Below are 72,089 nucleotides of genomic sequence, written 5' to 3' on the forward strand. Positions count from 1 at the left end.
CATCTTGAACCTCCCAAGTATGCCTCTATAGCTATAGGCCCCAATGTTATGCTACATCCCGTAGCCCCACTCCCTCCCAAACCTATAACCATTTTGCCTCCTGCAAAGCCGTTTCCTTATAGACCTCCTGCAATCGTGTTTTTACCCACTTCGAGAGAACCTGCCACCCCTGTGTTACCCCCGTTCCAGTCCTTCAGCCTACAATTCCTCCCGAACCCGTTTCCTCTGCCCATTTGATTTTGGACATAGTTAATGCCTCTACTGTAGCCCTTGTCAACCGCCCTATGAACAATGTTGGATTTGTTATTCTGCCCAACCCCCTTTCTATGAAGGCATTGCAGCCTTTGGAGATCCCGTATTCATCAATAATTTTGATCTTCTCTCCTGAAACATCGACCTTCGCCACAGTACTACTGTGGGTCAAGTTGTAGGTGTTGGACTCTGTCTTCTGGGCCCCGATATGCTACCCCCTGTGCCCCTTCTGGATATTTGCGATCAGTCCCTGGTGGTTCCCGATGCTGCTGCTTTTCTCCTTGCCCCCACCTTCTTTTATTTTGCCTACTCTACTGGTTTAACCCCTCATGTTGTCACGGAATTGTTCCTGGAAACCAAAGATTATTGTGTACTTGTGATTTTTGTTTGTTTGTTTTTGGGCCACACTCGTTTGACACTCAGGGGTTACTCCTGGCTATGCGCTCAAAAATCGCCCCTGGCTTGGAGGGACATATAGGATTCCAGAGGATCGAACTGCAGTCTGTTCTATGCTAGCACTTGCAAGGCAGACACCTTTCCTCTAGTGCCACCTTCCCAGCCTCTCTAGCGCCACCTTCCCAGCCCCTCTAGCACCACCTTCCCGGCCCCATGTACTTGTGATTTTATGCCCAGGCTTACTATTAGACCCCCCCCAAGGGCCTCCTCTGGCATAAACAGAGTTCCCTTTCCCGTCCCAAATGTAAGCCCATCACTGCACTTTCTTTGGCTGTTATCCTAGGCCTCGGCGCCACTGGCTTCTCTTATTACCTCCCAGAGTCATAATCAGCTTTCCTGCGCCATTGACAGAGATATTAGAGAAATTAAGCAAATCTTAGATTATTTACAGGAATCCCTTGGCTCCCTCGAGGAGATGGTTGAACAAAATCGTCGTGGTTTAGATTTAGCCTTCTTAAAAGAGGGGGGAGTTTGTGTTACCCTAAAAGAAGAATGTTGTTTCTTTGAAGAAAAATTGGGCTTGGTTAGAGATAATATTAGGAGACTGGAAAACAACTTAGACTTAGAGGAACGACAGAAGGAGAAAGAGAAAAGTGAATGTTGGTATCAAAATTGGTTCTTAACTTCACTAGTGCTGTCCACTCTATTGCGTAGTATATTAGGCCCATTTTTAGGGTTTATGTGCCTGACTTCCTTTGGCCCTTCAGCTTTCGGATATTAGCAGATTTTGTTAAGAATCAGGTCAATGCTGCCACCAAGAAAACTATTGCTGTACATTACCAGCGTCTAGAGATTGCCAACCCTGACTTCTCCGATCCCCCAGAAAATGAGACTCTGAAGGAGAATCAAGTAGAAGTGTCATGCTTTGAGGAATTTAAAAAGATTGCTAAGAGACAGCACTCAGTTCTATTCAGACTGTGGAAGTGATCAGGACGGAATTAGCCTGATGCCAGGTGCTGGAAGCACACTGTCTGCTAAATTGTTTTCTGGCCAGAAAAATTCGGACCCTATCTTACAGTGCCAACCCTGGGAGCCCATCAGGTAGCCTAAGACAGGCACTTCACTGCTGCTGACTTTTATCATAATTAGATAAAGGTCCCTGAAGCAAACCTTAGTGGGTTTATTTTTCCACTGGGAATCAAGCGAATTCACGAGCGGACGAATATGAAATATGAATTATAAAATATGAAATAAATGAAACCACACAGAATTACTTGGTGAAAACAAGAGGAAGAGGCCAGAGGGAGGCTTCATTTCTTGAATTGGGCCTTATATAGACGGATATTTGGGGCGTAGCCAAGGAAAAAAGAAAAGGGGATGAACCAAAGAGATCAGAGCTAGAATTAGCATATGAAGAGACAGGTAAAGAGAAACCAGATGCCTATAAGGAAATGCGGGGAGAGAGAGATCACAGAAGAGCTCAGCAGGAGACTCTTGGTGGGCTTTGGTACTGACATTTCTTTGTCTGAGGCTGGATCTCTATAGTGACCAAATAGAAAAGGATGTAATGTTACAGCCATGTTCGAATTACTGCCAACGATCCAATCCTAGGCGAGAAGCAATATGAAGAAAGTCCACCTAAAAAGTCGTTATGTCAGCATTATGAATTCATTTTTGTCTTAAAACCAAAATTGAGGGAAATAAAGAAATGATGTTAGAATAAAAAGAGTGAAAGTCATTAAATGAGTATACCTAAAAAGAAAAAACAACATTAATATGATGAGAAATTTTTCTTTCAGGTGAACCTTGACTAAATTAAATTGTAAGATTTCATGATTATCTGTAACCTAGATCAATAATGAAATTAAGACATAAATCCATCATACAAAGAAAACACATTGGGGGTCCATGATTTTCAATCCTATTCATTGATCATGCCTGTGGAAAGAATCATAGAGCATTAATAGCAACCAATAAGGAATTGAAATGATTATCTGGTGTTCATTGTAGATCTTTAAGAAGTATAAAACAGGATGTATGCTGCTGTGGATTTCACCAATGTATTAGGGACTTTCTTGATCTTCTTGTCATTGAAATTGATCCAGTGTTGTCTTGCAGCAATTTTACAGTATGAAGTACAGTGTCCATAGTGAACTTTACCATAATGGTTTGACACTGATAAGTTTTATTTCTTAATCTTGCTTTTATTCTCTGAAGTGAATTCTACTAAATTGAGGTCTTCTAAAAGAAAATCCACATAAGTGTGCAATTTTTTATTTGTTTACCATCAAAAGCAAAATGTTTCAAGTGTATTATTAGGATGGGCTTGGATGGTGGTGGACACATGGAAGTGCCTCTCTTTGCTATCCCAGGCCACGTGGCTCTGCAACTCTCTTCAGCCGGCGGGTATTTGGATTCAGGAAAGCGGCGGGTAGAAATCTCACTCACAAGCAGGCTTCAGGAAGTATCAGCTTTATTCATGCCCTATCCACCACATGTGTGGTCAATCTTAACCATTTACGCATGCTATCCTTAGCTTGCCCTGCGTCTTAGCTTTTTCAGCCGTGTCTCCTGTTACCTTTCCATGCTGGCAAAGTCCTCAATCCCTTCAGTCAAAAGCCTTATCTAACCTTCCCAAGACCCCTCCCAAAAATGGGAGGGGTCTTACAGGTAAGATCAAGTTGCACAGAAAGAATGGGGGGATGCGGCCACAGTAATAATACCTTATGTTGGGCCCGGAGAGATAGCACAGCGGCTTTTGCCTTGCAAGCAGCCGATCCAAAACCAAAGGTGGTTGGTTCGAATCCTGGTGTCCCGTATGGTCCCCCGTGCCTTCCAGGAGCTATTTCTAAGCAGACAACCAGGAGTAACCCCTGAGCACCACTGGGTGTGGCCCAAAAAACAAAAGAAAAAATAATAATAATAATACCTTATGTTAAATTTCGGACTTCAGACTAAACAAGAATTGGAGATTTTGGAAGCACAGATCTGGGGGCTGTCAAAAACCCACTAGTGGCTCTGATTACTAAATTTAAAGATGAAAATCCAATGATTAAACTTAATTTAGAAGGGCAATCCTTCAATGAGATGATTGACAAAGGTGCTCAAGTTACTGTAATTTCTGATAAAGAATGGCCAGAAAATTGGCCTCTTCAAGAAATTCCATATTCGCTAAAAGGAGTGGGAGGCCTGAGTTCTTGTTTGTTAAGCACAAGAACCATGGTATTTTATGGCCCAGAAAACCAAAAAGCTATAATTAGACCTCACATGGGCCCATTTTCACCATCTCTGTGGGGCTGTGACCTGCATAAACAATGGAAGGCAGAATTCCATATTCCATTAGCTCAAGGTGAGCCTGAACCTTCTCCTGAATTAAAAACCCAAAGTGTTTGGTAGGGGCCACTGCCATAAAAATCCCAGCAACAATAAAAATAAAATGAAAATCTTATGAACCAATTTGGACAGGCCAGTGACCCTTTAAAACTGATAAATTAAAGATGCTGACAGAATTAGTCGAAGAACAGCTAAAATTAGGATATATTGAGCCTTCGTTTTCTCAATGGAATTCGCCTATATTTACTATAAAAAAGAAATCTGGAAAATGAAGACTTATGGAACTGAGAGCTGTAAACTTATCTATGGTACCTATGGGAAAATTGCAGACAGATTTACCATCACCTGTAGTTATTCCAAAGGAATGGCCATTAATTATAATTGATTTGAAAGACTGCTTCTACCATATTCCTATTCACCCAAATGATAAACACTGGTTTGCATTCTCAGTTTCTTCTATCAATAATACCCACCCTTGCAGGCATTTCCAATGGACTGTTCTCCCCCAGGGCATGCTAAATTCACCAACTATGTGTCAATTTTTTGTTGACAAAATTTTGAGCCCTGCTCGTGAAAGATTTCCCCAAGCCATAATTTATCATTACACCAATGATTTTTTTTTAAGTTTTGGGTCACACCCGGTGGTGCTCAGGGGTTACTCCTGGCTGTCTGCTCAGAAATAGCTCCTGGCAGGCACGGGGGACCATACGGGACACCAGGATTCGAACCAACCACCTTTGGTCCTGGATCGGCTGCTTACAAGGCAAACGCCACTGTGCTATCTCTCCGGGCCCACACCAATGATATTTTAATTACAATGAATAATGAAACAGATTTAAAGAAATTATACACTTATGTGATTAATTGTTTGCAAATGCGGGACTGAAAATAGCTTTAGAAAAAATACAGACCATGCCACCGTATCAATACTTGGGTTTTATTTTGGACAGAACATCAATACGTCCACAGAAAATTTCCATCAAAAAAAAAACCTTAAAAACTTAATGACTGGGCCCAGAGAGATAGCACAGCGGTGTTTGACTTGCAAGCAGCCCATCCAGGACCAAAGGTGGTTGGTTCGAATCCCTGTGTCCCATATGGTCCCCCGTGCCTGCCAGGAGCTATTTCTGAGCAGACAGCCAGGAGTAACCCCTGAGCACCACCGGGTGTGACCCAAAAAAAAAAAAAAAAACTTAATGACTTTCAGAAAATTTTGAGTGACGTAAATTGGCTCCGCCCAGTGCTAGAATCTCGAATGCAGAGCTGTTTAATCTGTTTAAAACTCTGGAAGGTAATCCTGTGTTAGATAGCCCCAGAAATTTAACACAAGCTGACAAAAATGAATTGGATACTTTCTTGAACAGACTGCAAAAATCATTTCTCTTAAGATTTATCTTGGAGAGAAGGTATTTTTATTAATCTTCCCTACAAAATAAACACCTATGGTGGCTTTGATACAACAGGCTAGTCCTTTAGAATGGGTGTATTTACATTACAAACAGCCTCAGTCTGTGATACCTTACCTGCAACTAATCTCAGAATTGATTATCAAAGCAAGACTCAGATCAATATCTTTCTTAGGTTTTGATCCAGATATAATAGTACTGCCAATACCAAAAAAGGAAATTGAGTTAATATTGCCTCTTAATGAATGTCTACAAAGGGCCCTCTCAGATTTCACAGGAGAGATTTCTGCTCATTAACCAGCAGGAAAAACCTGGGTCTTTTTGAAAAAGACTCAGTTTGTTATTTATTCGATTGTATGGGATTTTCCTATTCCCAATGCAAAAGTTTTTTATGTAGACGGATCCAGTGGAGGGAGAGAAGGAATAACCGGAGAAAATATGAATATAACGATAGATACCAAGTATAAGTCTGCACAGAAAGTTGAATTAGCAATGTTAATTTACCTATTAGAAAATGTATCTGAAGCCATGAAAGTCGTTTCTGATTCTTTATATGCCCGGTGATAGCCACTGTCTCCCTCAATTCTTATTTACTTACTGAAAAAATTACAACTTATTCAAAAACAAACTGAACCCATCTTCATCACACATATTAGAGCCCACTCAGGTCTTCCAGGGCCAATGGCTCAAGGAAATAAAACTGCTGACTTGTTGACAATGCCTATATTTAAACCACCTGTAGAGGAACATTCAGCCTTACACACAAATGCTTGTCGCTTACATGTAAATTACCAAATCTCATGGAGGCATGCTAGAGAAATTATAGAAAGATGCAACATATGTGTCCGTTAGCACAAAAGACTCATATAGCAGGAACAAGCCCAAGAGGCTTACAGTCTAACGAATTGTGGCAAATGGATGTAACTCAAACAGACTAATTTCCAAAGAAACCTTATCTTCATGTGGTGGTGGATACCTATTCTCGATTTATTTGGGCAATCCCTATGTCTTCCCAAAAATCTTTGCAGTTTTCTTTTACAATGTTTTTCTTTTATGAGTATTCCGTATTCCATTAAAACTGATAATGGACCCGCCTATATAAGCAAAACTTTGGAATTTTTTTGTAAAGAATGGCAGATAAAACATCTTAAAGGAATTCCTCACAATTGTCAAGGACACGCTATTGTGGAAAGAGCCCACAGAACTCTAAAAACTCAATTACAAAAGAATAGAAAAAGAGGTTTAACGCCAACTGAGCTGTTACTTTTGACTCTTATCACATTAAATTACCTAAATTTACCCCAAGGAGAGAGCTACACAGCAGGGGAAAGACATTTAAGGAACATATTCAGAGACAAGAAACAACAAATATTCCAATTTGGATAAAAGAGGATAAAAAATGGATTGCTGGTTATCTCCTCTTCAGAGGGAGGGGTTATGCTTATGTTTCTACAAATGACAACCTCCCAGGAAATTTTGGGTCCCTTTACACCTCGTTAGAAATCAGACTAGCATAAATTATCAAAATGAGGTTGCTGGGACTATAAACTCTCCCCCACATCAAATACAAAATGCTCAAAACACTGACAATTGTAATACTGCTGAGGTGACTGGGGAAGTAAACAAGGGATTAACTTTCATATCCCATATCCTCTGTGAGTCTACAAAAGTGAAAACCCATACAGTCCAGAACACAAATAGAAAAACAGAAACCTGTTTTCACTGGATTACAAAATTTAGGTAACTCATGTTACATGAACTCAATATTACAATGCTTATGTAATATTACAGACTTAACTCAGTATTTTTATCAGGCTCATTATAAACAAAGATATTAACAGAGGAAATTCAAGGGGACATAAAGGTAAATTATCAGATAAATTTGGTCATCTTATCAAAATCATGGGAAATGGATGCAATAGGCATATTAATCCTGAAAATTTCAAAACAACAATTGGTTTACTCAATGACCAATTTGCTGGACACAACCAACAGGATCCTCACAAATTATTAATGTTTCTTATAGAAGGACTAAATCAGGATTTGCTTAAAAATTCAATAACAGATGGAACTATACATCTTATAGACAATGAAAAATATGGGGCCCGGAGAGATAGCACAGCGGCGTTTGCCTTGCAAGCAGCCGATCCAGGACCAAAGGTGGTTGGTTCGAATCCCGGTGTCCCATATGGTCCCCCGTGCCTGCCAGGAGCTACTTCTGAGCAGACAGCCAGGAGTGACCCCTGAGCACTGCCGGGTGTGGCCCAAAAACCAAAAAAAAAAAAAAAAAAAAAAAAAAAAAAAAGAAAAAAATTAAAAATTTAGGGCTCATGAATCTATTATCTATGATTTCTTTCAAGGACAGGTTAAATCTGCATTACAGTGTCTTACATGTTACCAAAATTCTGAGGTTTATGAAACATTTGTTCAGTTGTCCCTGGCTGTTAAGTCTACAGATAAATGTACCTTACAGGAATACCTAGTTGAACTTTTTAAAGAAGATTTCAGAGATAACAATAGATTCATTGTAATAATTGCAACACTAAAAGGGATTTTTTCAAAGAAAACATATTTATGAAAAATATCTCCTGTATTGATAATTCATTTGAAATGTTTTGCTTTTGATGGAAAACAAATTAAAAAAACTATACACTTATATGGATTTTCCTTTAGAAGACCCAAATTTAGCAGAATTCACTAAGAAAAATAATAACAAGACTGAAAAATACAATTTATCATCAGTATCAAATCATTTTGGACAAGTTTACTACAGACATTGTACTTTATATTGTAGAATTACCACAGAACAATATTGGATTAATTTTGATGACAAGAAGATCAAGAAAAACCTTATTACATCGGTAAAATCCACAGCAGCATATATCCTGTTTTATACTTCACAGAGATCTACTATGAATACCTAATAATTATGTACTTTATTTGTCAATTGTCATTAATGTTTTATGGGTCATTTTTTAGGTATGATTGCTTAATAGGAGTGAATACAATGAATCCTCATTGTGGTTGCTTGCATGATGTAGTTATGCCTTAATTTCAATATTGTCTTAGGTCATTATTAATTAGAAAATTGTGTAATATATTGATGTTACTTAAGAATTATATGAGGGCCAGGGGCCTCTTGGCCTGGCCTAGGGTAGGGGGGCCCGGACCTGGGTCACCCGACCCCCCTCTCCCCCTTTCCTCCGGATCTCCAGGTGGGTTCCTGGGAGGACCTGATGGGGCACCCTGGGTTTTCCCCACTCCCAGGCCGGCTCCAGAGATTGGCTTAGGGGGTGGAGTTTGATCTGGGGGGTGGCAGATAGCTGCTCAGTTATACTCAGGCTGTCACTGGCAATTTCATACCAGTCTACATGTTGCAAACCGAACATATACTCCTCCCAACCATCAGTACCCCAGATTTACCTTTTTTTTTTTTTTTTTTTGGTTTTTGGGCCACACCCTGTGATGCTCAGGGGTTACTCCTGGCTATGCGCTCAGAAGTTGCTCCTGGCTACTTGGGGGACCATATGGGACGCCGGGGGATCGAACCGCGGTCCGTCCTAGGCTAGCGCAGGCAAGGCAGGCACCTTACCTCCAGCGCCACCACCCGGCCCCCAGATTTACCCTTCTTAACTTCAGTAACACACAGTTCTAATCTCAGACCAAAGACATACAGTGGATCTAACAATCCCAGAACTATTTAGAAGGACATAAATTGAACACATATTGAACACATATATCTTTTGAATATTTTATGTGTATTTTCTTTAACAGCTGTAACTCTCTATATATTCTTTACCATGATGTTTCTATCCACTTTTCATCTTGTCTTTTCTTTGTAATCTGTTCAGTAAGCATTGTTGGTGGAACTGTCCCTCAGTTTAATGCCTATGATTGAACTATGTCATGGAAATTGCTGGTCTTGTTCCTATTGCCTCCAGATGAGCCGATAACGCTTCATAGCATTGATTCTTGTTTGCATAGACACATTAAAATGGGAAAACACTATACTTACAGATAAGTTCTTATCTAATAAATCTCAGTACAATGTACCTTATACCCTGAACATTGATATAATGACCTGGCACAGGCCTCAGAAGAATGGGCATCCTCCATTCACGCCGGAACCAGGCAAGCTATCTACAAAACATCCAAGGTCTTTTATAGCAACAGCTGGAAGCAGTCCTCTACCAGGAAAGACACTACCAAGGGTCTGACATCGACCTCCTAAAAAGAGACTTCCATTTACACTGAGAAGACTTGACAGCAACAATGACCTGCTCTACAGGACATGGTTCTCTTTAGTGCCCCTTAAGTGTGAGGTGAAACGAGAGGATGCTCTGCACCATCCTGACTGCAATATGGGATATGCAGACTCCAGGATCTTTAATACAAAAGCATGATACCAACAACAGAGACTATGTGAGGAATGGAGGTGTATTGCCACTACAGACGATGACTTGGATTGGACAAACTAGTTTGCCTGGAGCCTAGAGTCAGTCCTGTGCCAGGAAACTTCAGGGGTAGGGTTTCCTTGTATTTAGACCATAATTTTTCTTTCCATGTCCCTTATATTTTGGTGGGCCTATGCAAACAAATGCCACTCTAACACCATTTTTTACTATGTTCCCTTGACTCCAATCCTTAAGAAAAACAACCCACTAAAACTTTTGAGGTTAACTTAAACTAGTAAGCATGTGCATGGAACTAGATAAATGTACTTTGCCCTCAATGTTTAAGGAGTTACATAAGTCTAATGTCTTTAGATTATATTGTGTGCTGCTAAGAAATAGTATGTACTACAACTGGGGATTTGAGGGACAAAGTAATTGTATTGTACATGGGTTCAGTTTTGTTTTTCTTAATGTTCTTTGGCTGAAAGTTCAAGGCTGGGATATCATCGATGGGACTACCGAGAATTCTGTTTATGGGTGATTGTGCTTCCACTGTAACTTTACCCTGTCCTCTTTCTTTGCATCTTTGTTGTCATAATTAAAATTAAAAAAAAAAGAATTATATGAGAAAGATTCTTTTTTTTGGGGGGGGCCACACCCGTTTGACACTCAGGGGTTACTCCTGGCTATGAGCTCAAAAATCGCCCCTGGCTTGGGGAGACCATATGGGACGCCGGGGGATCGAACCACGGTCTGTCCTACACTAGCGCTTGTAAGGCAGACACCTTACCTCTAGCGCCACCTTCCCAGCCCCGAGAAAGATTCTTAATCATTTTAATATTGCTTTATGATTGTGTATTGAGATATATTCAATTGGCAACTTTTGCCTTTTCATTGTAACATCATTGTTTTATTGTCCTCAACATAGATTTTTCAGATGAAAAATAGTCTTGATATTCAGAAGGTCATTGGTTCAAATCCTGGCATCCCATATGGTCCCCCGAGCCTGCCAGGAGTGATTTCTGAGCATAGAGCCAGGAGTAACCCCTGAGCACTGCCAGGTGTGACCCAAAAACCAAAAAAATATAATCATAGTTGTGATATAACCATACTTTTTGGGTAGACTCTTTTCACAGTGCTCATCATCCATGACTGATTACGATAGATTTACTGTTTCCTATTTGCATTATAGGACTACACAGTTGTATTGTGCATAAAATTCTTTTTCAGATTTACTTGACTTTGCTTTAAAAAATAGTTTTTAAAAAAATAGTTTTTTGTTATTGTGAATTTGAATATATCCATCTAAACAGTTTTTCTGCTATTGTATTTTTAAAATGTTTTTGTTGATTCAGCTGAATTTTTTCTTTAGCTCTAAATTAATTCCTTCCTACTAGATATTTTTGGTAATTGTGCGTGAGTGTTATTCCCATAATTTTGTATAGTATATATTTGCATGTCTTATTGCATGTCTGTCTTGTATGTTTTGTATATGGCTCCCTTTCCTGACATTTTATCCCCTAATTTATTATTCCTCATTATTCCCTCTTTCTTCCTAGTCCTTAACATTTTATTTTTAGGAATTCCTTCACATGTGCAGATCACCTCCTTCGCCCATAATTGCAAGCCTCCTGATCTTGGACTGAAGAATACATAGTTAACTGTTCCAGTGCTGTATCCTGAATCGAGTTACAACTCATCTTCCCTGATTCACCAAATGCCTCTAGTCGGACTTTTGGGAGTTCTATACTCCTTATCTTTTTTTTTTTTTTTTTTTTTTTTTTGGTTTTTGGGCCACACCCGGTGACGCTCAGGGGTTACTCCTGGCTATGCACTCAGAAGTTGCTCCTGGCTACTTGGGGGACCATATGGGACGCCGGGGGATCGAACCGCGGTCCGTCCTAGGCTAGCGCAGGCAAGGCAGGCACCTTACCTCTAGCGCCACCGCCCGGCCCCTATACTCCTTATCTTTTAAGAGTGATTTTGGACTTGGTAAAAATTTTTAGTTTTCGTATTTGTATTTTTTATGATTGGAATCCTTTGAAGTATATTTGATTTTATATTTTTGATTACTGTAATAATGTTTTTATATTTTAGTTTTTAATCTTATAAAATTGATGTATTTCATTAAAGTTTTGCTTTTGTAACTGTGGGTTTGGGGGTTAGATATTGTTACATTATTATCGTTATTATTATATTTCACATTACTATTGTATACTTAATAAAAAGGGGGAATTGTAGTGTATTTCCGTAAGATTGTTCTTTGCCTGTCGTCCCACCTGGATCTTCCAGGTGGGGGCGATTAAATAGAAAATAAAGAACTTGTTGGTGAGACGAGAGAGGCTTTTTGGCAGAGCTGACGGCTGGCTCAGAGGTATTTTTGGGAGCTGGCATCAGAACTGTTAAAGGACTCTCATTGCCGAACTTTTGTCCCCCAACCTTTCTATCTGTCTGGATTACTTGCTGCGGAGAATTATCACTTAGGTTTCCCCCAAAAGGGGGGATGAAAGAATGGGAATTAATCTCTCATTTTGGGAGCTGTTTCTGGATTCACAAACAACCAACAAGGGTTCAGATTCCATCAACACCAAAGGTCACACAAAAAATAAATAAATTGGAAGTTTTCCCTTATATCTGTCATATTCCAAACATACACATACATACAAAGTTAAATGAAAAAATATATATCCATTGGTGATGCGAATGTTGCACTGGTGAATGGGGGTGTTCTTTACATGACTGAAACCCAACTACAATTGCATTTGTAATCAAGGTGTTTAAATAAAGATATCAATTAAAATATATATCAATAAAGAGACAAATATTGAAAGACTAATTTTTTGTTTGCTTGTTTGTGGGCCCCACCCAGTGGTGTTCAGGGCTTATTCATGATTCTGCACGCAGGAATCTCTAGCTGGGATGATGGGGCCACATGGCTTACCTGGAATTGAACCCAGGTCAGCCATGTGCAAGGCCAGTGTCCTATACACTGTAATGTCTCTCTAGTCCCAATTGCTCTATTCTTATGTGTTGAATGGTAAGAACATTGAAAGGTAAGAATATTCAAAGGTGCTTCTTAGGTGCTCTATGTCACTTGGACTGAGATGAGTTTCTGATACATTATAGCTCTATAATCATTTTTGGAGATTAGAAGATTAACGATTCTAGAAGTACATGCTCACTGTTTGTTGGATGAATGAGTGAGCTCTTTAATCTACTTAACAATAAGTATGCATTTCCATGGCATAGCCCTCAAAGGGATGAAGTAGGATGGACCCTACTTCACTTCTAAACTACAAGCTTCTCAAAGACAAGAGTCCACACTACTCAAGATAGCAATGCCCAGGGAAAGGTCCTGAGCAAGAGACCAATGGGTCTAGGACTCTATTCTCAACAGAGCTACTTCCCAGAGCATTGTCTTAGTGACTTCAGGTGCAAGTGGATGCCATTCTTGGAGCGCAGAATCACTTGGGGAATCTGCATGGGGAGACGAGAGGGATCCAAAGAAAACTCAAAACGGAGCAAGCAGAGAGCTGTGACCACCTTCATCTCATTCATGGCAAATTGCTGCCCAATGCAGTTCCTACAGTAAGCAACACAAAGACAAGAGCCCTGGTGTTGGTGAAATAAAAGCCAGACATTCTTCACAGCTAGCAAGATTTAGTAACTATTTCTTGTTGATCCATAGTTTAGCCTGGGCTTAAGGTGCAGATTATAGAAATAAAGTAAGGAGCCCAGATCAAATAGCTTCATATTGAGAATTTTTATGTGGGGACTTCACATGGAACCACAAACCCACCCCACCACCTGCCTATGAGAATATTTTAAAGGCAAGATGGAGATTACCAAAACATACTCTCCAGTAGAATCATGTGGCCCCTCCTGAGTACCCAGAATGAGGCCTCACCAACTTTTTCCCTCATTCGTCATCCCCCAATCCCAAGGGCCTGGAATATTGGGCCTCTCCTTACCTGGGTCCTGCAGAGAATGGGATGAAGGCATAGGGGTGGCGTCCAGACACGTTCTCAGGGGAAAAGCGCTGGGGATCAAAGACCTGAGGGTGGGGCGATAGACCTTGCTTGCACACCTGCCAAACACTAAGTGGGGTAACCCCACCTACCTCCCACCCCTGTCAACAATGAGTCTTAGAGCTGGGGTACCTCAGGGTCGGACCACACAGCACTGTTCCTGTGGAGGGCATAGATGTGCAGGGACACCAGACTACCTGTGGGCAGAGCAGAGGCTGGTGATTACGCAGTTCAGGGACAGTCCTGCCTCCACTTCACAGGGCCAGACACCTCTTGTATCTGCTAATTGAACAATGTCCCTGTCAGAGACAGAATTTATGCCTCCTTCAATACAGTGAAACCATTTAGGGGTCATCGCCCCTTTTTTCCTATAGCTCTAGAGGTAGGCCATCCCCTGACTGAGACAGGAGTGAACTATGGAATGGAGAGAAGAGAACCTGTGCACCGCTGGAAAGGAAAACACAAAGAGAACTCGGAACCTTCAAGTCACACTCATTTTTTTTCCTCAGGCAAAACATTCAAGTTTTATTTTAAATATTGGCCCTTTCCCCCAGTAGGTAACAGCTGCATTGGATAAAAGTTGCATTTTCTCTCTGTCCTTTTTAATTTTTAAATTTCTGTTTATGAAAACACCATGATTTTCACAGTCGTTCCTAAGACAGCTGTTTAAGGCAGACTTTGTTTCAATTCCACCACCAGTACGACCTCCCTCCACCAATGTCCCCAGCTTCCTTCACAACCCCAGCCTGTCACTCTGGAAGGCAAATAACAAATTTACTTCATATCACTTGAGTTACACTCATTTTCCATCTACTCACTGTGTGACAGATACAGAACTAAATACCCTTCACAAAGCTGCCACCCAGAGATCTCTAGGTTGTGTGAAACACATGTTCACATATGACGTGAATGAAGCCTTAAAAAGCTGCTCAATGGTACATGACAATCCCTTATAATTGTCTCTCTCATTTTGACTAGATCTTATAAATCAGATACTTTTTAAATACCAATTTATGGAAGTAAATAGAGAGCTAGCTATAGAGGACTGGACCCAAAACATTGTAGCTTTTGAATCTGAACCCAGGATAAACCCCAAATCTGACCTCTTTCCTATTGCCTATTTGGCAAAGACACAAAGAATATCAGAGAAGTATCCATAAATGCTTAGGTTGCATCCCCCTAGCCTCTAGTACTCCCATCTCACCTGCAGGCAGAGAGCGGCCATCCACGAAGTTGACAGGCTTGTTGAGCTGGCGGTACACCTGGGGCACAGGCGGGTAGAGGCGGAAACTCTCCTTGATGCACATGGTCAGGTATGTCATCTTGCTCAGATCATCCCTGCCAACAACACAACCAGGTCTTTTCTAGGGCTGGGAAACAACGGAAGGCATGCCAGAACCCCAACTTCCCTCTTCCAGTCAAAGGCATCACAGTGACTGTGCCCATCCACACTAGATATGGGGCAGCTGCTGCAATTCTGCAGCTGTGCCTTCACTCTCTCCATTCCATCCACCTCACCACAGTTAGGGAAGAAATAGAACCCTAGGTGTGTGCAAGAGTATGTCCCTCACCATCAAAGTTGGGGATGTGCTGTCTCTCAGGCCCTATATAAGCCCTGTAAAGGACAATTTGTTAGGTGTTTCCTGTGGAAGACTAGTTTTCCCTCATGGAACTGGAATGGTTAGACACAGACAATATTTGTTTTTGGTTGAATAAAGTCATCTATGCATAAACAGTGACAAACTCAGGTTATACCAGTATGGATATATACTTCCAAAGTTTTCCTATTGCTACCAAAAAGTTCAGCTAGTGACGCTCTGGGGATTCAGAACTGTGTTGGCATTTGCAGGGCACTGGGTTCAAACTTTGAGACAGAGACATTTCCAGGCAAGAACTAAGCCATTTTCCAGGTCCCAGTCTCTCAGGCTTGAATTACTTCCACTCTTTGCTTCATCTGATAAAGTGACTATCTCTAAGAGGGGCAGAGATGTCATTTTCAGAACATGTGAGCTTGAAGAGGCTTAGAAATCAACTCTGCATGTACACAGGAGAGGTCACCTCTACTGCTTTGACATCACTCTCTTGAACTCGGCAAGAATCTCCTCAGGAAGTCAGCTTGGGTCCTGAGCCACCTCTCTTCTAGTCAAGTAAAAGTCCCTTCCAATTAAAATCTCATTCATGTGCTGCCTGTCTCTTTGTGACTTCTATCCTGAGAGCATAAGGATTCAGGTCTGGAGTCTGGAACAAAATTCTAAGTACTGTGTAACACTTCATTATCCAAACCCCAGAGTGTTCCCTCATTTTTCAGTTGTGCCTTGTTATATTATAAATAAATATCCTTTAAGTTGCCTCAATTTCTACATAAAATGAAGTAAATAAAATAAATAACTAAAAATTTGGACCAGAGAGACAGAGCACCAGACAGGGAGCCTGTTTTGTAAGTGGCTAACCCAGGTTAGATCCCTGGCACTCTGATGTGGAATAAGTACATAGGAGTAAAGCCTGAGCACTGCTGGGCATGTGACAAAACAACAACAAAAACAAAAAAAACAACAATAACAATTGTATGGGCCGAGATTCTCCCCCTGGGTCCATAATGGCTATGATGGGGAAGTTTGGACTGGGATGAGCCCAAACCCTAGTGAAGTGTGCTTTTCCACTCCTAGCTGAAGGCAGAAAGAGAGTTGGCTTGAGAATAAGAACAGAGTTGGTGCCCTCAAGGAATGGGGAACTGGGATTGAGCTAGTTTGGAATGTTCTATTTGAAAAGGTTCCCTTAACAGCCAAAGTTTGAGTCAGAAGATCCCGTGACAGCCAGGATTCTAACCAGAGTGTCCCTAAACAGCCAGGGTTGAGCCAGAAAAATCAGTGATTACTTAAGACATCTATACTATGAAATGATTGCACTGTTATTGCTTGTGATTTCTATATAAACTGCTTGAAGATTTGACTCGGGGTCCTTGCCAAGATTCCCTTAGCTGGCTGTATGAGGCTCAGACCTTGGTTAACCAAATAAACTCCATTTAGCACCTTGCATTATCAGAGGTAGTCTTTGACTCTCAGCATCGACATGGGTGTCAACTCAAACCCTAACATATGGGAGCTTGTCCAGGATTACTTCCTTCTAGGCCTAGGGTCGGGCCAGTCCCAATAGGGGGGAGGATTGGAACCAAAAGACCTTCAGGCAGTTAAGGACAATCTTTGGACCATACTGAGGGGGTGCAGGACAATCTGCGCCAAAAATGGAACAGGGTGTGAGCCTAACAGACCTGGTTGGTAGTTCCCCCAGCAGAGTGCTCGGGGGCACCCCTGTACTCTTTGTACTCCCTTGGAATGGTGAACTCCCGGTAAGATCAGAAGGGGAGCAAAGGGGCCAGAGAGATAGCACAGCTGCGTTTGCCTTGCAAGCAGCCAATCCAGGACCAAAGGTGGTTGGTTCGAATCCCGGTATCCCATATGGTCCCCCGTGCCTGCCAGGAGCTATTTTTGAGCAGATAGCCAGGAGTAAATGCTGAGCGCCACAGGGTGTGGCACAACAAAACAAAACAAAACAAACAAAAAAAGAAGGGGAGGAAAGGAAAAGGCCTTGGATAATCATGTGTGTGGCTAATCTTTTTATTTGTCTACCCCCTGTCACATTCTGTGTTCTGTGTTCTGCTTGTATGTGTTGGCTTGTTATGTCTCTGAACCTGCCACCTTAGCAGCTGAGAGAAGGGCCATTGGGGCCTGCCAAAGGTGGAGGGTGCTTGTGAGGAGAGTGCACTCACAGACAACCTGCGGTCTCCCCTTCCATGGGACCAGGGGTGGCTCTGTTGCTGCTGCCTGAGCAGGCAGCAGGCAGCATTGGGAAAAGCAAGAAAGGCATTCCAGAACTGGGGGTAGGCTGTCCTTGAGAGAGTGCACACCCAGAAAAACATGAGACCTCGCCACTTCTCCACTCCCTAAGCAAGTTGCTCTGAGTGTTTCCAAAAGAACACGGGGCAAGAGGGTTGGCACAATGCCAGACAGTCTGAGCAGCACATGAGGGTTAAAGGAGGCGGTGTTAGCCTATGTGGGTTAAATTAGACCAGAAAAGGGATGCTCTGGGTGGTAAAAAGTAAGTATTAAGATATTGGGAATTGGGGAACTTTTTAAGTTCAGGCCAGTAATACTTAAAGTCCTCCAGAGAAAACAACTAAATATTTGAACTCTGCCTTTCAGTTGTGCTCACATTATTTCCCAGCCTTAAATGCCTTAATCTCTCCCTTTGCCTATCTCACTTCACCCCTTCTTAATGGGGAGAGGGAAGAAAATGGAGGTCAGGAAATGTTTAAGAGCTATTCTACAAAGAAATAAACTATATAGGGGCCAATGAGATAGCACAGCGGTAGTGCATTTGCCTTGCATGTGGCCGTTCGGGGACAGGCCAAGGTTCGATGCCCAGCATCTCATGTGGTCCCCCGAGCCTGCCAGGAGCAAAATCTGAGCACAGAGCCAGGAATAACACTCGAGCATCACCAGGTATGGCCCAAAAAAAAAATTATTTTAAAGAAAAGAAATAAATGATAAACTGTAAAAGTAGATCCAAGTCCTGATGTTTCTGAATCTTCTGCATTCAACATAGTCATTCGATCTTAATCCTGTTTTGTGATTTTTTTTTTGCCTCCCATGTTTTTGTTACATGGATTTGTCTCTTGAAAAATCCCCACCCAAGGAAATGTAAATTGATTCCATCGCTACAAAAGTCTCTTAAAAAGATTTGAAATAAAACTGTGACAGCTGTTCTTTAGCCCAAGAACACAAAAATGCTAATTTTAAAAGACATAATATGCACATCTATTTCACTGCAGCTCTATTCACAGTGGCCAAATCTGTAAACACCCCCAAGTACCCAATAAAATAAGAGTGGGTAAATATGTGTCATACACAATACGATCTACTTAGCTATTTAAATAATTTATTTTTAAAACTTGCCCCTTTTGATAATATTGATGGAAACTAAGTGAAGAATAAAGGAGAAAGAAATATCAGATTATCTCACTCATGCAGAATATTAAAAAAAAAAAAAAACAGCAAGGAAACAGGTAAAAGCAAAGCAGAAAAAGCCCTAAATTCTGACTGGAGAATTGAACTTACCAGAGTGGAAGGAGATGAGAGCATAATGGTGGGGGGGGGGGGGAGGTTCCTATAGTGGAGGATCACTGAGGTTGTGGTGGTTGAGATATGATAATAAGTGTCTGATGAGGAGACTCTAAAACATATATTACAGTCAAACATTGTCTCAGTAGGAAATAGAAACTTTTTTGAAAATTAAAATATATTTTATATTTAAGTAAAAACTATTAAGACTCCTGGGGCCGAAGAGGTGGCGCAGTGGTAGGGTGTTTGCCTTGCATGTGGTTGACCTAGAACGGACTTCGGTTTAATCCCTCGGCATCCAAAAAAAAAAAAATTATTAAGACTGAGCCATGAATAGCCCTTAGCACCACCAGATGTGACACCTACCAGTAAAAATTGGACTCAGAAAGAAAAAAACCTGTAGTACATGCTATGCATGCAGGAGCCCTGGGCACTTCTAGCAGTGATCCCTGAGCACTAAGCCAGGAATAGCCTCTGAGTACCCCCAACTTGTGGTCCACCCTCACAAAAAATTAAGATTCCCCCAAGGAGGGCCGGGCGGTAGTGCTAGAGGTAAGGTTCCTGCCTTGCCTGCGCTAGCCTTGGATGAACCACGGTTCGATCCCCCGGCGTCCCATATGGTCCCCCAAGTCAGGAGCGACTTCTGAGCGCATAGCCAGGAGTAACCCCTGAACGTCACTGGGTGTGGCCCCAAAAAAATTGAAATTCTGGGCCCAGAGAGATAGCACAGCGGCGTTTGCCTTGCAAGCAGGACCAAAGGTGGTTGGTTCGAATCCCGGTGTCCCATATGGTCCCCCGTGCCTGCCAGGAGCTATTTCTCAGCAGACAGCCAGGAGTAACCCCTGAGCACCGCTGGGTGTGGCCCAAAAACCAAAAAAAAAAAAAAAAAGATTCCCCCAAGGAGGGGCTGGAGAGATAGCACAGAGGTAAGGTGTTTGCCTTGCACGAGGCCAATCCTGGACGAACAGTGGTTCAATTTTCAACATCCCATATAGTTCCCCAAGCCTGCCAGGAGTGATTTCTTCTTTGTTTATTTGTTTGGTTTTGGCCACACCCTGTAAAGCTCAGGGGTTACTCCTGGCTATATGCTCAGAAATCGCTCCTAGCTTGGGGGACCATATTGGAAGCCAGGATTGAAATGAGGTCCATCTTGGGCCAGCCATGTGCAAGGCAAGTGATCTACCACTGCACTACCCTTCTGGTCCCTTCAGGGGCAATTTCTGAACATAGAGCCAGGAGTAACCCCTGAGTGCCATCAGGTATGAACCAAAAACAAACAAACGAAAAAAAAAATCGGGGCCAGAGAGACAGCATGGAGGTAAAGCATTTGCCTTTCATGAAGAAGGTCATTGGTTTGAATCCCGGCATCTCATATGGTCCCCCGAGCCTACCAGGAGCAATTCTGGCATGGAGCCAGGAGTAACCCCTGAGCACTGCCAGGTGTGACCCCCCAAAAAAAAAATACAAACAAAAAAATCCCCAAGGAGGGGCATCTTGGCTCCTCCTTCTCTCCCTACAACACTAGACACACGTGATTGAACACCCAGAGACCATCAATAATAATAATGAAGGAGCCAAAATGATAAGACAGCATGTAAAGAGTTTGACTTGTATAAAGGCCAACCCAGGTTCAACTCTTGGCACTGCATATGGTTCCCCAAGTCCGCCAGGAATGATTCCTACCAGAACCAGGAGTACATCCTGAGTACCACCAGGTAAGGTAAAAAAAAAAAAAAATAGTAACAATGACTCAGGCTGAAAATCTCAAATCCCAGAATTTCAGCTCATTAGCCCTCCATGAATGTGAAACTTCTTCCATGGGTTCCTGCTGTGTGATTGTAACCCCATTCTTCCTGTGTAAGTTCAATTCCTGGCTCCCAATATGGTCCCCCAGCCTGCCAGGAGTGATTTCTGAGTACAGAGCCAGGAGTGACCCCTGAGCACTGCTGGGTGTGGCCCAACATCCAACGAACCAACCAATCAATCAATCAATCCCAGGAATGGGAGGGATCTTGGAAAGGTTAGATAAGGCCTTTGACAAGAAGGGCAAAGGAATTTGCCTGGTTGGAGGTCAGAGGAAAGATGGCTGAAAGGAGTTAAGATGCAGGGCAAGCTAAGAATGGCATGTGCTTAAATGGTTGTGATATAGACCACACACATTGGCCAGGGCCAATAAAGATGTTATCTCTCTGGAAGCCTGCCTGTGAGTAAGTTCTATACCCACTGCTCTCCTGGAACCAGATACCCACCGGCTGAAGGGGGTTGCAGAGCCACGTGGCCTAGGTCTCTCCATCCACCACCATTCAAGCCCATCCTGAGGGCTGTAACTATACATGTGATGTGTCCTGTGCTGGAGGCTACACAGCTTTAGAAACAGGTGATGTATAAAACACAACCAGAGTTCAACCTCAGCCTGGGTCATGTTTATGGGAGCCAGCATGTGCCACCAAACACAAAAACATTGGAAAGTTTTGAAGGGTCATATTTGTCCTTCCAAAGACAGCTGAAAAAGGACCTTTTGACCCAGCCAACCCTGGCCCAACTCTGCTCAGTCCTAATTACCACCTTTCCCAACCTACACATCTGCCCTCTAGGCAAGCAGGCAAGTTCTGCCAGCAGAGGGCATCCACACACAAGAAATCATTTTATTAACAACCCTTACACCATTCCCATCTGAAAACTTTCCCCTTGTGAGAAGGGCTCAGAGGTGTGTCCCTACACATAGAGTCCCCCAAAAGCCACAGCTCTGGAAAGAACAGAATAGTTGCCTCGTACATGGCTTCCAGGAATATCCCAGACAACATGGCAAGATAATTTCTGGGGCTAACAGTGAAGACCCAGCTCCCGCAATCTCACCACTGTATGGAGTCCTGGTACCCGATGATCTCTCGAATCTCCTCCCGACAACGACTCTGGTGCTCAGGGTACTTGGCCATGCAGTAGAGAAACCAGGAGATGCCACTGGTTGGGGGGTCATGGCCTGCAACCATGAATGTATCCACTTCAGCCCGGAGGTCTGTGTCTGATAGCTTAGACCCATTTTCATCCTAGGTAAAGGAATGGACATATGAGGTAAGTACAAGAGACTCACATTAGGGGCCCCCAATGCAGGTTCAAGGACAAGAGGAAAGGCAATTTTTATCAGACAGAATCAAAGCCTTCCCCAGGCTCTGCCTGTTCTCCCAAGGCCAGTGGTATACCTCCTACTCCTGGACACCTGGCTTGATCCCTCTAAGTGACCTGCAACCTTTATGCAGAAATCAAGTGTCAGTTCTGGTCACTTGGCATACAGAATGCCACCTGGTATAAGGAAGTCTATACATTCATTATCAGTCCAGTGGTCCTCAAACTATGGCCCGCGGGCCACATATTGTACTTGTATCTATTTTGTTTCTTCATTGCAAAATAAGATATATGCAGTGTGCATAAGAATTTGTTCATAAGTTTTGTTTTTACTATAGTCAGACCCTCCTATGGTCTGAGGGACAGTGAACTGGCCCCCTGTTTAAAAAGTTTGAGGACCCCTGGATTAGACTATAAATGCATGGAGGTATGGTTCACTTTCTCATATTTGGTATCCCTAAGTTATGGCACTAAGCTTCTGAAGAAGAGGGGCAGAGGTTACGGGAGAGAAGGTGGAGTTAGTGAGAAAATAAATTAATATGATCTGGATTCTAAGGGAAGAGGGGTTGCCAAATTCTTTAATTTTCTGAATCTGGGGCTTTTCACACCTTAACTATTGGCTTTATCTCTTCCCCAGTGCCAGTCCTATGCTCCACACACACACCCTCAGCCTTTGCTTGTCTGTGTCACAAAACAAGGAACAGATCATAGTCTTAAAGAAGAAAGAAGGTTGTGATCTGCCCTTTCTACAGCATCTTTATCTCTGTCCCAGGAGAACAATGCAAAGAGTTGACCAGGACCAGTAGCTTACCTTAACCCCCAGGAGAATGTCCAGAAAGTCCAGGTGTCTGCGGTTCTGTACCTTCTGTAACTCTTTCTCTTCTTTCAGGGCTGCCTTCCTCTCCTTGATGACCTGATCTGGAGCAGAAATATAAGAAGTCCCTTCCTGGGAACCCATCCTCTGCTCCCAATGTGCCAGGAGCAGATTGGAGCTAGAATGGAGGAGGGCAGAGAAATCCCACCTGTATGGTCATGTGCCACTTTGCAGGTACGCAGGAAGCGGCGCCCATGTGGAGTGAGCCAGTAGATGAAGTCATTGTGGTACTGGAAGGTCTCGATACGCTGCTGCACCAGCAGTGTGAGGTCACTGACTGCCAAGTAGTATGCGTTGTCCCTGCATGGCCAGAGGAACAAATGACACTTGGATAACTGCAGAGCCTGGAGAAGCTCAAAACTAGGAACACAGCTCCAGCAATTCTGCCCTTCCATTCCCCACCACAAAACCCAGACTGCCACAGACATGGCCCCTTCCCCCACCCAGCCCAGGCAACTGAGGACAGGACCCAACCTCCTCCTGGACCAGGTCAGCTCCTCCTGCAAACCTCCCCCATAGCCGTCCAGGGGATAATGCAATCAGCCCCTGGGGTCCTGACCTCTGATTCAGGCCACTGGCTCCTTTGCCAAAGGTACATTTCATGAATGTGTCCAGCGCCATGAAACCCACGTCGCTAAAGATGTCAAAGCTCTTGTCTTCACAAGCTTTTTTCTCCCACTTATCCTAAAACCCAGGAGTTAAAGGTATGGAGGGGTTCATCCAAGCTGGGGGCTCCACTCTGCCTTCTGATTTCTATAGTTTGTTCCCCTGCCACACATTCTGGTTCCTATCCAGGCCTCCATCTTGCTGGAATATGTGGCTGGGACTTGGGACTCAGAAGCAGGGAACTTGCATGAAAGATTACCCCAGCAGCCTGAACACCTTGGGTGTCAGCTGGCTTGCCTGAGGTTACTCAGGAGAGTCCTGAAAGGCAGAATAACCTCTGAGGACTCCAGCTTTGAGATGGGAGCCTGATTCCTGCTGTGTTTGTCATAGATTTTTTTGGGCAATTGGGCTACCCAGATGCTTTCCAGGTATGAGGCTCTTCTTCATGTTCTCAGTTCACAAATGTGCTACTGTGGGGCTCTATAAAGTCTGAAAGTGGGTATCCCCTTAAAGACAAGGTTCAGGGCTATATAAGCTCCTGAGCCCCTTCATTTTGCTTTTCACCACCCAGTTCCCAGCATGCAGTACAGAATGCAGTGGTCTTGGGACAGAAGGCCTCCCCAGGGCAAGTCAGGGTGGAAAGGGACTGCAAGTCTGCTGCAACCTCCAGGAGCCTAGCCCAGAGAACTCACCAGCATGATGTTTGTGGACTCAGCAAAAATAGCCACATAGGGTTTTAGCACGTCGTAATGGAAGCCAGGTGTGAGCAGCTTTCGGCGCTCATACCATTTATGCCCATGGAGAACCAGTAGGCCTTTCCCTGAAGGAGGAAGGGAGAAAGAGGTTCACCCAATCCTGCCCCATCCTGGCAATTTGGAGCCAAGCAATTCCCCTGCCCCACAACCCTCTCTATCCCCAAACCCCAATCCAAGCTTGCCTTTCAGGGCACCCAAAGCCCTGGCCCTGCCACCTCAGCTTTCTTTAGACCCTTGCTCTGGTCGGTACCTCCAATAAAATATCCTAGAATAACTGAGTCTCATCCACCAGAAATGGACCCTCATCTCCCACACATTGTGTGGGAACAATGAGGCAGCCTGGCCAGACAATATGACTGAGCACTGCCATACCATGACAACAGGATGCTCTTCTGCCTCCTCTCTCTCCCCACAGGGCCCAAGCAACTGAGTTGATGGGATAGTTGAGGAGAACATGGCAGGGAGGTCAGGTCAGGGGAAGATCATGGTCAACCAGCTGGGCTTGGAAAAGCAGGAAGATAGGGATCACTCACCAGTCCACTGCAGGAAGAAATCATACACATCTGGGGCCTTAGGGTCTGCAAGAAAAAGAGGCTTGGCTCTCACAGGCATCAAGAGATGTCCATTGAGGCTAACAATGGGTAACCACAACTATCCTGGGCTTGCAGATTCCTCTGCTTGCTGCCCTAAACTCTTGGGAGCCTGATGCTGTCCTGGGAAAACTCACCCCCTCGGCTGTACACAGCTTTAGCATAGTCAGGCTCATAGATGTTCAGGATGCCCAGGAACTGCCCGAACCAGAGTGGGTGGGCATAGGGGAACTGGTTGGCCCACGACACCACCTTATCCAATCCTCCTACCTTCTTTATCTGAAATGAAAAAAAAAAAACAAACCATGAAATCCAGGAACCCCAACTCACAAGCCATGCCACATGGGTAAAAAGGGGAGGGAGGATACATCCAGGCAGAACCTGGAAGATCCCTCTAACATGCATGACCACCTCTAACAACCATTATTGATCCTAACTACCCCTAAATTTCTGTTCCACAGAAACAAATCAAGGGTTACACTCTCCAATTCTTTCCCCAGAAAACCTGATGACTAGCATCAATTAAGCTGCCAAATCACACAGGCAATTTGAGTAGAAATGAGCTCTGAGCTCACACTGGTAACAGCATCTGGACTAGAGAAAGCAATGAATGAATGGATTGCCCTAAAGTCCCCCAAGATTTGGGCTGCCCCAGTATAATAGCCCTTGGCATGACCCTTGTGGGGATGAAGAGACTGAAGTGGATATAGGATTTGAGTGGGGGAAGAAGTGCCTAAATCAAGGGCACCTTCCACCAGGGTAGAGCTCATCCTCTGACACTGCAGACTCAGGTGGCTGGAGCAGGACTCTCCAGCAGTGTGGTTTTCCGGACAAGCTGCCCAAATACCTGGATCCATCAACAAAGACTGTGCAAGAGTAACCTGGTGAGTCTGAATCTCAGAATTAAGATGACCTCCTGGCAAGTGCCTGGGCTTATTCCATTTCCTCCCTCCTCTACACCTTTCATTAAGCACACTGGCTGAAACACTGCATGTTCCCTGACATTCCTGTTCTTGAAAGTAGGATTTTCCTACTCCTCTGCTTGATGCATCTCACTTTCTGGGGCCTTTCTCGACACTATGAGCCCTTTAGCTACATGCTACTTCATATTTTACCTGCTCACATCCTTGTCCCTTATAACCCCCCAAACTAATAGCATTAACTATGCATTTAAAATGTTCAAGATTCTGTTCTAATCCTCAGACACAAATTCTTTAGTGTTGATCCTCAGAAAGTTCTCCCAAATAGATGCAATCATCATCTACACTTTAGAAGAGAAGCAGTTCAGTTCCCTGGTTAGTAAATAATGGGCTGGGGTTCACCATACACACACACACACACACACACACACACACACACATGCACACACGCACACACACCTATCTTTTTTAAAAAACTTGATTGATTGATTGGTTGGTTGGTTGGTTGGTTGGTTGTTGGGCTACACCCAGCAGTGCTCAGGGGTCACTCCTGGCTCTGCACTCAGAATTTACCTGCCAGGCTGGGGGACGATACTGGGTGCCAGGAATCTAACTAGGTCCCTCCCGGGTCAGTAACATGCAAGGCAAATGCCCTACTGCCTTGTTATCTCTTCAACCCTATCTCTTGGCCTCTGCAAGAGCCTGGAGCTCACACAGGAGCATGAAACATGCTTTAGGGGTGATAATCAGGTGCTAAAAGAAGGGAATGAGTGATGGGAATGAAAAACAAGGGAGACAAAAAAAAAAAGGTGAGAGAACACAAAAATCTTTGGTTTATCCAAACATTGGCACAAGCTCCCCAATCTCATAAAGACACAATCCAAAATATTGCTCAACTCAGGGCGGTCAAGAGGAGGTCAAGCATTAGGGGTCACTTGACACTTCCCATGTGGTAAACAGCAATAGAGACTTCGATGTGTTTCCCTTTAGGCCCAAGCCTGTGCGCTGTTGTTGGTTTTCAGACTTGCCACTAGTTCCCACATCCTCTCACTACACATAGGAAATTTGGCAGGGGACTGATATGTAATGAGTATTTCCTCACTCTACATGAGGAAATAATACAGGAGTAAATACATAAAGTGAGGAAATAATACAGGAGTAAATATTTAGTTTGCCTCACGGACCTGACATAGAACTTGTAATCATACCCATTTTAACTATGAGAAAACTGATGGATGTGTGTGGACTTGCCATATTTTGTGGATCAGTATGCTCTCCCTCAAGTGAGAGCACACTGAATCTGTTGAAGTTGCTTGTTCCACAGTAGCAGCTGTTCACAGAGAAGTCTTAGAGAGTAGCCCGCTTGTTAAGGCATGTCAAGAGCTAAACCAACATCACCCTCCCTGTAAATTTCCAATCACAATCCTTATCCAGTCTTCTGGCAAGAAGCCTTGAAGGTGAACAACACTGAAGATCTGATAGCATAGCCCCCAGGTAGCCTGGTCTACCCAAGCCATTTTCCTTAGGGGCTCTGGGGACCAGACTTGGCTCATTGGCTTCCAGCCACCATCTGTGTCTTCACTGTGTCTTGACTCTTCTCTCAGCCTCAGCAGAGGCCTGGTGGTGTCCATGCAGAGCCCTGCAACTCCCTCTGGACATGCTACTCTCAGCTCTGCCAGAAGAGGCTGCAGAGATGGTTGCCTGCCTTCCAACAGCAACACTTCCCACACTGGCACAAAGTTGCACAAGCACGTCCACTGCCTGGTAAAGTGGAACTTTGCAGATTCCTGGGCCCTTTCCTGTCTCTTCTAATCTAGTGGCCCCTCACTATTGCCCCCACCCAAATCCTGGACATTTCTTACCTTACCTGCCCTCCTAGGTTTCCCTTGCAACTTCCTAGTCCCCAGGCCTGTGTCCATCTTGCCCCCTCCAGCACTGACAAACACAATAGTGGACCAGGGGCAGCTTCAGTCCCAGAGGAGCCAGATTCACAAGAACACTGAGTAAAAGGCTCCCTTGTGATCCAAATCTCAGATCCTCCTTAAGGGCCATGGTGATCTATTTTCCTTTTGCCCTCAAGGCAAGAGACCCTGACTTTATCCTGATGACACTGCTGACCTGAATGGGCACATCTCTATACAGACTTCCTCCTGCATGTCCTTGATAGCCCAGGAACCTGGTAGAAACAGGAAATGTTTTTGGCACCTACCCCCCATACCTGAAGCCTGAGTGCCTTTGGAGCCCTGTGATCTGTGCCAGCTTGTTTTTCTCTGAAGGAAGAAAGCAGGAAAAGAACAAGACATGATGATAACTCCCTAGACCCAGCTTCCAGCCCACCCTGCATCCTCATGGCTGCACTACTCTCTGACCTGGTCAAGAATAAACAATAGAAGGGAAAGAGAGAGAGAGAGAGATAGAGAGAGAGAGAGAGAGAGAGAGAGAGAGAGAGAGAGAGAGAGAGAGAGAGAGACGCAGAATGGTCTCAGTCATCTATGGGTTTTAAGAAAAATGAAAGACATTCTTGCAATAATAACTTTCAGACACAAAAGAGAAAAGAGCTGGAAGTTACAGCTCACCTCATGAAGCTCACCACAAACAGGGATGAGTTTAGTTAGAGAAATAACTAAGTTTCGAACTATCCTAATAATGAGAATGTATGAGGGAAATAGCCTGTCTAGAGTACAGGCGGGGGTTGGGTGGGGAGGAGGGAGATTTGGGGCATTGGTGATGGGAATGTTGCACTGGTGATGGGTGGTGTTCTTTACATGACTGAAACCCAAACACAGTCATGTATGTAATAAATTTGTTTAAATAAAAAAAAGAATACTGTAACTAGAATAAGAAAAATATAAAATAATTTGAACTGTAACTTCTTAAAGTACAAATAATAGAAATATCTGTAGTTTATACTGTATTAACTATTATATAAAAAGATTAATGCAAGAAATATATACAATATATTAAATAGCATGTATTTTAAGGTTAGGTTCTAAATGTTTCTAATGATATTACTAGTGTTAATTACTGACATGATAGGTGAGCCGCTATTGTTATAGTATTCCTGCATTTAGTGATGATCTGAAGAAAGTAGTTAACTGTAACATAAAATTTTTTTTATTCTGTAAAATTAGAAGGAAGGATGTATATTATGAAAGGAGAGACAGAAAAAATATAAAATTGTTCGTGAATAAAAACTGTTATGTGGGGCCCGGAGAGATAGCACAGCGGCGTTTGCTTTGCAAGCAGCTAATCAAGGACCAAAGGTGGTTGGTTCAAACCCCGTGTCCCATATGGTCCCCCATGCCTGCCAAGAGCTATTTCTAAGCAGACAGCCAGGAGAAACCCCTGAGCACTGCCGGGTGTGGCCCAAAAATCAAAAAAAAAAAAAAACAAAAAACTGTTATGTGGAGAATCACCATGTAAAAATAATAAAAGTCTATAAAAATAAAAAGAAAGAAAGAAAGAAAGAAAGAAAGGACTGGGATAGCAAGCTTGAGTCACCACTCTCATCTCTGCTCCCCCAAAGTCCCAGCCAGCTTGCCCTGAAAATCAGCTCTTAAAAAGGACTTCAATGTCCCCTGGTTCAACCACACCCCCATAATCTCTTTATAGGCAGGAACAAAGCAGCCCAATGACCACAGAGAGCTGTCACTTGAACTGGAAGATGGGATCCAGTCTCCTAGCAATGAGTCTGCCAAGTTGCCACCTGGTTGGCCTGAAGCTTAATTGGTGAGGGTTCCAGAAACAAGTTATCTGCTTAGCCAGGGACTGCCACCACAGCAATCCCAGAGGAGGGGTCAGAGTCACGGCTTGAGGGAAAAAAAAATTCTCCCCCTGAGGTGGATGGGAGCTCAAAAAAAAACAGGGTGGAGCACATGTTTTTAGTAGCCAGGCTCCCTAGGGGTATGTCATATCGATTTCTGATTCCCCAAGAACTCCATTATCTCTAGAACAGGAAGTTCTCTGCTTTTCAAAATGCTTTGTCCATCTTGGTTGGACTGTTCTGTTATTTCAAAATCCTCTTAACACTAGACCTAAGGCTGCTCTTGGGTAATCTTTGAGTCCTGAGTATCTTGCTGTTCTCTGAGCTACAATCTCCCACTGCTCATGCCTGGTGCTTGTGCCTGAGGGCACAGTGACAAGTAACACAAAGCTCTGTCCTCCCTGTTTCCCTTTGAGTAAGGGGAGAGAAAAATTGGGGCCTAAGAGATAGCACAGAGGTAGTGTTAGCCTTGCACTCAGCCAATCCAGAATGGACAGTGGTTCGATTCCCAGAGTCCCATATGGTCCCCCAAGCCTGCCTTGAGTGATTTCTGAGGGCAGAGCCAGGAGTAACCTCTGAGAGCCACTGGGTGTGACCCAAAAATCAAAAGAAAGAAAGAAAATTAATTCAAATACATACTCAAATTAAAGAAAATTAACTCAAATACATCAGTAACAGAATTTCAGGTTTTTGTAATTCTAGATAGATAAAAGAAAGCTGGACAGAAAGCTACTACTAGTAATGGAAGTGGAACAAGTTTGATGAGTCAGGAAAGGCCTCTTGGAGATTATAGCAGAAATCAGCAAAAACACCTAGAAATCCCTGTAGCAAGAGTCACTATTCACTCCTCAAAAACTCTTTTTTCCTCTATCAACCCCGCCATCATTCCTTTGCTCTGAAATGTATTTTGCAGAGAAAGCAAGCAATCATATTAAAAACAAATGATAAATTAAGGAAATTTCCAGTCAACTGCAGACATGAGGCTCTCTACCTCCTTTCTGTTCCTGGAAGAAGCACCAGGCTTTGCTCCCCTTAGGCATTCCTTATCTTCACCCCTCTCTCCTCTGACCCCTCTCACCTGCACTGAAAACACACGCGTCTCCCCATTAAAACTGAACCAAACAACCCTACATCGTGCTTCCTTCTCTAGCCAACACCCAGATCTCCGATCTCCTCTCTTCACAGCCTGTGTCTCCAAGACCCTCTTCACTGCACCCAACCATGTCAGCCACACTCCAACTCTGCTGGCAGGGGAGCAGTATTTTCGCAGGACACCATCCGCTCTCCATAGGAATGTCATGCTCTAGCTAGCCCCTCCTTTCTTGAACATGTTCTGGAATGTCCTCCCATTCCTCCCAGGCCCCATCTCAGCAGCTCCTCACCCTTCATTTGTTCCTCCAAGTCCCAAATCCAGTCCTGGGCTTTTGTGCATGCTGAGCATTGCGCTCTAAGGTTCATTCGCTCCCATGGCTTCCTTTGCCAGGAGATTGAAGTCTTAAACCAACTGTTTGCCTCATCTTGTCTTTCTCCTGAGCTCTAGGAACATTATCAACCACCCCTAGTCTTCTCTGCCTTGCATCTCCCAGGTGCCTCAGACCTAGCATTTACAATGTGAGTGCAATATGTTTGTCCTCCAGACTCACCCCCATTCTATCTCTAGGACTGGAATTACCATCTGCCCTGGCAGCAGTGATGAGAAGTTCACTCTGTGATCCCAGCAGTGCCCAGAGATGCAGGACTACCCAATAGTTCTCCACAGGAACATGCAGATGGAAGCTAAGAGAGCCAGATACAGCTACCCCTGGCTGAGGGTCCTGTCAGGAAACTCCACAAGCCACAACCCCAAATATAAGCAGAAATCCCAGTTCTACAGCATCCTTCACAGGGTATCAGGTCCCCATTATTTCAGTTCAGACATAGAAACGTGTTCTCCAGCTGGGCAGTCCAGCTGGGCAGCCCCAGGAGTGTATCTCTTTCAAGAGTGACTTTGTCAGCTGCTCTGTCCCAAGCCTCATTGATGCACTAGTTGAATGAAGCCCCTTTCCTGATGCACAAGGGCGTTTCATTGATTCCCTCACATGCAGCTCTAAGGAGGCCTTCAAGCTTTTCTCCCAACCCCAAAACATAGCAGACTGCCTTCCACTACACCCCCATGCCTCTGTTCTTGGCCTCTGCTTCACCCCACCAACATCTTTCTTGAACCTCTACCTCCATGCTCGGCCCTCTGCCACCAATTTTTGCCTATCCAGCCACTGCCCCAAATCCAAGTGAACTTTCTACCATCCAGATGTGACCCATCACTTTCTTACTTCACGGGTTCACCATCACACCTGAAATGAGGTGCTGTGTCCTTTGCCACCTGCCCTTCCACACTTGCATCTTCATCCCTCTGTATCTCCCCTCAGATCTCTCACAAAAGGTAGAAGCACATACAGGACCTGGAGATGCAAACAGTTAAACAAACTAACTTCCAAAATCCAGGACTCTTCCCAGTTCATCAGGCTCAGAAGAGACTGCCTCTTGCCCTCTGCTTCCCACACTCTATAGGCTGCTCCTTGCAGAGTTTTCAAGATTCACCACAGCTGGAACACTGGTCTCTGCTGCCTATCTCTCCTGCAACTCAGTTCTTTTGGCTAGGTTCTAGTATAGTTTCTTCATCTCCCAGCTTGGACATGGGATCACACAACACAGATCAAGAGTGGTTTCCAAATGCTGGGTTGCTTGGAGAAAAAAGACAAGGATGAAGGAATTAAAGTTGAGTGGTTGTCAGTAAGATGCCCTCTTAAGAGCCAGGAGGCAGCTTCAGTGAAGGAGATCATACCCAGTATGTACAAGGCCCACACTCAATCTCCAGCACCACTTAACTCCCTCAATATCACTGTGTGTAGCACTGGTCTTCCCCCAACTACCTCCATGAATGCCCCAGGCCCCCCAATATTACAAGGTCTGGCCCTGTTACAAACAAATCCTTCTCCAGTGACCTGATACCTTCCACCCAGTAGTTGGCATAGTTGCCATGCTTTATCTATTCTGATCCTTTTCTAGTCACCAAAGTAAATTTATTTTATTATTTGTTTTCATTAGTTCTTTTGTTTGTTGAGACACACCCAGCTATGCTTATGCCTTAGTAAACTCTGCTTATTGTAATTAGGGATTATGCCTGGTAGGGCTCAAGGAACCATATCTAAATACTAGAGTGCAAAGCCACATTGGCTACATACAAGGTAAGTGTTCTACCTGCTGTACTGTCTCTCTAGCCCTATCAAAGTAAGTTATTGGAAAAGGAAGTGGAGAGATGGAAACAGGAGAGGTCTGTGGTCAGTGCCTTCTGAATGGAAACAAGCCTCACTACTTCTCTTCTCTAGAGGCACAAGGTCAAGGGAAGTACTTCAGTGACCACAGGACCAAGAAGAGGCCCCTATGGTCTCTGAAGATCATCTCCCACTGCACCCCATAAAAGTATAAGTCAGATTTGACCTTCTCAGTAGCCTGTTCTCAGGCCAACAATAAGGCATAGTCTCTTCTAGGGTTAAAGTCTTCCCTGAACCTCAGAATAATTGAAGTGAGCCCTAAAAAAACAGGGCATGACCCTGTCTCCAAGATGTCTCCTTCTGATAACTGAGGAGAATAGTTTGGAACTTCTAGGGCCTGCAAACTGCAATTAGAGATCAAGAAAGGAGAGACTAATCCTGATAGCCAGTCAGCAACTCCCTGCACTGGCCCTTCTGTAGACCACTGGCTCATGTTCTCTCCTATTTCCATCATGGCCTAGGAGCCGGACCTAGGAGCACCTTGTATGGCTGATAATAATTTTGATGAAAAGCAACAAATCATAAACCAGCTTGGATTGACCTTCTCTATGGATATAGGCAGATATTTTGGGCTTTTGAACACTCCTATTTACACTGCCAGCCCCATTTTGGGGGCTCAGGTATGAATCTGAGAGCAGAAGTATGCAGAAGTGCTGGCCAGTTAACCTGGGAGACCTTTGTTTGGCTGAAAAGCACCCACCTCTCCAAATTCTCTGGTTCTCTTGGTACAAAGCCACTTCAGATACTTGTTAGAGCCATTGAAGTTAGTGCTATGTTATGTTCCAGGCCATCAAGAGATATTCAAGCTGGAATGTTGGAGAGTTTGGGAAGGGGGAGAAGGCAGTCAGATTCTACTAGGGGTGAGCCAGCAAGCTCTGTGCTTGAATAGCCCACTACTGAAGCAACCCCAGCTTTCAGGAGAGTGGAAGTGGACGGACGTGATAGGAAAGGAATAGAGGGACATCCTAAATGCTTCCTGGATTCCATCAGAGTCAGACCTGAATCTTTTGTTTTGTTTTGTTTTTTGTTTTTTTTGGACCACACCTGATAAGACTCGGTCGGGGGTTACTCCTGGCTATGTGCTCAGAAATTACTCCTGGCTTGGGGGACCATATGGGATGCCAGGGGATAGAACCAGGGTCCATTCTAGGCTAGCGCAGGCAAGGCAGACACTTTACTGCTTGTGACACCGTTCCAACCCCTGAATCTTACCTGACCCCCTTCAAACTCAGTGAAGCTTGTCCCAGACTACCCCCACTCCAGGTCCTCTCTTGACTTGGCCACCATCTGTCTCCTCCATAGGCAATACCTGCCCTGTCGTTCCATAGCCACTGCTCTCTGTGATGCCCATTAGATCCAGCTAGAGCCTAAACATACTTGTGTGGACACATCAGACCAGCCCCAGGCCACCACTGGGAGGAGACACTGAGTCAGTAAACAGGAAATAATATGACCATGGAACAGGTGCTGAGATGTAGGAGTAATGCAAAAGTCTGGAGAGGCAGAACCCCTCCAGCAGGGACAGGGAAGCCTCTGGGGTCTTTTTCCCTTCTAGTCAATATCTTGAGATCATGTTCCATCATCCCTTGCCAACCCCTATATTTCCTCTCTTACCAGAACACAGCTGGCTCCCAGGCTGTTCCTGAGATGACACTGAGCCATCAAGCCCAGTAAGCCTGAGTAGTCCTCACCAAGAAATCAAGATCATTCTCTATTTCAGTCTGGAAGGGAGGCCATTCCCCAGATTAAGAATGAGGAGGAGCATATTCAGAGGATAGAATTATGTCTTTTCTGTGAGCCTTAATCTCAGTCTGGCAGTCAAACCTGGATTTTCAAATCTGGCTATAGATCAAAACACTTGAGAAACTTCTTCAATTAACTTCTAGGTATTAATTAGACTAGAGTCTAAGGAATATGCTGCTCCCACTTGTGCCAACTGTGAGTGGCAGAACCTCCGGTCTAAGGTCCCATGATAAGAGAAGTTGAGAGGTTCTCCTGCCCCTGTGCTAAGGTGGTCCCCACCACCATGCAGGCATGCCAGGATCTGAGTCCAGAACCAGCCTCTGGGCACAACAAGGAGAACTTTACCTTTGGGGAGCATCAACCCGTCAGACATAGGACAGTAGACATCTCAACCTGTCATTTTCTGCAATAAATCTTGGCATCAGAACTTTGCAGTCACTCTGCCAGGACTGCTCCCTGATTCTACTGTGCCATCGGCTTTCACTGCACTCTCACTAGATCTTTCTCTGCACCTTGAACATCAGGAGAATGAGCCCCAATTTTGAAGAGCTCAGCCCTAACTCTGAGGCCAGCTTGCAGAACGAGGAGGTTGGTTTGTGGAAAAGCTGATTGGGATGTAGGCCTCCTGGGACATCTGCTCCCTGCCCCTTACCTTGTAAGGGCCCAGGAAAATGATGGTCAGCCTCTCTTTAATGGAAAGAAAAGCATTCTTTCTCCCCACCCCTGTGTACCTCATGGGCATGCCCGTAGAGCCAGTGAGTAGGTGGCCCAGGAAAGTTGTCCATCGCCTTGGCCAACATCTGTCTCCGCAGCAGCAAAGTAACAAATTTGAGAAGAACCAGGACCAAGACCAGCACTGAGGCCCATAATGCCAGGCGGGAGGGGCTCAGAGAGACCAAAACCGGCAGCATGGCAAGAGTGAAGCTGCCCCGACTGCAGTTGGCTGCCTACTGCCCCAGGATCCTTATACTCTCTCTGGATCAAGGCTCCCTGCCAGACCCCATTCCCAGCCAGGCCCTGGCTGGGCTGAGCTCTATGGGTGGAGATAACAAGCAGCCCCAAAAAGTCATAAACAACAGAGCAGACAGCCTAGCTCAGTGGTGGGCAACCTTTTTTTCAACTGAGCCAAATCTCGCCAAAACCACTATTGAAATGTATTTTGAGAGCCACATTTTAAAACCGAAAATACATAGGATGGTACACTGTTTTTAATTTTAATAAGTTTTTATTGAGAATATTCTGCATGCAAGTATCCACATAGGTCGGGAGGATACAAATAACACAACTAATAAAACAAAAACTTTAGAACGATATTATTTATCGATAATGTTAAATTTTGTAAAATTTGCCTTACAACGTAGAGAAAATTACATCCTGACAATGAGTGACAAAGTCACAAACACTAATGTGAACATTGGCCTTGCATTTCCTTGGATAGTTTGAATAAGTCAGGTTTGTATATTGTTGTTTTTTATTTTAGGCACAATTGCAGGTTCTCATCTATGAGACGATTTGTCAATTTACTCTTGAAAAGATTCATGCTTGAAAATGATTGTTTGCATAAATATGTAGACCCGAACAAGGAAAGAACAACAAACACTAGATTTTTTAGTTGATTATATGAGTCAGGAATACTATTCCAGATGCTAAAAATCAACATATCTTCCTTCTCCAGGTCTTTCAAAGCAGACCACTTGTGCTGTGAACTAAGTTCACATTTGTGTTTCTCCAATCTTTCTAAATTAGCACAAAAACATTCAAATTTTGAGCTTCACAGTTCTTTGTTTTTTAAAGCCAGCAATTCATTTCAAAGTTGTCAATGTCGATATTAAAGGGAGAAAAATTTAATTCCATTACAGTGGCATCTAGAGGTTTTTTACAAAGGCCAATGTCGCTTTGCTGTTTCTGAAATCCTGAAACCTCTTGAGAAAAGCTTCCCTCATATTAAAAAGTGCTGTTTTAAAATAGGTAATGTCAATATCAGAATTATTTTCTTGGAGATGATTCAACAGGATTGGAAAGTGAATCAAACCAAAAAAAGGTGGGGGGAGCGGCGAGGTGGCGCTAGAGGTAAGGTGTTTCTGCCTTGCAAGCGCTAACCAGGGAAGGACCGCGGTTCGATACCCCGGCGACCCATATGGTCCCCCAAGCCAGGGGCAATTTCTGAGTGCTTAGCCAGGAGTAACCCCTGAGCATCAAATGGGTGTGGCCCAAAAAACCAAAAAAAAAGAAAATGAAGAAAGTGAATCAAAGTTTCTCTGTCAAAATCTTGAGCAAAAACAGATAATTTGTTTTCAAACGAAATAACTTCTTCTAACATCAAAAAAATTGTGTTTCCATTTCCCTGTAGTTTATGATTAAGCTGCTTTAGATGTGAAGTAACATCTACCATTAAATACAGTTTTTGAATTCACTGATCATTTGTTAATTCTGGATAGTGAACACCCTTCTGGAGTAAAAACGCTTTGATTTCTGATAATAAGGAAGCAAAATGTTTCAAAACATTTCCTCTTGATAACCAAAATGTGCTGAAAATTTGAAACCCTACAATATGGTGATGAAACAGGTAAAAGAGAAAAACCTTTTAACAATCCTTAAAAGCAAGAACAGTGTTCCAGAGAAAAGTAGTGATTTCACTGAAAGGAAAAAAAATCTATTGACACTTTAGTGTGTGCTGCAAGAAACCAAAATAAAATACACACAACACCAAAAATGGCACTTTGTTAAAGGCATATCATATCATATCATATCATAAAGGAATTATAAGAGTACCTGAAACATTTTAAAAATAATTTTCATTTAAGCATATTTGTTACAAAATTATTCATACTTAAGTTTCAGTCATAGAATGTACACCACCTTTCACCAGTGCACTTTCCCCACCACCTATTCCCTTGTTTCCTTCCCCTTCACCCTCCTCTGCCTATGTCAGGGGCAGGCATTTTTCTTTTTTCTCTCTATCTCTATTTTCCTTTATGACACTGAGATTTGCAAAACTTCCCTATGACACCGTGGTTTGCAATATTGTTAATTAAAGGGTACCATGCATGTTACTTATCCATTTACAGCATCCAGTTCTTGTCCAGAGTGATAAGTTCTAACTATCTATGTCATAACGTACCTTTCTCTATTCTAACCGAACTCACACTTTTTTTTTTTTTTTTTTTGGTTTTTGGGCCACACCCTGTAACGCTCAGGGGTTACTCCTGGCTATGCGCTCAGAAGTTGCTCCTGGCTTCTTGGGGGACCATATGGGACGCCGGGGGATCGAACCGCGGTCCGTCCTAGGCTAGCGCAGGCAAGGCAGGCACCTTACCTCCAGCGCCACCGCCCGGCCCCCCGAACTCACACTTTTTATGGCACACTTCCTATCATGGACTAGTTCTCTTGTCCCTCATCCCTATTTTCTCTAGATATTATTACCATATTGCCATTTATTATTCTTATATGCCACAAAGGATTATTCTGTGTCTACACCTCTCCTTCTGACTCATTTCACTCAGAATAATAATCTGATGTGTTGATGTATGTACAGATGAAGCACTGTGCATGGCTCAGTGTTTTTGTATAGTCACTAAAAACAGAAGTTGCACACCGTATGTTGTATTCACACATTGTATGATAGACTGGATTCAAAAAACTCCCTGCTGAACTAAACTCTGTGACAGATGACACAGTAAATGTAATTTGTGAAATTCACAATTGTGATCAACTCCAGGCTATTCACCACCCTGGGTCAGAGTATGGATGCCCACTACTAGCATCTTCTCCATGAGGAAGTGAAGTGGCTGTTAAGGGGAAGGGTACTCTCTCACCTTGTTGGCAAGAGGGAAGAAGTAGTGCAGTTCCTGTGAGATCAGAACTCCGACTTTGTACAGAACTCTGACTTTAGACAAGGAATGGGTAGCTAAGCTTGTGTATTTGGCAGACATTGTTCATTTTCTCTATGAACTTAATATTTCTCTGCAGGGGAGTTTCACAAGTAGTTTTTATAGTGAGACATAAGATGGATGTGTTCAAAAAAGAATCTGATTCTGGGATAGCTGTGTCTGAGAAGGAGATATTGAAATGTTAACCACTCTTGCAAAAGTTTCTGATTGCCACTTATATTATGCAGAAAGTCATAATCAATGTGAAAAAAAGCATTTAAGGGCATTAGCTCACAACTTTAATCATGAGTTCCCTGAACATGAGAATCCACAAAAAAGAAAACTCTAGGTTTATAATCCCTTCATAAAAGATGCCCACTCTTGTGCAAAATAAAATATGTGTTTTAAGATCACACCAGGCACTGTATTTCTAAACCCCACCCAACCTGGTCTGAAGAAGCAGAGTAGCAGGAAAAAATAATAAACCAAGCTAGCCAGAAAAGAATGATCATGGAGTCCATGGCCTTTTACCTTGTACTCTCTGCATCGAGCCCAAAAAGCTAGAACACCTCTTTCTTTATTAAAACCAATTCCCAATACCTGGAAGCTTCAGGTCAAGAGAGAGAGACAAAAGTACATATTCAGTGGGCTTTTACATATCAAAGGAAGAGGTTTAAGAAAGGATGACATTGGGGGAATACCTTTGTTTAGGGTTGATACTGGGTATCATCTTACACTCTTGGAGCCGACCGCGGGCGCTGCACACAGGGTGTGCACTGACAGGGGCTAGGAGCAGAGTCCTGACTCCTGGAGCAGCGCCCAGCACACAGAAGAGCCACATTAAAAGTGTAAAGAGCCGCATGTGGCTCGCGAGCCATAGCTTGCCGACCACTGGGCTAGCGGATGTCTCCAGAAATGAGACTAAGAGAAGCCAGCTGTGGACTCCAGAAAAGGCCAGACAGGGAGTATCTCACCTTAATGCCTTGGAGAAACAAAAGTGATTCTTAGAGTGAGCGTGTCCAGTGTCTTTGCAAAATGGACTGTTGAGAAGGCTTGTATGTATGTCATTCTCCTGATGCTATAAACTCTTGTTTGTGAGGCATCTTCCAGAACAATGCTCTAGCCCCAGAACCCTGAGGGATGGGGGAAAAAATCTAAGGAAAAGGCCAATTGTACCCACCAAGATTTGGGTACAAACTAAATCTACTTAAACTATTGCCTTCAAGATAAGGATGATAAAACATCAAATTCAAATTCTCCTGAGGCCAGGGAGATGGCTCAAGGCTCATGCTTTACATGCAAGAGCCTAGAATTTGGGGCTAGAGTGATAATACACTGAGGAGAACATTTTTGTCTTGCATACTGCCAACCTGGGTTTAATCCCCTTCATCCTTTATAGACCCCCAAGCCCATGAGCAATGATTTCTTGAGCACAGAACTGGAACCAACCCCTAGCACCTCCAGGTGTGCCCCCCTCCACAGACATACACAAAACAAAATAGCAAAGTTTGATTCCCATCACTGCATGGTCTACCCACCATCATTGTGATTGACCCAAATTTGAGCCCTCCTGGATTGATGGGGCAAGTACCTGAATGGGACAAAGAAGTATCTTTCTGTAAAGCTACAGAAACTCAGATTGGAAATCTGAGAAACAGAAAGCTGACTCAGTCCCCAAGCCCTGCTCAGAGTTTGCTTTCTCTCCTATACTAGATGAACCCATTGGGGCCCCCTGGAATACATACAGAATACATACAGAGATGTATGGGAAGAACTTGTATTAGAAGAGTGGAGAGGGTTTGGGAAACAAATAAGGCATGATGAGACATCCAGAACTGGCTGGGGGGAGTGGGGGTGCTCCTGCAACCCAGTCAAAGAGGTTATCAGTGCAGAGAGACAAGGGATAGAATCACTCTAGTCTCCTAATGGTTTTTCCTGGCCAAAAGAGAGGTGGTCAGATAGCCTGAGGGAGTCAAATTCCAGGCAAGCACAGAAAAAGGTCTATAGACCATGCCTGGCATGGAGCTGCCAGGGGCAAAGCTACAAAAAGAGTGGACATGGAACTCAGCTTCCAGAACTCAAGCAGTAAGTGCTGAATCAGAGGAGGGTCAAGTGCCAACCTGCTCCTTGTCCCTCCTGCAGCAAAACCAAGGTGCCACCTCCAACTCTGCCCATGGGCAATGGCAAGATGAGAGTTCAAGAGACGGAATCCCATGGGAGTTCCTGCAATTCTGCATTTAATTCCCTCAAGAAAGCAAGTGTCCCAGCTAAAGTGAAAGTCATCCCAGTAAGGAAATGAGGAAGCAAAAAGAATGGTCATCAGACCATGCTTCTTGTGGTGAGAACCATCAGCATGGTCTCAGCCTGGCAGTGGAATGTTTGGGGAAGCACCATTGGGGTTCCCACCTATAGAACGAGCACCTGGGCAAGGTTGTGAGAGGATGTGAGTAGCAGTGGCCTCAGAGATGGTGCATAGGGATACATGTTGATTCATGACTTTGCTTCCATTCCCTTACTTTCCTCCAGTCAACACCACAAATCAATCAGTTGCACCTCATTCCCAATTTCAGAGCCATGAGTAACCCCTGAGCACCACTCGGTGTGGCCTAAAAACCAAAAACGTCCACAAAATGTTGAAGCACAGGGGGCAGGAGAGATAACACAGCAGGTAGGGCATTTGTCTTACAAGTGGTCAACCTTGGTTCTATCCCTGGCATCCCATATGGTCCCCCAAGCATCACCAGGAATGATTTATAAGTGCAGAGCCAGGAATAACCCCTAAGCACCAACAGTGTGACCAAAAAAAATTTTTTGAAGATATGCCTGTTGTACAATGGCCCTAAGTACCATTCCTGGATGTGACCCGCATAACCCTCAGCACTGTTGAACAAGTTGCCCCCTTTTGCTTAGGAAACCCCCCAAAAAAAATCAGTCTGCATTCACCTTGCCTATGGTGATCAGCTCTCTGGAGGAGAGAGACATGATCACCTTCCATTTACAGGGGCTACTGAAACTTGATTACAGGCTTTAAGAGAAGTTCCTTAGATAAAGATTGTCTCCTTAATATTGGGTTTGAGCTGGAGTATATGCTCTCCTCAGTCATTAATGTGGTACTGAATGGAAAGACATAAAGAGAGAAATAAAAAAAAGTCAACCGAAAATCGGGGGTCATCTTATACACCGAGTATATCCCGAAAAATGTTTCAATATGCCGCTAAACGAAAATTGTCTGAATATTGCCACAAAATGAATTTTCCAACTCAATCCTGCACCAATCACTGCCAGGCTGCTTGGACCGCCTCTCTAACTCAGCCAATCCAAGCAGGCTTTTTATGCATGCAAATTATACAGTGTTCTACACTGTAAAAAGCTGCTCAGATTGGCCAGAGTCAGAGAGGACGTCTATTACAGTATAACCTTTGGACCTTTGCTTGTTGTGATTGGCTCACTGTGGAAGATAGTTGCAGCACAGGAACATTCTGTCTTATACAGCAAATATAGGCCTAAACCTATGTTTAACTGTAAAATTAGGGTATCGTCTTATACGCCGAAAAATACAGTACTAGTTATATTGTTTGAACTTCTGGATCAAGCTTGGTTGGCAGCTAGGAGTGTCTTTGTGTCTTTTATGAAAGCCAATCAATCTGCTTTATTATTTAAATTCAATTTGAGGTGGGGTTTTTGGATACCTAAAACCAAAGGGCTGATTAAGTTGGGCTGAAATATATTTAGAGAGTATTAAATTAGACAGAATTAAATCTGACAGGGCATGAGTGATCTTAGAATGTCCTACGCAGCTCATCTGCCTTCCTCGGTCCTGAGAAGGTCTATAGTTTTAAGAAAGACTATCCTCAGCCAACCTCCCATGAAGGAGGCAAGAAATGATCTGTGTGTGTTGAAAGTGAAGGACAGTTTGAAGATGCAAATATTTTAGGTGCTATGAATCATAAATCACAAGAGAAAGAAGACAGCAGGAGACTGGAATGTCAGAAACAGGGTTGCAATGGGGTCTGGGAGAGTTGGGGGCAGAGGCTAGACCTTAGCAATGGTGAAGGGGATTACACAAAAGAACAGGTGTTCAGCCTGTTCCAGGAAGATATCCTTCTCATGTGCTTGCAGTTGCAGTGGCTTGGAGCTGGACCAGCAGGAGGCCATCTAGCAAAGAGCAAAAGGAAGTGAGAGCAGAACCAGCTGACCAATAGGGTAGATGTTACTTCTGGCCTCAGAGGTCCTGTCAAAAAGACATTTGCTCCTGCATCCTTCATGTTATCCACTATGTTCTCCAGTTCCTGGCTAAAGACTAACAGCCAACAACACTTCCAGAACCAAAGACTTGTTCCCCTATAGCCAAGGTCAGAGCATGGACAGTAGTCAAATCCCTGGTTCTGATTCTACCAATTATTGAGGTATCATGATTCCCAGATGTCAAAATTTACCTTTCTATAGGTTGGTTGCCTTTCAAGTTAGTTGCCTCTCACTCATGGGCCTAGTAGAAAGCTCCAACTGTTGAAGAAATATCTGAAGATAATCCCCAGTCCCACATTTAGGACAGAAGATAGTAACCAGGATATTCTTTTTTTTTTTTTTTTTTTTTTTTGGTTTTTGGGCCACACCCAGTAATGCTCAGGGGTTACTCCTGGCTATGCGCTCAGAAGTTGCTCCTGGCTTGGGGGACCATATGGGACACCGGGGGATCGAACCGCGGTCCGTCCAAGGCCAGCGCAGGCAAGGCAGGTACCTTACCTTTAGCGCCACCGCCCGGCCCACCAGGATATTCTTTTAATTCAAACCTTTCAGCCCCTGGATTTTTGTACCATAAGTTCTTTCTTGCAAACATTTTCACTGACAACATTGTTGTCATGAGTGGTCTGCCACATAACCAACCAATAAGGCAATTTGCCATAAGAAAAGATCAAATAACTGGTTGATTGTGGTTGCCAGTAAAACCGTGTTCCTGTTTTTCAATCACACAAATCTTAGCCCTCCAAATGATCTGCAGAGAGAGAAATCCACAGGGAGGATGATAGCAGCTGCAGTGAATAACAAGTCTATATATCAACTTGATAGAAAATATGTGATAAAGCTAAGGTCTGTAACCCTTTTCTGTTCAGTTCACTTCCTTCCTTGTAGCTATTATTTGGTAGCTTGTCTTATCCTCAGATCTTTCAGGCTGCATGTAAGCCAGAGACTGAGTTTGTGTTTTCCATTGTTTGCACAACTAAACTGGAACAGATAGGCTGCAGGCCCTTTGTGAAGTCCTGACCAGGTGCCTAAATGAAAGATCTGCAAACACTAAGCACTGTAGGAAGTGAGAGAACATCACCAGCATGGTTCCATGGCCTTGCCTCACTCCCACTCAGCCTCTGCACACTTCAGGAAGGCCTCCCTGCAGCCACAGCAGCCTGCACACAGAAGGTACCTTCAGGGCCAGATGCATTTGTCTTGCAATGGGTTCAATCCACAACACTATATATAGTCCCATGAGCACCACCAGGAGTGATTCCTGAGTGTAAAGCCAGGAGTAAACCCTGATTACAATAATATGTGAATCTTCCAAAAACTACAAAACAACAACAGCAAACAAACCAGGAGGCACCTCACAATTCAGTGCTGGCTGAATTGAGGAATTAGCTCTGATGATGGGAAATGGGGGTGGGGGGAGCCCAAGGGGAAGAAAGGAGAGAGAAGGTTGGGGTCAATGCTAACAATATTGGAACCTCCTGTAGCTATAATACCTGTAGCTCCTGACTGGTGGGGAATCCAGAGTTCCCTTAGATTCTCAAACTGACCCCTATTCAGTTTCCCAGGATGCCAAGCAGAGAGAATGAGTGATGGGTAAAAGGGGACTAGACTGCATTCAGGAGAAGAAAAAGCCTATCTAAGACAATAGCTCTTTACCTTACTGACACTCTTACTTACTGAATAACCTGGAGAACTTACATTTATCTCTATACTTATTTTGCCATATAGGAAATCAAATCCAGGACCACACATGCGAGACCTGTGTTTCACTATTGAGACGCTTGCGTGTGGGCACACACACACACACACACACACACACACACACACACACACACACACACACAAAGAGAGAGAGACCTTCCTATTCTCTCTTCCTGTCTACATAGCCTCCTTCCAAGAATATCATGGGCAGCCTGAAAGCACATCCCTGCCCTGTGTAGTCTGAGGCAGGTGCATGACTATAAGCAGCTTTCATTGTGAAGGTCAGTTTCTAGGGTGAATCAGGAAAAGCAGGAGCAATGGTCAGTCCCTCCATCTGGCTGAACTCCTTAGTCATGAACACAGGAGACGACTGGAGAAGGGTGTAGAAGTTGCTGGCAGCTGAAGCTCTTGGTTTAGGTAGAAGTTGCTTATTTTGCAAATTCAGGCCTGAGGTACTCCTCAGATCTCAGAAAGTTTAGGGCCTTCATCTAAAATGCTGACCCACCCAACAATTGCAGTGCCATGAGGAGCACTGGCCACAGAAGTAGCCTGATCAGAAGAGCATGCTCAGTGTCACTGCATTTCTGAGGATGCCAACCCCAGCTCCTACCTAAGAGGGTGCTGGTCTCCGGGTCTTAAGGGCCTTGGATTCATGTTAAGCTCTGATGGGAATGAGGTTGTATCCTAGAAAGTATGGGAATGGCTTTGGCAATGGAATGAGTGAACTAAACTGGCAAAATACAGCACACCTGAGGTGCAAGCAATGAGCCAAGACAAGTTTGTCCAAGAGAAGAAAAGCCTGCATGGGGAGATTGCCAGCATCTGCTGCCAACAGGGAAATCAGAAGTAGTTCCCACAGAATCCTTGCAGCAGTACAGACTTACTAAGTACCAACCGAGCACCAGAAATTATGTTGGATGTCTGAAATAAAATAATGAAAAAGGAGCTCCTATTCCAATGTGGTTCTACCAAAGAGAGACAGAGAGACTATTTCTCCCATGTTCTTAGGAGCCCTTGTCCAGCACTTGGACCCCCCTGCCTGCCTGGTGAGCCCTTTCTGGTAAGGTCACTTCTAGGTAAGCCTAGAAAATAAGACCCTTGGATGAGCTCAGGGAATTGAGTGCTAGTTTCAAGTCTGTCACTGGCTCAAAAAACTCTGCTGTTCTCAGGGTCTCGTGGGCTCCATGTCTGTGAATCAGATGGTGCCAAGGGATACAAATGTGTTCATAGTTTTTGTTTTTACTATAGTCCAGCCTTCCACTGCCATTCATTCGACAATTGTGCCCTTTTATCTCATTCTCTACCCTCCTCTCTGCCTCTACCATTTCTGCCATAGTCATTGTCACACAATTATAGCCCCTCACCTCCTTCTGTCACCCCTCCCCTTCTATCATATCCTCGAGACCTCCATCCATATTCTCTTTCTCCCTCCATGACCCCTCACTTCCCTTCATTTCATTTCATCCCCCATAACCTTTGACTTCCTTCATTTCCTTTACCTCCCTCCAGCAGCCCTCACATCCCTCTATTGCTCTTCTTTTTTTTTTTTTTTTTTTTAATGCATAATTTTTTTTTTATTTAAACACCTTGATTACATACATGATTGTGTTTGGGTTTCAGTCATAAAAGGAACACCACCCATCACCAGTGCAACATTCCCATCACCCAAGTCCCAAATCTCCCTCCTCCCCACCCAACCCCCGCCTGTACCCTAAACAGGCTCTATATTTCCCTCATACATTCTCAATATTAGGACAGTTCAAAATGTAGTTATTTCTCTAACTAAACTCATCACTCTTTGTGGTGAGCTTCCTGAGGTGAGCTGGAACTTCCAGCTCTTTTTTCTTTTGTGTCTGAAAATTATTATTACAAGGGTGACTTTCATTTTTCTTAAAACCCATAGATGAGTGAGACCATTCTGCGTTTTTCTCTCTCTCTCTGACTTATTTCACTCAGCATAATAGATTCCATGTACATCCATGTATAGGAAAATTTCATGACTTCATCTCTCCTGACAGCTGCATAATATTCCATTGTGTATATGTACCACAGTTTCTTTAGCCATTCGTCTGTTGAAGGGCATCTTGGTTGTTTCCAGAGTCTTGCTATGGTAAATAGAGCTGCAATGAATATAGGTGTAAGGAAGGGGTTTTTGTATTGTATTTTGGTGTTCCTAGGGTATATTCCTAGGAGTGGTATAGCTGGATCGTATGGGAGCTCGATTTCCAGTTTTTGGAGGAATCTCCATATCACTTTCCATAAAGGTTGAACTAGACAGCATTCCCACCAGCAGTGGATAAGAGTTCCTTTCTCTCCACATCCCCGCCAACACTGTTGATTCTCATTCTTTGTGATGTGTGCCATTCTCTGGGGTGTGAGGTGGTATCTCATCGTTGTTTTGATTTGCATCTCCCTGATGATTAGTGATGTGGAACATTTTTTCATGTGTCTTTTGGCCATGCGTATTTCTTCTTTGTCAAAGTGTCTGTTCATTTCTTCTCCCCATTTTTTGATGGGGTTAGATGTTTTTTTCTTGTAAAGTTCTGTCAGTGCCTTGTATATTTTGGAGATTAGCCCCTTATCTGATGGGTATTGGGTGAATAGTTTCTCCCACTCAGTGGGTGGCTCTTGTATCCTGGGCACTATTTCCTTTGAGGTGCAGAAGCTTCTCAGCTTAATATATTCCCATCTGTTAATCTCTGCTTTCACTTGCTTGGAGAGTGCAGTTTCCTCCTTGAAGATGCCTGTAATGTCCTGTAGTGTTTTGCCTATGTGCTGTTCTATATATCTTATGGTTTTGGGGCTGATATCGAGGTCTTTAATCCATTTGGATTTTACCTTTGTACATGATGTTAGCTGGGGGTCTAAGTTTAATTTTTTGCAAGTGGCTATCCAATTGTGCCAACACCACTTGTTGAAGAGGCTTTCCCTGCTCCATTTAGGATTTCCTGCTCCTTTATCAAAAATTAGATGGTTGTATCTCTGGGGAACATTTTCTGAGTATTCAAGCCTATTCCACTGATCTGAGGACCTATCCTTATTCCAATACCATGCTGTTTTGATAACTGTTGCTTTGTAGTACAGTTTAAAGTTGGGAAAAGTAATTCCTCCCATATTCTTTTTCCCAATGATTGCTTTAGCTATTCGAGGGTGTTTATTGTTCCAAATGAATTTCAAAAGTGTCTGATCCACTTCTTTGAAGAATGTCATGGGTATCTTTAGAGGGATGGCATTAAATCTGTATAATGCCTTGGGGAGTATTGACATTTTGATGATGTTAATCCTGCCAATCCATGAGCAGGGTATGTGTTTCCATTTCCGTGTGTCCTCTCTTATTTCTTGGAGCAGAGTTTTATAGTTTTCTTTGTATAGGTCCTTCACATATTTAGTCAAGTTGATTCCAAGATATTTGAGTTTGTGTGGTACTATTGTGAATGGGGTTGTTTTCTTAATGTCCATTTCATCCTTATTACTATTGGTATATAGAAAGGCCATTGATTTTTGTGTGTTAATTTTGTAGCCTGCCACCTTGCTATATGAGTCTATTGTTTCTAGAAGCTTTTTGATAGAGTCTTTAGGGTTTTCTAAGTAGAGTATCATGTCATCTGCAAACAGTGAGAGCTTGACTTCTTCCTTTCCTATCTGGATTCCCTTGATATCCTTTTCTTGCCTAATCGCTATAGCTAGTACTTCCAGTGCTATGTTGAATAGGAGTGGTGAGAGAGGACAGCCTTGTCTTGTGCCAGAATTTAGAGGGAAGGCTTTCAGTTTTTCTCCATTGAGGATAATATTTGCCACTGGCTTGTGGTAGATGGCCTTCACTATATTGAGAAAGGTTCCCTCCATTCCCATCTTGCTGAGAGTTTTGATCAAGAATGGGTGTTGGACCTTATCAAATGCTTTCTCTGCATCTATTGATATGATCATGTGGTTTTTATTTTTCTTGTTATTGATGTTGTGTATTATGTTGATAGATTTACGGATGTTAAACCAGCCTTGCATTCCTGGGATGAAACCTACTTGATCGTAGTGGATGATCTTCTTAACGAGGCATTGAATCCTATTTGCCAGGATTTTGTTGAGGATCTTTGCATCTGCATTCATCAGTGATATTGGTCTGTAATTTTCTTTTTTGGTAGTGTCTCTGTCTGGTTTAGGTATCAAGGTGATGTTGGCTTCATAAAAGCTATTTGGAAGTGTTTCTGTTTGTTCAATTTCATGAAAGAGTCTTGCCAAGATTGGCAGTAGTTCCTCTTGGAAAGTTTGATAGAATTCATTAGTGAATCCATCTGGACCTGGGCTTTTGTTTTTCGGCAGACATTTGATTACTGTTTTAATTTCATCAATGGTGATGGGGGTGTTTAGATATGCTACATCCTCTTCCTTCAACCGTGGAAGATTATAAGAGTCCAAGAATTTATCCATTTCTTCCAGGTTCTCATTTTTAGTGGCGTAGAGTTTTTCAAAGTAGTTTCTGATTACCCTTTGAATCTCTGTCATATCAGTAGTGATCTCTCCTTTTTCATTCCTGATACGAGTTATCAAGTTTCTCTCTCTCTCTTTCTTTGTTAGGTTTGCCAGTGGTCTATCAATCTTGTTTATTTTTTCAAAGAACCAACTTCTGCTTTCGTTGATCTTTCGGATTGTTTTTTGAGTTTCCACTTCGTTGATTTCTGCTCTCAGCTTTGTTATTTCCTTCTGTCTTCCTATTCTTGGGTCCTTTTGTTGAGCATTTTCTAGTTCTATTAGCTGTGTCATTAAGCTACTCAGGTAAGCTCCTTCTTCCTTCCTGATGTGTGCTTGCAAAGCTATAAATTTTCCTCTCAGTACTGCTTTTGCTGTGTCCCATAAGTTCTGAGAGTTTGTGTCTTTATTGTCATTTGTTTCCAGGAACCTTTTTATTTCCTCCTTGATTTCATCTCGGACCCACTGGTTATTGAGCATGAGGCTGTTTAACTTCCAGGTGTTAAAGTGTTTCTTCTGAGTCCCTTTGGAGTTCACAAATAATTTCAGAGCCTTGTGGTCAGTGAAGGTAGTCTGCAAAATTTCTATCCTCTTGATCTTATGGAGGTATGTTTTATGTGCCAGCATGTAATCTATCCTGGAGAATGTCCCATGTACATTGGAGAAGAATGTGTATCCAGGTTTCTGGGGATGGAGTGTCCTATATATATCCACTAGGCCTCTTTCTTCCATTTCTCTCCTCAGGTCTTGTATATTCTTGTTGGGTTTCAGTCTGGTTGACCTGTCCAGTGTTGACAAAGCCGTGTTAAGGTCCCCCACAATTATTGTGTTGTTGTTGATATTATTTTTCAGATTTGTCAACAGTTGTATTAAATATTTTGCTGGCCCCTCATTCGGTGCATATATGTTTAGGAGAGTGAATTCTTCCTGCTCTACGTACCCCTTGATTAATATAAAATGTCCGTCTTTGTCCCTTACAACCTTCCTGAGTATAAAGTTTGCATTATCTGATATTAGTATGGCCACTCCAGCTTTTTTATGGGTGTTGTTTGCTTGGATAACTTTTCTCCAGCCTTTTATTTTGAGTCTATGTTTGTTCTGACTATTCAGGTGCGTTTCTTGTAGGCAGCAGAAGGTTGGATTGAGTTTTTTGATCCATTTAGCCACTCTGTGTCTCTTAACTGGTGCATTTAGTCCATTGACGTTGAGAGAAAGAATTGTCCTGGGATTTAACGCCATCTTTATTTCAAAATTTGGTGTGTCTTTTGGGTAGTCTTGTCTTAGATTAGGTCTTTCAGTTTTTCTCTTAAGACTGGTTTTGTGTCTGTGAAGTTTCTGAGCTGTTTTTTGTCTGTGAAACCATGTATTCTTCCATCAAACCGGAAAGTGAGTTTTGCTGGGTATAGTATTCTGGGTGAAGCATTCATTTCATTCAGTCTTGTCACAATATCCCACCACTGCTTTCTGGCATTGAGCGTTTCTGGTGACAGGTCTGCTGTAAATCTCAGGGAAGCTTGCTTGAACATGATTTCCCCTTTTGATCTTGCTGTTTTCAGAATTCTGTCTCTATCTGTGGGATTTGTCATTGTGACTAGGATGTGTCTTGGGGTGGTTTTTCTGGGGTCTCTTTTGGTTGGTACTCTTCGGGCATGCAGGATTTGATCACATATATTCTTTAGCTCTGGAAGTTTCTCTTTAATGATGTTCTTGACCATTGATTCTTCCTGGAAATTTTCTTCCTGGGTCTCTGGGACTCCAATGATTCTTAAGTTGTTTCTGTTGATCTTATCATAGACTTCTATTTTCGTCTGTTCCCATTCTTTGACTAATTTTTCCATTGTCTGCTCATTTGCTTTAAGTTTTTTGTCCAATCTCTCCTGCTGTATGGAATTGTTATGTATCTCATCTTCCACAGCACCAAGTCTATTCTCAGCTTCTGATACCCTGTCCCAGAGCTTATCCATTTTGTCATTCACTTCGTTTACTGACTTTTTCAGTCCTGTTAGTTGACATGTTATTTCAGTTTGGAGTTTTGTCATTTCTGCCTTCATATTTTCTTGGTTCTTATTAGTGTTCTGTTCAACTCGATCCATGGTTTCTTGGAGTCTGTTGAGCACCTTCCATATTGCTAGTCTAAAGTCCTTATCTGAGAGGTTGATTAGTTGTTCAGTCATTATCTGGTCCTCAGAATTGTCATCTTCATTCTCTATGTCTGATGCTGGCCTGCGTTGTTTCCCCATTGTCACACTTGTATTGTGGGTTTTTCTACGTGTTGTGGTGGTATTCATTGTCTATATGATGTAGGCAGCACACTCCTCTGGCTCCTCCCTTTCTGGATGGGCTGACTTGCCTCTAAGGGAGGGGAGTCCTCCGTGGATGAAGCCTCACACTGGGTCAAATCTTAGGCCCGAGCATGCAACAGAGAAGACAGTCCAGAGAGAAATGTTTGCTTCTGTGATATAGCGCCGTTCTTAGTGTGATTTTTCCTTCTTGTTGCAATGGAGTTCTTTCCTTAGAAAGAGTGCACGGCCGCGTAGCAAAGCGGAGCGGCCGTGCTCCTCTGAGCCTCTTTTTGCCCCACTCGCAAGAGTTTCACGCAAGAGGACAGTAGACAGACATAGACAGGTCACACTCACAGTCTTTCACAGCTGAGCCCCACTGGGCCGGTGTACTTTCGCGGATTTTCCCCGCCTGGTGTCACACACAGGGAGCCAGCTTTTGCAAAGGTTAGCCGGTTTTTATGCTCTGAAGTCCCTCCCTGAAAATGGCGTCTGGGCGAGCGAGGTTTCTGGAGGCTCTTTTTGCCCCACTCGCAAGAGTTTCACGCAAGAGGACAGTAGACAGACATAGACAGGTCACACTCACAGTCTTTCACAGCTGAGCCCCACTGGGCCGGTGTACTTTCGCGGATTTTCCCCGCCTGGTGTCACACACAGGGAGCCAGCTTTTGCAAAGGTTAGCCGGTTTTTATGCTCTGAAGTCCCTCCCTGAAAATGGCGTCTGGGCGAGCGAGGTTTCTGGAGGCTCTTTTTGCCCCACTCGCAAGAGTTTCACGCAAGAGGACAGTAGACAGACATAGACAGGTCACACTCACAGTCTTTCACAGCTGAGCCCCACTGGGCCGGTGTACTTTCGCGGATTTTCCCCGCCTGGTGTCACACACAGGGAGCCAGCTTTTGCAAAGGTTAGCCGGTTTTTATGCTCTGAAGTCCCTCCCTCTCTATTGCTCTTCTTTACCATGCTGGGCCTCACTGCTGGAAGCTTCTAGCCACTGCGCCACAAAGATACATGGCAACAGGGAATTGCCATGAGGCAACCTTACAGCAAGACAAATGTCATCAAAGTGAATACATAGCTCTTTTCTCCCAACCTCAGGAAGGAAATTCTGAGGTATTTTAATCCTCAGATGTCCCCTAGCATGGCCAAGCCTATTTGACTGTAATGCTAACCAGAACCCCACCAATACACACACATATACAGTCTATCCCCCATCTCTCTCTCTTCCTTTCTCTGTCTCTCTGTGTGTCTCTGTCCTCTTTCTTTTTTTCTAGGATCAATTATTTGCTAACAAACCTTTCACTCAGGCCCATATTTTTTAGGGGGCTGAAGAGACAGCACAGCAGTAAGGCCTTGTATGGAGTCATTCAAGGATGAAAGTGGTTCGAATCCCGGCATCCCATATGTTCCCCCGTGCCTACCAGGAGTCATTTCTGAGCACAGGGCCAAAAGTAACCCCTGAGCACCACCGGGTATGACCCAAAAAAAGAAAGCTCATATTTTGGAGAAACTCAAACTAAAGCATATGGCTGTGGGGTTCATGATTATGTTATTCTCTGTAGACAAGGTGTTGGGGTAATCGGGATCAGAAGACAGGAATTGGGTTCATATGCTGACACTCAGTGCTATTGCTAATCTCATTTTACTACACTGAAACATATGATGGGTCTTTAGTCAATAGGCAGTTCAAAGGAACTGACCCTTGGGAACCTCAGTGAATCCCCAGGAAAAGAGAGGAGGGCACTTCTCAATTGTTCCAGAACTTATAAAGGGGAAGGGGTTTGTCAGACAGTATCAATACTCTTTTTCTTGTCTCTTTCCTTCTCCTCTTTCCTCTCTTCTTTATTCATTCTCTCTTCAGTTTGTTCCGAGTTGGCACTCTGCCCCTCTGGAGCACCTCAGGTATGAGGATCTGCTCACCCCTGATAGAGGTCCTGGTAATAGGGCTCTTGTAGCCTGTTCAGCTCTGCCTTATTTGGCATATCCAAACATATGATTCCAATTGCTTCTGACCCTCTAGCCCCAGAAGCCTTTGGGAAATTCAGAGAAGGCCACATCCTTACTTTGGTGTTTTGGTCCCAGACATCTATGTCTTGCCTGTCCCCTACAATTTCCTCATTGAATAAACTAGCTACCGGCAAGGAACAGTCTATATGAGTGGGTAGGAGATTGAGGACACTAGTGAAGGAAATCAAGTTGCTGGTAGGGTTGGTGTTGGAACATTTAATGCCTAAAATGACTATATTATGAAAACCTTGGCAAATCACTATCTTATGATTTTAAAAATTAATAATAAATAAGATATTATCAGGGAATAAATGTCAGAAAAGAAGAGGGAAACAGATTAACGAAAAATGCAGACAATTTTCATTTTTCTTTCTGAGTAAAAATTGATAACAGATTCCATTCCTTGTTTCAGTACCCAAGCTGAGAACCACTTTCTCTGACTCTGGTGACCCAGAGGATTCTGGGCAAAACTGGAGTCCTGACTCCCTCTTGACTAACTGTTAGTCTTTTAGCAAAATCCCAAGATCTCAATTTCCAGATCAAGGAAATTCTTGTTTGGCAATGGGATGCCTAAATGTAAGTAGGTATAGTGCTGGGAATGAAGACACCTCACTTTTTACCATGAAACCCCTTAAAGCTTCCTACAGAATTTGAGGTTTCCCCTCAAATTTGCTGCCTCCTGTAGCACACAGGAAAATAAATACCTTCCTCCTTTCCTCCAGATCTTTGATCTATGGCCAATTTATACTTTTCATACCTTAAGAACTATAGGAATCCGATCAGGGAGGTAAATCTTTGTTTGCAGAAGACTTATCTCTGGAGGAGCAGAAAACTTGGCTAGCAAGTCACTAAGAAGGTAAGAAAAATAACATGTGTCTCTGGACTTGCACAATCCCGAGACTAAAAGTCCCAGGCAGTGTTGAAAGCCCAGCAGCAAGTATACCAGGGAGGAAGAGGATGAAATTTAGGCAGGAGCAACACCACTGGCATCAGTCAAAAGGTACTGAGCTCTGTGACCCCGAAGATCCTAGGGGAAAATTCCAAAGTCTTGTCTAGTTCTCCAGAGCTTCTCAAGGTACAACTGAAAGCCAAAAGAAAAGGAAGCCTCCAGCTTCCACAGAGCTATGGAGGAGAGAACTAGGCGGAGCATGCAAGCAGTCACGTGGCCAGCTCCATAGCTGCCAAGAAACCAAATCACAACTGACAAGATCATGGTAGGGTTCTCACACTCTCCATGTGGCCTTGAGAAGTGTCCTCACCAAGGATCTCCAGAAAACCAGAACCAAACATCAAGATAGCTCTGAACCCAGTCAGGCTGACACATGAGATTAACCTTCACAAGCTTGTTCCCTCCAGCAATGCCACAGGGCTCTCGCCTTCCAGACCATCCCTTCTCAGCACCCCCAATTCCATGGCTCCTCTTCTTTGCAGCTCTCTGTTGCCCAATTCCACCACCCACCACTGCATGTGTCTCAGTCAGGAGGCTTTGGAGAATCCAGGTGTGAGGAGCAATTTGGCTGAGTGGGTTTAACTCCAGGTATTTAAGGAGATCGTGGGCACCTGGAGTGACTGAAGGATTGACCCGAGCCCACTCCTGTGGATGGAAGCGGCAGAAGTCAGGTCTTCTACGCATCTCTCTGAGACTGTCCAAAGAATGGTAACAGCTCTCCCCACCCCAGAGCAAATTGGGAGAGACAAAATATCATAGCTTAGTCTAAACATTAAGGGAATTCTTGGGGCCCCTGCACAGAAGGTAGGTGCATGAAGTCGGTGATGGGGTCAGATTAAAACACAATAAGTGAGGTTGCATCTTGCCTCTTTAGTCTTGACTCTCCTCTGGGATAGAACAGAGCACTTGGCAAGGCATCATACTTTGAGATATAACTATTAGTTCTCACAGTACCTAAACAAAATGTGCAGAACAAGCTGCATGTTTATCTTTATGGACCCAGAGCAAGGCATAGCCTCTAGCCTCTGTGCTCCTCAAGAAAGGTCAACTCCCAGAGACTGACACCCTCTTCTTCCCTGATCCTGCTCCAGCTCATGCATTCTGAGCTGAACCCTAAAATGATAACACTTAATATGACTGTACTTAGGCTAACAGCAAAGCCAGGCTTGAGAGTAGTTAATAATTTTATAAGACTAATAAAGAATTTATTGAGCATACTTAGCTTCTTATTATAGGGTGAGTTTACAGAAATATGAGTGATCTTTAAGAGAGGCTCAAAGAAAGGTCCTTTAGAATGCTAGTGAACTTAGGTCTCAAATAATATTTATGTCACTTCCCCTATCAGTTTTCTCATTTCCCTGAGTGCCTCATAGGCAGAAAAGTCTCTTGTTGCATTAATGCCCTCCTTTGTGGGTTTAAGGCAGTTCCTCAAGCCCAGTGCCCTCCCTTGTGGGTAAGGCCACTAAGGCCTCTCAACCCTGATGTCTTCCTTACAGGTACAGGCAGCTAAGGCCTCTTGAGCCTGGTGCCCTCCTATGGTCTCAGGGTCAGAGTTTCTTATACAGGGGTGAATATGGCATTCATAGATATGGCACAAAGCACCTCTACAGAGTGACCAAATGGGGGGCTTCAGGGTCTTGGGAGACTGACTTATCTCAAAAAGCAACATGTCATTTTACCATATTTTATTGATCACACAGATCAACAGATTATGTTATCACATGGAAGAAACTACATAGAAGTATAAATCTCAGGAGGCTGTTTAGAGCCTGACTTCCATCCCTTTCCTCAGATCACAGAATGAGAGGTCTCTGATTCTGCCTCACGCCTGCTTCACTTGGACTCTGAGCTCTCTCTGAGGCAATTCCCATGCCTGTGCGAATGCAGGAACTATACACCTGCTGGGATGTGTCATCTCAACATTCAGATGATAAAAATTTGTCTAACCAGAGTGGGAAGCTCACTTCTTCTAGGAAATGTGGACATCATAATGAGTGACTCTACCGAGATTACATACAACCAGAGGCATGGCACATGTGGAAAATTGGAGGGAGAAGAGGAGAAAACTGGCCAGAACAGCCAGAAAAGTCTCTTCAGGACCCACCACCCTACATTGCCTTAGAAGTCCTTGCAGTAAATAGAACTTCATGAAATGTGAGGGGAAATGAGAAGACAGAGACAGAAGAGGATGAGCAGAAAATATTTATTTACTTCTGTTCTCACCAGAAGTTAATTCAGATTCTGAGATTTAACCAGTAGGACCTATTTTTCTCAAGAGTTAAAAGAGACAGAATCACAGTTGTTTTTTTCTTCTTGGAGGAGTTTAGTTTTTATACATTCTACACACCATCTGGCATTCTTCCTGAAATTGGTGTAAAATCCACCTGCCTGGAGACCTGATTGTGTCCCATATCTCAATAGATCCTTCTCTGTTAGGTAACTAAAAAACACTCCAGAGAAGCCAAGGTTCTCTTGAGCAACCCTATCATCTCTCTATCTCCCTCTCGCTTTATGTCTCTGACTCACACATATACACATATACACTCCTTATCTGCAAAACATCATGCCCACATTGCTTTGCCACTTTCCACTGCTTAGGGAAGACATTAATAGAGGGAGAAACGCCTACTAGAGGGATTGAGAGAGACACAGCCCTAAAAATGGGCACTTTAGAGAAGCAAACAAATCCCACTAAATTGCAAGCAAGTGAGGGAAGAGACGGGATGAGAGACAAAATGAGTTAATCCTTTGGTGTATGCCATTAGCCACTTTCCTCCTCCCTTCTACTTTGGGGTTCTTTCTAAGCCATTAACAACTATTAAAGCCACCCACACCCAGATTTATTCATTATATCCCAACCATCTTAGGAAGGATTTAGCATGCTGTGAATTGCTGCTTTATGTGCAACATTGGCTTTTTGTAGGAAAGTTAGTTTTTTTTTGGGGGGGGGAGGTGGAGGGGGAGAAAGGGTGGGAAGAGCACACCCTGTTGTGCTCGGATTACTTCTAGATCTAAGCTCAGGCATCACTCCAGGTTATACTCAGGAGACCATATCCAGTGCCAGAGATCAAACCAGCATTGGCTGCATCAAGACCAGCACCTCAACCCCTGTACTCTCTCTCCAGCCTTTGTGTGCAACACTGAGCAATCACCAAGGGTAATAAAGAAGGTGGGAAACAACGAACTTTGCTTTAACTTGTGCTGAGCTATTGTTCTGTTCAGAAGTGTTTTTATAACTAAGTCTTTATCTTCTTATAATACATATAGATGAACTTTTGATGCATTGTTGAGGATTCTGTATGTCTCTAGTAAAGAACAACATAGTGAATTTTACCCTACTCTCTAACTTCTCATGACTTCTTTGAGGCCACATTCAGTCAGCCATTGCATTAATTCTCCTTCCAACTTTGTGTTATTGTCAATATATATAGCTGCTCTTCTACATGTTCAGATGAAATCAGGCATATTCAGGGTGGCATGGCCATAGACTTTCATATGCACAAAGAAAAGTGGAGACTAGAGATTTGGGACAACATGGAGGGTTCTGACTTCTGTGAAGTCAGGTATATCTACTCCAAATTAAAGTTCCTCTCTGAAAATAGAAGATGAATGGAATTAAGAAGGAGCCTTAACTTTTATCCCTCTACTTTATAAAACCATTGCTCTATTATCCTCTACTTTACTCAAAAACATTCTGCCTAATTCTATCTGGTACATACTTCCAAGTCCCTCACTTTTCTCAATCATTATTTGCCTTCTTTAGCATACTCTGCTTCATTCTAATATTTTATTTAACAGTCTCCCTTAACTGGCCACCCTGCTTTAATTCAACAATGCAGCCTTGTTTTCCAGAATTTACTCAAAACAGCTCAGATGAAAGCCAACTGCCCCATACCAGGATACGAGACTCTCACAGCTGTACATTTGTCTCCCTATTGATGGCAATATTCTCTCTCAACTACTTCCTGCATCTCAATATCAGCAATGACCAGGAAATAACCAGCTTAACCACAATGACAGTAAAATAGCAGCAAGTACTTTCCCAAGGTCAGGCTACAGAATAAGGCCTTTATGCAATTTTTCTCCAAGAATGAAACCTAAACATCCATCATCCAACTCATCCAGTGTGGCCTTCACTTCTGGATAACTCAGACCCATCTCCTTCCCTATACAGCTTTCTCAGTGCTCTGCTCACGAAGTTTTCTATTCTCTGCCTGTCTCACCAGCTCATAGCAGCCTCTGTTCCATTACTCATAATAATGATGATGTTGTCCCATTCTTTTAGTGTTCTTGTAATTTATTCTTCACATAGCCACTGGGGAGTTTATTTTTCTCTCCAGCACTTCCCAACTCTTCTCTTCTGGCTCCACAGAGTGATAACCACTTAGTCCTATATGCAATGACTTGATGAGAATAAAATGGAGAAATATAATTAAATTTGAATAATTTTATTTTGTGGGGGGTTGTTTATTTTGTATCACACCTGCCATCAGGGATTACTTCTGGCTCTGCACTCAGAAATTGCTCCTGGCAATCTCAGGCAGGGGACCATATGGAATGTTAGAGATCAAACCTGAGTCAGTCCCAGTTCAACCACATGCACAGCAAGCACCCTACCACTGTGCTATTGCTCCAGTGCCTAAATTTGAATAATTAATTTGAGTATTTGAATAAAAACCTTAGCTATCCATATGGATGACATGATTTTATTTATAAAACATTGAAATATATTAAGCACAAAAAGTTCAAGATTTAGGAATAAAGTATCATGTTGATTGCAACTTACTTCAAATGACTCAGAAAAACATCTAAATACATGCATCGGTAATATATAATGATTTGTACATGTACATATGTAATGTGACTATGTATGTAAAGTATGTGTGTGCATGAAGAGCCAAAGAATTAGCAAGTCAACATCCTCAAAAGAGTAGATACCATGGCCAGAGCAGTGGCGCAGAGCGGTAAGGCATCTGTCTTGCAGATGCTAGGCTAGGACTGACCTTGGTCCTATCTTCTAGTGTCACATAGAGTCCCCAAATCAGGAGCAGTTTCTGGGTGCATAGCCAGGAATAACCCCTGAACATCACCGCCCCCCCCAAAAAAAGTAAAGGGTAGATACCAAGACAGAATACAAGGATTTTATTTGTACAAGCGCCTAGGTAAGAAGATGAGGGAAATGTCTAAAAAAAATAAGAGTCATCAAAATGTAATGCATGTCTGATCCTGAGCAAGAAGATTAAAATTTTGAGCACAATGCCATATAGTCTAACCCAAGTTTAGCAAATCTATTTGCCACAATATCTACCAGTGAAGTTTCCTATCTCACGGGAACAAATGTGTCACCTTAGAATACCTAATTATTTTTAACAGTCACAATTGGTGAAACAATAATTTTTTATGGAGGGCCATACCCAGTGATGCTCAGGGCTGTGTACTCAGAAATCACTCCTGACTCAAGGGAGCATTTGGGACACTGGGAACTGAACCCAGGTTTGTCCTGTGTCAGCTGCTTGCAAAGCAAACTCCCTACCAATGCGCTATCGTTCCAGCCCCAACAATGATTTATATTTTATTCCTTTATTTTTTGAATCAAGAGACCAGACTACTAAATTTGTTGTCAAGGCCTTAACAAATGTTGCATCTTATCATTTTCTTTTTTTTATTTTAGAATATATTGTAAGGCTTTATGGACTTCATCAAATTTACCTTCTTTCGGCAAAATGGCTACTCATGGCCATTGGTCAACCAGGATATAGTGATCTCTGTCCAGATATTGGTCAAGTTCTATTATCCTTTCATCAGAACATTGAGTCATTTCATAATCACTTGTGATTATTAGGTTCAAAATGTTCCACAACTTTGCCCTTTACAGCATTTTGATAGCATCTTATCATTTTCAATGAGTAATAAGATCTTATTATTCCTGGTAGATTGTAATTTTGTTTTTTCCAGTGGTTTCCATGTGCCAGACACTCAAGACAGAGAGTTTAACATAGTGGCTACTGCTTTCAAGGGATTCTGTCAGATGGATCCTTATTTCCAGCGTAATAATTGTAGGCAATATCTCACTGAAAGTCTGTTGATCAGGACTTTTCTATAGTGATTTGCTAAGGAATCCTTGGCTGTCAGGACTTTATTCTACTGAAAATAGTATTCCTGAAATCTCATGGATAGTTTTTGTGTCATTCTTAAATATTTCTGTAAGCAATGTTCTGAGCAGGTGGTCTCTTTAGGTTTGACTTCTCTTGTGGTGAAGTCTTTAACACAATTCACAAAGCAAGATTTTTGTAGCTGTTTGCTTATTACAAGTTTCAAGATTTCTTGTTTGGTTTGGTTTGGTTTGGTTTGGTTTGGTTTGGTTTGGTTTGGTTTTGGGGCCACACCCGGCAGTGCTCAGGGGTTACTCCTGGCTGTCTTCTCAAAAATAGCTCCTGGCAGGCACGGGGGACCATATGGGACACCGGGAATCGAACCAACCACCTTAGGTCCTGGATCGGCTGCTTGCAAGGCAAACGCCGCTGTGCTATCTCTCCGGGCCCCAAAAGGGACCTCTTAAGCTGACAATCCAGAAGGCTAAAGGTGGAGGTAATGGAAGAATGCTGGTAACAGGGGTGGAAGGAGGTCAACAATGGTGGTGGGAATTGCCTTACTTCATTGTCACGATGTACCTTAAATATAACTGTAAGAGACTTGTACTTCACATTGGTCTCAATAAAATAAAAATAAAAATCTAATAACAAAAAAATTCTCTGGGTATAAAAATCTAGGTTGGCAATTATTTTCTCTTAGACTTTGAAGATATCCTTCTACATCTTCTGGCATTTTGCTACGGTTGTTAAGAAAATTACCTATTTTTCCTTATTTATTGTATTCTCCTTTGTCTACTTTACTGTAGATTATTACTATGTTCTGAGACATAGATTTATTTTATTTGAACATATAAATTTATTACATAATCAATTCTCAGTCCAAGAAGAAGTTGCTATTGTCGCTGCTGCTGATTTGTTCGCAGTGCCCCCTTTCCCCCCACCTCCCTTTGCTGTGGTCTATTGCTTGCTACCAGATTTGGTTTCCAAGAAGCCCCCAGCTTGAGAACATTTTCTGATATGTGACTGCTGGGAGCCAATTTTTATGTTTCACAAGACCAAATCACAGGCTGAAGCTATGCTTCATATTTTATCCCTCCCCCACCCCAGACTATTTTAAAAGAATTAAAGGGACATGTCTATCTCCTTTGAATAATTCTTTTTTATTTTTCTTGTTTTAATAAAATATTTTATTGCCAATTATATTATTTTTGACCATATTGGTTTACATAACTTTCACAATAATATTTTAGGTACATATTAACATTGAATCAGGAGAATTCCCGTCACCAAGTTTGTCTTCTTTAGATGTATTTTTTTTTTTTTTTGGTTTTTGGGTCAAAATCAGCAGCACTCAGGGGTTACTCCTGGCTCTAGGCTCAGAAATCACTCCTGGCAGGGGGACCATATGGGATGCCAGGATTTGAGCCATCGTCCTTCTGCATGCAAGGCAAACACACTACCTTCATGCTATCTCTCCGACCCCTAAATATATTTTCTTAATAGGTATAACCCTTATTGTCTATCTTCTTATGTAGTCACCATTTCCCCCATATTTGGGAATCTATTTAGTAGAGAATTCTAGTAGATAAGTTTCTCCAGTGTTTTAGTTCATGTTAGAACCAGTTATTGAGATTGTTTAGTTTGTTATTTTTACCACTATATGCACCAATAGTACCATGTTGCATGGTTCCTTTTTGCCGAGGCACATTAAGAAGAGGAAGTCTTACACGTGCAAACAAGTTCTTGTCTAATAGAGACAGAAACTCATAAATTTTATACTTCAGTGGGGCCTTACACCCTGAACACTTGTCATAGTGACTTGGCTTAGGCTTCAGAAAACAAGACATTAACCATTCATTCTGAACCTTGGATCCCATCCATGGAAAAAGCACAGTTTTTTACACCAGCACCAGGAATTAGATTTCTACCAGGAAAGGCCCTACTGCTGCCCTGGCATAGACTCATGCCACAGTGGGTTCATATGATACCCTGATGACTTGGTAACAGCAACAACCTGTTTTCAGGGCATGGTTCTCTGCATTGCCACCTAATGGTAAGACGAAACTAGAAGATGCTCTTATCACCCTGACTTGTGCCAGATTTTAGGGGAAAGACTCAGTTTTTCCCCATTCCCCATTGAGTATGTTTGCCATGGGCTTATGATAAATGACCTTGTGTCTTTCATAGAACTGTTGAAAGCAGCTTCCGAAAGAAAAAAGATGACCTGGGATATGGCTCAAAGGGCCAGACCATATGCTTTGTTTGTGGGAGTCCTGGGTTCTATCTCCAACATCACATGATCCTAGAGAGGGGAAAGGAGAGTTGGAAAGCCTGGACACTGGGAAAATTAGATGGGGAGGCAGACAACAGGATGGTGCCCTCCTCGAGCTGGTGATTTAAACTAGCCCTAAAGTTAACTTGGGAAAAGACATTGGCTGGAAGATGAAGGTCTCAGAGATAGGCATCCTCTTCCCTGATGTCCTGAAGAGAGGGGAAAGGAGAGTTGGAAAACCTGGACACTGGGAAAATTAGATGGGGAGGCAGACAACAGGATGGTGCCCTCCTCAAGCTGGGGATCTACACCAGCCCTAAAGTTATCTTTGGAAAAGATATTGGTTGGAAGGTGAAGGTCTCAAAGATAGGCATCCTCTTCCCTGATGTCATTCAACAGATCACTCACTAGACATTTGTCTTGTATCTGCATCTATACTTTGGAATCAGCAGGTATGGTTTGTGTCCAAGCAATACCATTTACCAATTCAATGGCTGAAAACAAGGGACAGTTTCCCCAGTGGAAAAAAAAACAGCTAATAGCACATTTCTCAGAATCAAATTGCTCGTGTTTCTACTGCCTTAGAACTCCGCTGAGGCTTGGATGCTGAAAATGCACCCAAACCTGGCTAGCCAGAGTTTTATAAAGTTCTATGTTTCCATGCTTCTCTCTGCTGGTCAATATGGGTAACTACACTAGGCAAAGACGTGTGATGAAAATACACAGAGGTTGTGCTCCGCATGAAACATCTCTCGTGGACCAGTCACCAGGAGAAACCCTGAAGAAGCAACAGATATGATGAACGAATAGCCACAAGCCACTTAATCACAGTGCAGAGAGGAATGCATCTCTTCCCTTGCAGAGCCTCTCTTGTGAGTCCCAGAACTGCACTTTAAGAATTGTGGTCCTTGGGGCCAGAGCAATAGCACAGCAGTGGGACCTTTGCCTTGCACGCACCTGACCCGGGAAGAACCCGGGTTCAATTCCCGTCATCTCATATCATCCCCCGAGCCCGCCAGGAGCAATTTTTGAGTACAGAACCAGGAGAAACTTCTGAGCACCACTGGGTGTGCCCCCCTCAAGAAAATTGTGGTTCAGTAATAACTGACCTGCTTGACTTGTGTATATAAAACCTGAGTTCAATCTCCAGCACTGTAAAAAAAAAAAAAAAAAGAATAATTATAGGAGTTTATAAAATGAAAGGCTGATATCTGTTATTTTTTTGTTTTGTTTTGGATTCCAAAGAGTTTAGTGCAAACAGTAACATTCAATTGTGATTGCAAAATGTAGCTTAGGTTTAAGATATAATTATCTACAGCAATATTATTTCAGAATTTCTAGACAGTGTGTGGCTTTCCCCCCATAGCTATAGATGTTGCTATAGAAAAGTAAATGTTTCCACCAACTTCTACTACCCTTAGGCTCTTGTGGTAACCAGAACCCCTGATGCATAGATCTAACTAACCCCCAGCCCTATAAAAGCTGCTTAGCCAGCAGGGGTGTGATGAAAAGAAAATTCTCAAGTACTGATGATAAGAGGGATGTCTGGTTAAGTTCCTGTAAAAAATAATAATAATAGTAATGTGGAGATTCCTTTAAAAAAAACTACAAACTGGGGGACGGAGAGATAGCCTGGAGATAAGGTGTCTGCCTTCCATGCAGAAGGATGGTGGTTCGAATCCCGGCATCCCATATGGTTCTCCGTGCCTGCCAGGGGTGATTTCTGAGTGTAGAACCAGAGTAACTCCTGAGCGGTGCAGGGTGTGACCCAAAAAAAAAAAACCTACAAATTGTATCCAGAGCAATAATAATGGTCAAGGTGCTTGTCTTGCATGTGGGCAACCCAGGTTCCATCCCAGACACCGCATATGGTCCCCTGAATTCATCAGGAGTGATCCCTCAGTGAAGATGCAGAAATAAGCCCTGAACACAGCCCTCTGTGACCCAAAAAACTAAAACTAAAACTATAACTCCAATATAACCTAGATTAGAATGTACCCTCAAGACACAAAAACATTCATTTAAAAAAATATATATGTATATCTAAGCACACCTGTGTTCATTGCAGTTCTTAATACAATAGTTCAGGTGTCCTCAAACTTTTTAAACAGGGGCCAGTTCACTGTCCCTCAGATCATTGGAAGGTGGACTATAATTTTCAAAAGCTATGAACAATTGGGCCATTGTTTGAGGACCCCTGCACAAGACTGAGAGGAGGAGTTGAGAGTCAGAGAGGAGGAGAGTCAGAGAGTGTGGAACATTCCACACATGTGCACTTCGGGCCCAAGATGAGTCGGCTGCTAAGCAGAACAAGTAGCAGTGGCAAAAATATCTGATGGGCTGAATAAATGTCCTCGGAGGGCCACACAAATAATGAAGTGGTATATATCCATAACAAAACACTGTGAAGTCACTCCAATGATAAAAAAAAATGTCATGCAACTTGGATAGAATTGGAGAAACTTATGTTAGATAAAGTAACTCAGAAGAATAATGATAATTATCAGATGTTCTCACTGATCTATGGTTTGCGGACAACTTGATTAGGGAATGGAAGTAGCAAAGGTGGGTAAACATTGGCTCTAGATTACAGAAACAAAACTGCCAAAGAATAAGAGAACTGGAGAGGAAAACAATAAGAGAAGGCCTGAAAGTAACATCGGTTCGAGTACCAGACTTGGGAAGGTATTTGTGTATAGCTAAAACACAAGACCCAGAATGACGACTAAAAGCATAGGACCAGACTTCAATAATAATTAAGCTTTAAAATGTGTCTGTGAAGGAGTCAAGGGTTCGAGAGTTTGGTGGGAAACTTAGGGTCACTGGTAGAGAGATTAAGTCATGGGGTAGTGAGATTAGATATGAAAACACTGTATGATAAAAAAAAAAACCTTCTTGTAAACTATTTTGTAAATCATGGTGTCAAAATAAACAAATTAAAAATAAATTAAGAGACACAATTGGGGCTGGAAGAGATAGCACAGCGGTAAGGCATTTGCCTTGCATGCAGAAGATGGTGGTTCGAATCCCGGTATCCCATATGGTCCCCCGAGCCTGCTGGGGGCGAGTTCTGAGCGTAGAGCCAAGAGTAACCCCTGAGTGCTGCTGGGTGTGACCAAAAAATAAATAAAAGAGAGAGAGAGAGTGAGAGAGAGAGAGAGAGAGAGTGAGAGTGAGAGAGAGAGAGAGAGAGAGAGAGAGAGAGAGAGAGAGAGAGAGAGAGAGAGAGAGAGAGAGAGAGAGAGAGAGAGAGAAAATTAGCAATGTTAAAAAGAAAATAAAAGCTGGGGCTGGAGAGATAGCATGGAGGTAAGGCGTTTGCCTTTCATGCAGAAGATCATCAGTTCAAATCCCGGCGTCCCATATGGTCCCCCGTGCCTGCCAGGAGCAATTTCTGAGCATTGAGCCAGGAATAACCCCTGAGCACTGCCGGGTGTGACCCAAAAACCACAAAAAAAAAAAAAAAAAAAAAAAAAAAAGAAAAGAAACAAAAAGCTGCCTTGCCTAAGGCCCAGGGCGAGACAGCATCCTCTGGCCTTTCAAAGTACAGACTACAGGACAAGCAAGGGTATTTGACAACTCCTCTCCACCCCCAAGAAATCCCAAGTGATCAAATTTAACACCATCTATAATTGAACAAGAGGCATTATGCACACTCAGATGTGATCCACTGAGACGAATGAGACAGTATTCCTAAAAACAGGGTTGAACTGAACCCAAGGGAGCAATCATACACTTGCCTGTGGGGTTGTACATTGATCCTACAGTTCTGAATCTAAATTGAAGGACATTTTTACAGAACCGCTGGCCTGTATTTTCAGAGTACTGTACCACTACTGGACACCATGCTAGGTTAAATGAGGAGAAAAAGAGACAAAGCAACTAAATAGAGTGAAATATTTTATTTAATCCTGACTTTTGAAACATCAGCTATGTAGGCCATTAGAGAATACAAACATGTCTGTGTTATATAACCTGGATGGTATAACTAGGTCATATTCATAAGGAAAAAATGTCTCTGGACTCAGTGGTTAAATGCAGAAAGGTGTGAGATTAAGATTTCATCATTTGATGGGACTTGAGAGATAGTATAGCAAGTAGGATGCTTGCCTGGCATGCAGCCAAACCTGGGTTTGATTCCTGGCATCCCATGTAGTCCCCAGAGCACTGTCATGAATAAATTCTCAGGAGTAACCCTTAAGCATTGCCTGATATGGACAAAAAAAGAAAAACAACAATGATAAGAGTATTTTATCATTTGAGAACAAGCAAATTTCAAATGGCTTGGAATAAAAGAACAATTGTAGAACAGAGAGAACAAAAGCAAATATTGCAGGTGAGTGGTGTTGATTCATTATTCTTGTGCATACTTCATTTACCCTTGATATTGTTTCCAAATAAGAAAAGTTGAGGGCAGGGGAATCACTGAAAAATGCCTCATGTAATTCAGAAAAAAAAAATAATGAGAAAATTAAACAAATGTTTAGTTAATTATAAAAGAAAATTAGTCAAATTCTGAGCAATTTTTTTAAAAATAAATCATATTCTCTCTTTTTTGTTTGTTTGTTTTGGGCCACACCTAGTAGTGCTCAGGGATTACTTCTGGCTTTGAGCTTAGAAATCTCTCCTAGCAGGCTCGGGGGACCATATGGGATGCTGGAGCTGGAACCTGAGTTCATCCCGGGTCAGTCACGTGCAAGGCAAACACCCTACCACTGTGCTATTGCTCCAGCCCCAAGTCATATTCTCAATAAACATTTACTCAATAATTTTAGTAACAACATAAATTAAGGGGCTGAAGAGATGGCACAGGGGTTCAGGCTCTTGCCTTGCACATGTCCAACCTTGGTTCAATTCTCAGGGACTATAATGAAACCACATTCTTTCATTCAAAGATTCAAAGATTGATCTTGGTGGTACAAAATGTGGCAAAGAGGGGCTAAACTGATAGCACAGTGGGTAGGGTGTCTTCCTTGTACGTAGCTGAACTGGTTTTGATCGCTGGCATTCCATGTAGTTTTCTGTTTATTTGTTTGTTTGGGGGGGGGCTACACCCGGTGATGTTCAGAAGTTGCTCCTGGCTTGGGGGACTATATGGGATGCCCGGGGATCGAAAGAAAAATGTAAATCTCAGAAGTCTTGCATATAACAGGATACTCTATTAAAATATAAAATAATTAGGGCCGGAGAGATAGCATGGAGGTAAGGCGTTTGCCTTTCATGCAGGAGGTCATCGGTTCAAATCCCGGCGCCCCATATGGTCCCCCGTGCCTGCCAGGAGCAATTTCTGAGCCTGGAGCCAGGAATAACCCCTGAGCACTGCCGGGTGTGACCCAAAAACCAAAAAAAAAATAATAATAATTAAAACTAAAAATGTATAATCAAAATACACATTTTAATATATATAAATCTTTATTTAAGCACCATGATTACAAACATGTTTGTAGTTGGGTTTCAGTCATAAACAGAGTATCCCACCTTCACCAGTGCAACATTCCCACCACCAATGCCCCCCTCCTCCCCTACCCCTGCCTGTATTATGACAGGCATTCTACTTCTCTCATTCTTTAACATTGTCATGCTAGTTGTTAGTGTAGTTATTTCCCTAACCTTTGTGGTGAGCTTCAAATTGTGAGCCAGTCCTTTCGGCCCTCCCAGCCCTTAACTCTATTGTCTCTGAGCCTTATTACAGTAATGTCTTTAATTTCTCTTAAAACCCATAGATGAATGAGACTATTCTGTGTCTATCTCTCTCCCTCTGACTTATTTCATTCAGCATAATAAATTCCATGTACATCCATGTATAGGAAAATTTTATAACTTCATCTTTCCTGACAACTGCATTATATTTTGAATTTTGAATACACACATTTTGAATGTGTGGATGAGGTGTGGATGAGGAAAGGGAGTGGATACTTAAGTGTAATTTTTTGTGTGTGTTACTTCTTGGATTGGGCTATAAGTTCACAGGGTATGGAAGAAGGGGGGGAGGGGAATGGTGGCAGTGTCCTCAGCCAAGTGTAGACAAGCTAGTTTTATACTACTAATGCCTATTAAGAAGAGAAGGATTTGCTCTCTTTCTACTCAATCCTAGTTCCACACTCCCCTGCACAAAATGCTCAGGGAAGCCACAAAAACAATCCTGGCTACATCGCAGAATCTTGGACAGAATTTGACAGTGATAAATTGATACCAGAGTTCAAAGAACAGGTTTCCAAACAAGCAACTACACAAAAAGCCCAGGTGGCAGCAGCAACTGAGTTAATTGAAGAGTCACTGAGTACAATAAAACAAAGCCAGAGCATTAAAAAAAAGGGGGGGGGGCCGGAGAGATAGCATGGAGGTAAGGTGTTTGCCTTTCATGCAGGAGGTCATCGGTTCGAATCCCGGCGCCCCATATGGTCCCCCGTGCCTGCCAGGAGCAATTTCTGAGCCTGGAGCCAGGAATAACCCCTGAGCACTGCCGGGTGTGACCCAAAAACCAAAAACCAAAAAAAAAAAAAAAAAAAAGGCATGGAAACTCTCCCATGAAGATCATCCCAAACTGGGAGTTCACCAGTTTATGGGGATTACTATAGTCACCTTGTAGAAATCTAAGGATGTCCTCTTCATCACAAAAACAGGGTGTCTGCAAGAGCTAAGCTTCAGATACCTACAGGGTTTGGGACAAAGCAAAGATCAAGGATTTATCTCTAAGCAGGTGCTAAGAAATTCAAAACTCAAGGTGAATGTGTCTAACAAACATTTAAGGAAAAACTTAGATGCCAGTTGCATGAGAGGAGGAAAAGGTTGATGAGACAGGGGTGAAATTTAAGGACAGATCTGATCAATGTCATAAGCAAATGCTGAGTACAAGCACATTTTGGAATTAGTGAGTCACCTGAAATTAAATACTTTGGTTTGAAAAAAAACGCTGTGACTTGGTTTGATATATAAAGTATTTTTGTCATTAATGAGGTTATGACTTCTTGGATGAGGATATAGGGAAGAAGCAGATGGAAGAGGAAGAGACACTTGAATAAACTGGGTAGAGTGAGGGTCTGGCACCATCAGGCACAGTTCAGCTGGGCAATGAAGATCATCTAGTATTTACTCAGTAAAGGAGAAACAATAGAGATTTATGAAAATGTTAACATGAGGAGCCGGAGAGATAACATGGAGGTAAGATATTTGCCTTGCATGCAGAAGGATGGTGGTTCAAATTCCGGCGTCCCATGTGATCCCTCGAGCCAGCCAGGAGTGATTTCTGAGCATAAAGCCAGGAGTAAACCCTGAGCGCTGCCGGGTGTGACCCAAAAACAAACAAAAAAAAAGAAAGAAACAAAGAAGGAAGGAAGGAAGGAGAAGGAAGGAAGGAAGGAAGGAAGGAAGGAAGGAAGGAAGGAAGGAAGGAAGGAAGGAAGGAAGGAGGGAAGGAGGGAGGGAGGGAGGGAGGGAGGGAGGGAGGGAGGGAGGGAGGGAGAGAGAGAGAGAGAGAAAAAGAAAGAAAGAAAGAAAGAAAGAAAGAAAGAAAGAAAGAAAGAAAGAAAGAGAAAGAAAGAAAGAAAGAAAGAAAGAAAGAAAGAAAGAAGAAAGAAAGAAGAAAGAAAGAAAGAAAGAAAGAAAGAAAGAAAGAAAGAAAGAAAGAAAGAAAGAAAGAAAGAAAGAAAGAAAGAGGGGCCGGGCGGTGGCGCTAGCGGTAAGGTGCCTGCCTTGCCTGCGCTAGCCTTGGATGGACCGCGGTTCGATCCCCCGGTGTCCCATATGGTCCCCCAAGCCAGGAGCAACTTCTGAGCGTGTAGCCAGGAGTAACCCCTGAGCGTCACCGGGTGTGGCCCAAAAACAAACAAAAAAAAAACAAAAAAGAAAGAAAGAAAGAAAGAAAGAAAGAAAGAAAGAAAGAAAGAAAGAAAGAAAGAAAGAAAGAAAGAAAGAAAGAAAGAAAGAAAGAAAGAAAGAAAGAAAGAAAGAAAGAAAGAAAGAAAGAAAGAAAGAAAGAGAGAGAGAGAGAAAGGAAAAGAAAGAAAGAAAGAAAGAAAGAAAGAAAGAAAGAAAGAAAGAAAGAAAGAAAGAAAGAAAGAAAGAAAGAAAGAAAGAAAGAAAGAAAGTAAGAAAGAAAGAAAGAAAGAAAGAAAGAAAGAAAGAAAGAAAGAAGGAAAGAAGGAAAGAAGGAAAGGAAAGAAGGAAAGAAAGAAAGAAAGAAAGAAAGAAAGAAAGAAAGAAAGAAAGAAAGAAAGAAAGAAAGAAAGAAAGAAAGAAAGAAAGAAAGAAAGAAAGAAAGAAGGAAAGAAAGAAGGAAAGAAGGAAGGAGAAGGAAGGAAGGAAGGAAGGAAGGAAGGAAGGAGAAGGAAAGAAAGAAAGAAAGAAAGAAAGAAAGAAAGAAAGGAAAGAAAGAAAGAAAGAAAGAAAGAAAGAGAAAGAAAGAAAGAAGAAAGAAAGAAAGAAAGAAAGAAAGAAAGAAAGAAAGAAAGAAGGAAGGAAGGAAGAAAGGAAGGAAAGAAGGAAAGAAAGAAAGAAAGAAAGAAAGAAAGAAAGAAAGAAAGAAAGAAAGAAAGAAAGAAAGAAAGAAAGAAAGAAGAAAGAAAGAAAGAAAGAAAGAAAGAAAGAAAGAAAGAAAGAAAAAGAAAGAAAGAAAAGAAAGAAAGAAAGAAAGAAAGAAAGAAAGAAAGAAAGAAAGAAAGAAAGAAAGAAAGAAAAGAAAGGAAGAGAGGGAAAGAAGAGAAAGAGAGAGAAAGAAAGAGAGAAGAAAGAAGAAGAAGAAAGAAAGAAAGAAAGAAAGAAAGAAAGAAAGAAAGAAAGAAAGAAAGAAAGAAAGAAAGAAAGAAGAAAGAAAGAAAGAAAGAAAGAAAGAAAGAAAAGAAAGAAGAAAGAAAGAAAAGAAAAGAAAGAAAGAAAGAAAGAAAAGAAAGAAAGAAGAAAGAAGAAAGAAAGAAAGAAAGAAAGAAAGAAAGAAAGAAAGAAAGAAAGAAAGAAAGAAAGAAAGAAAGAAAGAAAGAAAGAAAGAAAGAAAGAAAGAAAAGTTAACATGACAAGAATAACCAGGACATTTAAGCCTATAAGTTTCTGAGGAAAACTGGTAAGCAGAATGGGAATTAGGCATCTCTAAATAACAAGACTTAGGAACTATGCAAGTTTTGAGTCCCCTTCAATAACTGCAGACATGAGGTTAGGGTGCAACCTAGACTCAGTGTCATCTAATCTCTAAAATAAAACCTTTCTTATCTGTCCAGAAAAACTCCATGAAAGTAACTATGACCTAGAGGATTTGTACAAAAGTGGAAGATAAAGCAGCCTCAGAACATCTCCATCAAAATATCTGATTCTTGGGGGCCAGAGAAATAGCACAGCGGTAAGTTGTTTGCCTTGCACACAGCCAATACAAGACTGACCCTAGTTCGAATCCCAGCATCCCATATGGTCCCCTGAGCCTGCCAGGAGTGATTTTTGAGCGTAGAGCCAGGAGTAACCCCTGAGCACTGCTGGGTATGACCAAAAACAAACAAACAAACAAAAATATATATATGATCCTTTTTGATCGACAGTGGTGAGGGGGAGTAGGGGCAGCTAAAGGCAGAGTTTGGACTAAAAAGAAAAAAAAAAAAGAAAGAAATGAAAAAGAAGCACCA

The 72,089-nt window shown here is 42.8% G+C and overlaps 1 protein-coding gene across 1 annotated transcript; it reads right to left on the bottom strand.

The window, feature by feature from the left end:
* Window positions 1-12,865: 12,865 nt before the first annotated feature.
* On the bottom strand, window positions 12,866-35,532 carry LOC126011408 (cytochrome P450 4B1-like). Its single transcript, XM_049775179.1, has 12 exons — window positions 35,343-35,532; window positions 25,012-25,153; window positions 24,818-24,862; window positions 24,222-24,349; window positions 23,483-23,607; window positions 23,072-23,223; window positions 22,861-22,967; window positions 21,783-21,973; window positions 15,014-15,147; window positions 13,942-14,006; window positions 13,753-13,835; window positions 12,866-13,364 (listed from the first exon to the last, which is right to left on the bottom strand). Exons 1-12 carry the CDS (start codon window positions 35,520-35,522, stop codon window positions 13,181-13,183), a joined length of 1,536 nt encoding a protein of 511 aa, XP_049631136.1. The 5' UTR covers window positions 35,523-35,532; the 3' UTR covers window positions 12,866-13,180.
* Between the last annotated feature and the right edge of the window lie 36,557 nt (window positions 35,533-72,089).

Source organism: Suncus etruscus, chromosome 6, assembly GCF_024139225.1.
Source record: "Suncus etruscus isolate mSunEtr1 chromosome 6, mSunEtr1.pri.cur, whole genome shotgun sequence".
Classification (NCBI taxonomy): Eukaryota; Metazoa; Chordata; class Mammalia; order Eulipotyphla; family Soricidae; genus Suncus; species Suncus etruscus.

What these genes read in the sequence shown, in the direction of transcription:
- LOC126011408 (XM_049775179.1), bottom strand. Translation starts at nt 35,522, where the DNA reads ATGCTGCCGGTTTTGGTCTCTCTGAGCCCCTCCCGCCTGGCATTATGG. An exon ending in GCCAGTGGCCTGAATCAGAG is followed by an intron (nt 23,224 to 23,482) that starts GTCAGGACCCCA and finishes CTGGCCATGCAG; the next exon opens with GGACAACGCATACTACTTGG. An exon ending in ACATTCTCCTGGGGGTTAAG is followed by an intron (nt 21,974 to 22,860) that starts GTAAGCTACTGG and finishes TCCTTTACCTAG; the next exon opens with GATGAAAATGGGTCTAAGCT.